Consider the following 72,089-nt stretch of genomic DNA (forward strand, 5'->3'; position numbering starts at 1 on the left):
CATTGCTGATCGCCTCTCATTGGTTGTGTAAGCCATCGCCAGGTGGTAAGTGGATACCACCCCGCCTATCTTGTGGATGAGCGGTCTTCCCATGATTACATTGTAGGGTGAGGGAGAGTTTATCACGAGAAATTCTGCTCGGACATCACGCCTTCTTGACCTCTCTCCTACCCGGACTGAGAGCTCGATTATGCCCTCTAAGGTAAGCCCCGAGCCATTAAACCCGGTGACCTCGTAGTTTACTCTCTTTAGATCCTTTTTGTCCAACTTCAGCTCGTTGAACGCACTGATGTAGATGATGTTGGCTGAGCTGCCTCCGTCTATCAGTATTCTATCCACCTCCCAGTTTGCAATTCTCATTGTTACCACCAGCGGGTCGTCATGAGGGTAAATTATGCCCTTCTGGTCATACTCATCAAACATGGCTCGTGGCTGCGGGGGAAGGGGTGGCCATCTACGCTTGTCATTGTCATTAATCTGATGTATCATTGCCCTTAGGTCAGCCCGCGCTCTGTTGACTGTCCCCCCATGTACTGGTCCTCCACTGATCACATACACCCTGCCCTCTGGCTTGCTATCTCTGTCCCTATCTCATGCTGGACCCCTATGACCTCCTCTGCGGTCAGCTCGGCCCGCTCTATCCTCCTCCCTCCTTCTGGGAGGATCATCACGCTGCTTAAATTGGGTCAGGTATCCTCTCCTGATTAAGTCCTCTATGTTGTACTTCAAGTGTGTGCACTCCTCAGTGGTGTGGCCATGGTCCCTATGGAAGTCACACCACTTAATGGTATCACGACTTCTGTTTATCATCCTTGGGGGCCTCTGCCACTTATCATCAGCTTTGTTCACGCTGAATATGTGAGATCTTGAATGGGTCAGTGGGGTGTATTGATCAAACTTCCCAGGCCTTGGCCCTCTCCGCGGATCAGATCTTCTCAGCCCTACGACGGATTTGCTCTCCCCTGCTTGGCTGGTCCACCCTGGGCGCGTTATCTGTCCGGGTGACCTCGGCTCACCTGACTGGGTCTCCTGCTGCTTTCCTCCCCAGCATTGCCCTGTCAGTCTCATCTGCCTTGATGAACTCATGCGCTTTACCCAGCGCTTCCGCGAGCGTTTTGAGGCTCTTACGCCCCATATACGCTCTGAAGGGTGACCCTGGCAGTAGATCGCTCTGCATTGCCAACAGTGCTACCTCCTGGCTCTTGTTTGGAATGGTTGTTGCCTCTTTGTTGAATCTGGTAATAAAATCCCTCAGGGGCTCGTCTTTTCCTTGAACCAAGGACATCAGCTCGGTTGTCATCTTGGTCCTGTCCACCAGGGTTATGAAGTGCTCCATGAACATCCTTTTCAGCTGGTTGTACGAGTATACAGAACATTTAGGGATGGCGCCGTACCATTCCGTTGCCAGCCCCTCCAGAGTTGGTGGGAAAGCCTTACACCAGACTGAGTCTGTCATGGTGTAGAGTACTATATGATTCTCGAAAGCTGATATGTGGCTTTTGGGTGTTGTAGTCCCATTGTATTTGCAGCTCGGCATCTTCACCTTCTCCATGGGTTCCTCCAGAATCTCCCGGCAAAATGGGGAATCATCTGGAACAACCTGGATTCGCGCTCGTTTGTCTCTCTCCGGGCTAGGTCCCCGCTCTGCGGCCGGTGACCTGCTACGCGGGACCCGCTTCTCCGGGCTGATCTGAGTGGGGGTTATTTCCTCCACGCTCCATTCTCGGTTCAGGTTGCGAGCCTCCAGCTCCAATATTTTTTTTCTCAGTTGAATGAGCTCCTTCTGCTCAGGGGTGAGAGTCGAGGCCTCCGGCTTTTTTGCTGCGGGCTGCACAGCTGCCGTTGCCGATGATGGATCGGCTCCCTTACCCATGTTGGTAAGGATCGTCGTCATTGCAGCCAGTTGCTCCTTACTGCATGTAGAGAGGTTCTGCAGAATGGTTGGCATATTCACGGGCTGCGGTTTCTGGGTTACAGGTGCTGAAACAATAAGTTCATTGTTCGCATCAGTTAACGGCATTCTGTACCTGAAAATAGAGCTGGATCCTACCGGATCTACTGGTTTCGCCACTGCTTTAGCAGTAGCTGACGTTGATCCGACGGGGTTCGCTTTCTATGAGATGGTCGATTTGGGGTTTCCGGTGGATCCTTTTGGATCGTTAGTTACTGGGGGTGCTTTTTGTGGTGTTTGGTTGGTCTCATTAGCTTTAGACGTGGGTGTTTGCACAGTTTCTTCTCCGGCCATGGTGGTAAGTTAACTAGTCCCTAGCTCAGTTGGCGAACCTCAGGTTAGGTGATCCAGACCCCTCCTTCTAGCGCCAATTGTTCCAGGTATGGATCCAAGGGTTCTGCTGGGTAAGCTGGGTCCCGTCAACAACCTACACACGGCAGCACACGTAAACTGCCCTCGGGGGTGGCTCGAGGAACCCCCCTCCGAAGGTTAAGTCAAAGAGTGTTTAGAGAGAGAAAGTGTACTTAGAGGGATATAGAAAGTGTAATAATTTGAGTGTCTAACCTCCTTTCCATTGTACTTTACCCTCTATTTATAGGCGTACTATCAAATTAAGCCAGAATCATTTAGATCAGCCCAGATCAGAACTTTTAATTATCATTTACTTATTGTTAAATATCGTTAATTGCGTATTACATCCTAAGAGTTTTTTTTTTTTTTTTTTTTTTTTTTTTTTTTTTTTTTTTTAAAAAAAAAAAAAACCAAGTTAGTAGCTTTATTAAATATTAATTGACAATGTGTCCATAGTTACATACGAAACAATTACAAAAGTTTTCCCACACTTGTTTAGTTCTAAAAGGTACTATAAACTAGCAAGACGATGAGCTACATTATTCCCATCCATTTTCACATGAGACCACGAAATAAAATCAAAATCAACACAAAAATAAAAGATATCATCTAGAATTGAATCAAGAACAATGAGGAAAGTAGTTGCTTTAGAGAGACGAGAAACAATCACTTCACTATCCGATTCCACCACAATCTTCTTGTAACCACAGCGGCGTGCGAGCTTGATCCCAAAGTGAACGACCTTACACTTGGCAATTTTTGGTGACCAATACCCTCTAGTGCGACGAACTCCCGCAAACAAGACCTCACCATATTCCTTCCTGTCCACAGCACCCAAGCCAATCCAACCTTCATCCTTCAATGAGATAGCACAATTAAGTTGCACAAAATCAGGTGAAGAGAACAAGTCCTTAGTTACAGAAAACAACCTTAAAAAAAAAATAAAAAAAAAATAAAAAACCTTTTTTTACGTATATGGGCCTATCCACAAGTATGAAAATTAAACCCTGAAAAACAAAGCCCAAAAACCCTAAAACCATTTGGAGTATATTTATCCAACTCCATCACATAAAACCACTGAAATGCTGGTTAAATTCTAGGGTTTTTTTTGTTAGAGTGAGCTTCATCAGCAGCAAGGAGAAGAAGAACCAGCCGCCGCCGCCGAAGAACATCCTCTTCCTACGCCGTCACCATGGGTCGTATGCACAGTAAAGGGTACTTCTTCTTCTTCTCTGTTTTTTCTCTCTCTTTAATGGTGTCGATTTCTCATTCTTCCCATTTCTCTGATGTTCTTACAGTAAGGGTATGTCCGCTTCTTCCATTCCATACAAGCGGACTCCTCCTTCCTGGCTCAAGATCTCTGCTCAAGATGTAAGTTTTTTGTTGATTTTTGATTCAACTTGTGTTTATTTTCAATCGATTTTGTTGATTGTTCCTATTAATTTGTATATTTTCATGTTTTTAGTTGATTTTGAATTTGATGGTATAAACTCATGTTTTTATTCATCAATTTGCATTTAAAATCAGAAGTTTTGATTTATAGAATCTGTTTGAATTTGGATGTTTGGGCGCATGAGTTGCTGGAACTTCAGAATTTTAATAGGACTCAGATAACATTTACAATTGTTTTTTTTGGGTATTATCTCCATTACGTAAATGTTTATTTATTTATTTTTTTTTACCTAAAATTTATAAATTTTTTTTCCGTGTGAATTAAAAATTGATTGAACTCATGTTTATTTTAATCTGATTAATTTAGCTGATTACAAGTATTGATAATTATTTGGGTGTTTTTTCTTGTAGGTTGATGACAACATTTGCAAGTTTGCAAAGAAGGGTTTGACACCTTCTCAGATTGGTGTGATATTGAGGGATTCTCATGGTATTGCTCAAGTTAAGAGTGTTACCGGTAACAAGATCCTTCGTATCCTCAAGGCTCACGGTAAATTTATATCCTCTGGTCCTCCAACCTCTCTTAAATGTTTGCTTTAGATTTGTTTTTGTGAAATTGAGTGTTGAAATTGTGGTAGAAAAACTGATGTATATTGGGAAGAATAGGGAGTGTGGCCGGGCAGTTTGTATACAATTTGTTTCTCAATTTCTATAATGGAAGCTCATTTAAACTATTGATTCCGGAAAGTTGGATGTGTTTTCGATGTGTTTAGTGAAATACCGCAATGGGGTATTGGAATTGATATTGGAAGGTTTTAGTTTTGTTTTTGTTTAGTGTTTTGTTTACTTGTTTGGCTTGGTTTAATTACTTAAATATGGTTTTTTTGACCCGTACATATTATTTCTGTGGTTTTGAGAGTGGCTGGAAATAGAAAGATGGGCATGATAATTACATGAGATCTTAGAATTTGTTTTCCTTTAGCTTTAAGGATATGGAAACAGGAAACCATTTGTTATGTTTTAACTTCTATGAGTTGAATCTGCTTATGGAACTTTTGAGTTTTTAGATGAGCTATGACTTGATTTACATGAGTATGCACGGCCTTTAAATTTGAGTCCAAGCTGTAGTTGGGTTTTATAAGCTCTTAAGTCACGCATTCTTGACATGTTTAATTCTGTTAGACATAAAATATACGAGTAAGTGAAGCTTACCTTGTAAGAAAAAAAATCATATCCATTGATCATTTGTTTAAATCTTACTTTGCAAGAAAATGAATCATGTCCATTGATAGTTGTTTGAATCTTATTTGTTTAAAATAGTTGCCTTGGGCTCATGAAACCTGTTATTAATATTGTCTTGTTTGGATTAGGGTCATTCGGTGGGACTAAGACCATTTTCTTCCCTAATTACTTTAACTATATTGGATTTATGAACTTTATTAGTTTTGCTAAGAGGTATTGTTGTCTTGTCTAGCCATACAATCACATAACTCCTCTCCCCTTATTATTTATCTATATTTGATTTATAAACTTTGTTTGTTCTGCGGTTGTGCCAAGAGGTATTGTTGTCATGTCATGCCATGCCATAGAAATATACTATATTATAATCACTAAGGTACTGAACTCATCTAGAAGAAATTAAATTTGCTCTTGTAAACTGATATGGAAATCAACAATAACCTTGTTAACTGTATCATATGTTTTGGTCGGTACTATTTCACATGGATGTAGTGTATTCAGCTTTTGTCCTTGACTTGTCATTGCTTGACTGCTATTTATTCTCAATATCAGTTTTAGTATCGACTGAAGATTTTTGCTTACTGTTAACTGGTTATGTTGCTTAGGTCTGGCCCCTGAAATTCCAGAGGATCTCTACCATCTTATCAAGAAGGCAGTGGCTATCAGGAAGCATTTGGAGAGGAACAGAAAGGATAAGGATTCCAAATTCAGGTTGATTTTGGTCGAGAGCAGGATCCACAGACTTGCTCGTTACTACAAGAAGACTAAGAAGCTCCCACCAGTCTGGAAATAGTAAGTTTACATGTTAATTGTACCTTTTTATACAGTTTCTCTGTAAATTTGATATTGTTGTTAGTATGCCTTGAAATTAACTAATTGCATTTATGAATTTTCTCTGCAGCGAGTCTACAACCGCCAGTACTCTCGTGGCTTAAGCATCTGTTTTGTTTTGGATCCATTGAAGTAGAAGAAATGTTATATTCAGGCTGGGCACGTTGTGTTCCAATTTGCTGTATGGACTTCTACAACCAGTATAATATCGTTTAAAATTATGATTAGAAATTTTGTTTTTCCTTAGTAAGTGCTCTCAAAGGACTCAGGAGATTTGCTTGCATGTCTTGGTAATTTTTGTCACTATGAAGGCATTTAGTTTGTGTTGGAATCCTTATGTTTATTCAAGTTAAATGCATCTTTATTTTATGACATTCAATTTGCTAACCAAAGTACTCTTACCTAATTGACACTAAGCAAGCAAATCAATTTTTTATTTTATTTTTTAATTTGCACAAATGGGGTGTACTTAGTTACTTACCAGGATGAAGCTCCGAGTCTTGTGTCGTGTGGATATCTTAATGAGTGTCGCGTGGTCATTACTTAGGTATCAAATCTGATAATCTTTTGTTTTTGATCCCTTAGTGATGCACTCGATGTTTCAGAGGTCCTTAAGGTGGACTTGTCATTGGCAATTCTTTGGTCCATGTTGTGACTGTGTCGAGGGTCAATATGTTTTAGAGGTTCTTAAGGTGTTTGATATGTATTGGAAACAATCTGTGATTGGAGTTTTTTGACTTCTCCCATATTCTTAAACCTTGTGAGACCGTTTCTAAATATTTATACCAAAATTCTACTTCCATTGTGTGGAATTGTGTTAACGGCTCCATCTTTTGTATTTGAGCATCCATTGTAAACTTGACATATGTTTGTTGAAAAGATCAGGATTTACATGCTTTAGTAGTAAATTTCTTAGGTAAGTTTTGTAAAATAAAAAACCGTAGCAGGCTAGCTGCATTAAAGCCATAAAATACTTGAATCTGTACAAAACATTCACTACTACTACTCTATGAACTATGAAAATAACTTAATCTTCAAAGTTAGGACTACAGAAGTGCAGAGTGAGCTCAAAGAAAGCTCCTCAAACTACTAGTTTTATTTGACGAAAGCTCCTCAAACTAGTACAAATTCTATTTATGACTGTATTACTACTAGTACTATGAAGTATGAACTAAAGCATACAGATTATATAATTTGCGGAAATACTATTTGATAACCTGAAGTCAGAAAAAATGCATGGTATGCAATTGGTTTTCATACATGGCCTGAAGTTGAAGATAACCTTCAGACACAAAATAAAACGCCCAATTTAATTTACTATGAAATGTTACGAATACACGTTTGTAAGCTATGCAAAATAAATAAATAATCTATGTAAATCAAAGGATTACATACAATATAAGATTGTAATTCTAATCCTTGCCAGATTAACCCAATAATATAAGTATAAAAAACACAACTATATCAGAAGATTAAAATATTGGAATTTGCTGAATAAGGGGCCAATCTTCACCATTTGGTTGCTTACATCTTGTTTCCAACTCTGGACATTTACTAATATTAAGTTGTTGTAGAGAAGAAAGGCTGCGCAATGATTGTGGAAGTGAGGCCAATTTCTGGCAACGGTAAATTACAAGCCGTTGGAGATGCTCAATTCCTCGAGGGCTGGGAGATGTTGCAGTGCATCATATGTGTTTCTCAAGCTTCCACAGTTATCTATATTAAGAACTCGAATGGAAGACCTTGGAGATACCATGATCAAATTGGTGGGCTCATCGCAAGACCTGATTGATAAAGACTCTAAACTACAAAAATTAATAGAAAAGGAAACTAGATTATATATTTGGTTTATCGCCAAAATCTTGAGTGTAGGAGTAACTGAAGAAGATGATGTCGATGGTGCTTCTCGATGTGATGCCAGAAGGGATTCCAGCAGCTTCTCTTCAATCATTTCAAAACTTAAGTGCTCAACCCTTGGCAGTATAACAGGTTTCGACATCAACAGTAAACAATCACGAATTCTAACTCGAGAAAGGCAGGGGAAGAGTATTAATGGCAGCTGCTGAGAAGTTAAGTTTTTGTTACTGCTCGATATTATCATCTCTTGTTGCTGAGGTTGAACTTCGTCCATCACTCTTGGTCTTGATCACCAACCCTTTAATTTGAACAATGTTGACAAATACAAATACTCTAAGACAGGGAAGTATGTTGCAGAACAAGGCTCTGCATCATCACCCCAATGATATTCTTCTATGTACTCCACTGCAATGATATCAAGACAGAGACTTTTGAGATGAGGTAGATTACTGAAGCATGGAATTTGCCGGCAATATTCACAGCCTTGAATAGTAAAATAAACAAGTCTAGGGAGTAAGCAATGTAATCCCTCTGCCATCCTAATTGGAAACCTCTCTCCCCGAAGCCTATAACCTCCAAAGATCTAAGGTTTGGAGGAAACATCAGGCATTCGAACAACAACTCCATATCATTAGACGTAGGAGTCACCCTTCTGGCTTCTAACACTGTATTGAAATCCAACGGGAGACCATTTAGCTGTTCTTGTCTGTCCAATTTCACCCTTCTGGCTTCTAACACTGTATTTCTGCGCCATACATGAAATCTAATTGCTAGATTTCCCCTAAGCTCCAAAGTAGCCAGTGCGTCTACACTGTTATTTTTCCCGACCATAAATGTGTTCAATTCTTGGAGAGATCTCATCTTCTCAAATCCTGAAGGCATCTCTCTTAAAATGAAGCATTTCGAAATTCCCAAGCGTCTAAGGTTAGCCAATTTGGAAAAACCATTTGGCAATTGTTCAAGATTACTGCATTCATACAGGTTTAATGTTTGCAGGTTCTCTAACTTTGTGATGGCATCGGGAAGACACTTAATGGAGCTGTATCTAAGATTAAGGTATCTCAGATGTCTCAACCTTCCTATACACCCTGGCTGTGTCTTACCAAATACTACAAATTTTAAGGCACGTAAGGAAACCAATCTGGAAATCGTCCGTGTCAAATCCTCTCTTCGGATCCCCAACTTCCTCAAGGCCGATACTCTCTACGGATGCCTCAATGTACCCTTGGGCCATCCAAAGATGAACGAGCTCGTTCTTCTCAAATTCGTAATCTTTTTCAAACAACGAACAGTAAGCAAAGCATTGTTTCAACGGTGATGGTAGAAAATCTTAACTCAACTTTAAAACGGGCATAATGTTGTCATCTTCGATCACCTTTGTCTTTGCAAGGTGGCCATCACGAAACAACAACCACTCTTGATTAGTGTCTTTAGAGTAAAGGAGGCTTCCAATAACTCTAATAGCAAGTGGTACTCTTCCACATCTACCAACAATATCTTTTCCAATCCTAGTAAAACTAGGACTGCTCTCCTCTTGCCCTTCTTTCAATTCTAATATTTTGAAAAGCTCCCAAGACTCCTCATCTGTTAGCAGTCCCAAATCGTAGGCTGGACACGTCCCAACAACATTTGCTACTACATTAGAACGTGTAGTCACAATTATCTTGCTTCCCTTGCTACCACAATCCAACAAGCTCTTAAGCTTAAGCCATCTATCCCGACTCTCATCCCATATGTCATCCAACATAAGTAGATACCTCTTGTTACTAATTCATTCTCGGATTTTTGACTGAACTTGTTCCAATGAGAGACCATGACAGTTCAAACCTGTCAAGGAGTTGCAAAGTTTGTGCATCACTTCATTCTAATTATCTACCTCAGGTACACATGCCCATTTCATGAGGTCGAAATGGGTCTTTACCTTCTCATAATTAAAAACAATTGAGCTAGAGCTGTTTTGCCTATACCCCCAAACCCGACAATTAGGATGACAAAAACTCTTTCCTCAGTAAACATTGGTTCAAAGAGCATACTAATTATTGCAATTTTATCATCATGCCTACCAATTATATTATCTGGTTGAACAAAAGAGGTGGTTTCTCTTTTGCTCATCAGATAAGCAAAAGGAATGTGAAAATCATCCCTATGATCACAAACACTCGGGTTCAGGCCATCCATATCCGACTTGATGGCATCGAGTTCTTGCCTGATAGACTTGATCTCTCGAGCCACTTTTATACTAAACAAAAGGGGACTTGAATCAAAGAACAACAAGTGTACCTTCATTGCCATGTTTCCTTTGATACGCCGCTTTCTGTTGATTAATAAGGTTTTGATGATTGTAAACTAATGATGGTTATCTATCTAACGTGTTTGTTAAGTTGTGCATAGAAAGAACAAGTTATGCTTGGAACAGGATACAAGGAACCTGAGGAATAGCAAGTATATATATATATATATATATATATATATATATATATATATATATATATATATATATATATATATATATATATATATATATATATATATATATACATACTTCCTCCGTTCTTTTATTATTGCACCACTTGCCTTTTTAGGAAGTTTCACAAATATTGCACCATTTCCTTTTTAGGAAAAAAATTATTTGTGTTCACACTACAAATACCCAACTGCAGACACCCATTTGTGTCTCCCCAAAACCAAACCCGGTGATGAGTACCTTTCACGTCGAACCATAATCGAATGAAGTGAAAGTGTGGAAAGTTTAGTGTTGCAGATAGTTTTAATTCTTTTCTCTTCTCTCTATTTTTTAAAACTTATTTTTAGAAAACAGTCAATCCAGTTTGGTTGGTCCATGATATGGGTCCAATAGTAGTGTAGTTGGATGGGTCTTGACAAGAGCTTTCCAACGATATATTATAAGCCCAATTCCTATGAATATTGAGGAAGTTATGGCCAATTTACTAAACTGGGCCCGGTTTGAGCCTTATATGCGGCCCAATGATCTAGGGGAGGGCCTAATATGATTTATCATTCCTAATGCAATTAGTAATGATTTTAGTCTTCTAGATTCTTCTAGAAGGTTCTTTTCATTCCTAATTCTATTAGCATTGATAAATTGACTTTTGTTGACTTTTCAGAGTTTTAATTAAAATCAAAGAGCATTTTTGAGGGAAATATGATTTTATCCTCATGTACGACAATTTTTATCTGATTTTAAGCGTGAATTTCCAGATCAGCGCTAAACGCCAGCTGTAGCGCCTGGCGCTAATGTTGGCGCCTGGCGCCAATAGCCGGCGTTGGCGCTGGTTCAATTTTTTGTGCGCCAGACTCTGTTTTGATATTTTATCTTTTTGGCTGATTTTCTCTATAAATAACGTGCTAAAAACTCCGTTTTGGATAACCAATTTTCATCTACAATCATTAATTCTTTCATTCACCAACTCTCATCAAGATTCTCTTGATTACTCTCTCTCTCTTTTTCTAAACTAGCTTATCTTAAATATAAAAATTCCGCATTCATTAGATTTAGATACACCTAGCCATATTCGAAGTTGCCATCGCCCTAGACGTGAAAGGTTTTAATTTATGAGGGTTTGGTCCCAAATCTCTCTTTCAATTATTTAATTTAATTGTTTGTTTATTATTTTCCTTGAAGTTACTAACGTGTGTATTTTGTTATTAGAAAGAGGTACGAGACATCGAAGTAAGTACTTTAATGATTTTTATTGATGTTGTGATATAGAGTTCACGCTTAGATTGTTAGTTTGATTCCTAGTATCATGTCTAGGGTAACTTTAATATCAAATATGATTGTTATGGTGCTTCTTATGTTCTTTCTAATATTTATGATTGTTAGTATCATGTTAGAATTAAAGGTTTGATTTTATTGTTTAGTGACGTGCTAGGGTTTGTTATTAATCTTGTTAGTATCATGCCTAAGATCTTGCTATTATTATGCTTTAACGTTATTATGATTATTTTTTATGATTTATGATTATAATTGTTATAATTATTGTTATGATGATTATTTTTAATTATTATTATGATTATTTTTATTATTATTATTATTATTATTATTATTATTATTATTATTATTATGTTGCTTGATATTATATTTATTGTTATTGCTTGATCACACCTTTTTATGCATATTTAAAGGGAATTTGGTACTTGTAATCACGCTTAATGAGATAATTAATAATCTTATTTAGGGTTAATTTGATTATAATTCAAGTGATCGCCAATAATAGTTTATTTGTGCATTAATATTCAACCAACATAGATAAACAGGTTTAGGGTTAACCCTATTGATTGCATGTTAATCGGAAAGCACACATGAATACGATCAGAATAAAGTAGAGGCCTATTATTAGGGTAGGTTCAATCTCTTTTAGTTGGATTTGTACCTTCATCCCCGAACCCTATTTGGTTCAAGACCTTATGGAGTTGACGATCTCTTGGATCGTTAAGGGGTGTAACCTTCACCCTGTGAACGGTTTACAAGTTCCTAAAAAACTTGTTGGCGACTCTTTTGCTCTATCTTCTTCCCGTTTGGACGCCACCGTACTTTAGTGTATGATCACAGTGGGGTTCAAGCTAGGGGATTAATTCTTGAAATTAATCCCTACACTAACATACCCTTGCTTTTTCACACTTACTTTTTTGTTTATCAATATGTTACATGGGTAATTTTGTATTTTACCTTTCTCTTTCTTACTTTTTTCCACTACCAAAATATTTACACCCAACCCCTATGGCGCAATAATAAAAAAACGGAGGAAATATATATATATAGTCAAAGTAAGCATATGAATAGTGTAAAAGTCAAAGTGTTGTGATTATTACAATATGGAGGGAGTACAATGTATGATAATCAATAGAAGAACAAGAACAATAGAAGAACAAGAACAATGATGAGTGTTATGGTTGATAAGCATGATGATGGCTAAGGAACCATGAAGGTAACTATGTAAATAGGTGTTTGCATATATATGTTAGCTTCATGAGGTAAGTACACTATGCATACATGAGTCGTATATGTGTATCAATATTTACATAAGCTGTAAGTTTAATTGGTTCTCTCACTTGAAGTTTGTTTATGACAAACAAACTTCAATCTAATGTTCTCTTAAGTGTTTATGTGAAGACAAGAACTGACTTTGGTGAAGTCAATGGGTTGGAACATAGTAGACTTCAAGAGAAACAAGAGAGAATGAATGAACCTAAAGTAGGTTCTCTCATGAGAACCAAACCACGAAGGAAACTGAAGATATTCTCTAATAAGATGCAAAAGGAACCTTCGGCAAGCTTTCCCACGAGAGCCGGAGCATGTTTCGTAACAGGTACATGAGGTGTTCCCTAACAGGTACACACAAGGAGCTTCCTAACAGAAGCATGACAACAAGCTAAAGAGTGAAGCTTGGACTGCGAAGATGACAGCAAGTTCCAGAAAGGCACCTGGTCTGCGAGCTCCAATAAGGAATGAAAAAGAGTGACAGCAAGTTCCAGTTAGGAACTTGTCCTGCGGTTCCAGAAGTGGAACGTTGTCCCGAGATCTAGAATACATCAATACTACAAGATTCAAGAACAAGAGTTTCAAAGAAACAACATGAAGACGGAGAAATCAAAGTATATCGCTCTAGGATTCATGTAAGTATGTTGGACATAAAAGTCGATCTGGAATAAGTCTGTATAGAACCAAGGTGAACTCCAGAAAATCAATGAAATTAGAGTTACTGACTTGTCAGGAACTCAGAGACTGTCAGAGTTCTAGAACCTAATCGGAACTTAAGTCTGCACGTCGTTAAAGGTTGGTTTTAATGATATATATATTTACCTAATACGTGCATATCTTTTAGGGATTTGATTTTTACAAAATAAAGATATTAATTTTCTAATAAATCCCTTTTGGAAAAAGATAACTTATTTTTTTTGGAAAGTATTTTTAGCAAAATAAGTTTTAAGCAAAATTTAATTTTATGGTAAATATATCTTTGTACAAAAATATGCTAGTATATTTGGAAAATATAAGATTTGAATAAAATATGATTTTATGATAAATATATCTTATTATTATTGACATAATATATTCTTAACAAAAGATATATTTTTGGAAAACTTATTTTTGGAAAATATCTTTTAATAAAACTTATTTTTTACGAAAAGAATAATTTGGGTGTACTATAAATATGCTCATTTGTTTTCATTCAATGTTGAGGCTGACGAAGCTTAGTGGTCGTGCTTAATGGTTTCATCCTTCACCACGAAGTTAAGTCAAACCTACAGGTCAAAGTTCCAGTCAGGTTTTGGTTTCAGTTTGTCGAGTCAGTTCTAGACAGATCTTGAGTGTCCATCATACTAGTTTTATCTCTTTATTCATTGATATGCATTTTGAGTTATTCTTTGAGATCTTGTAAAGGGAAAAAGGGTTTTGAGTATGTTATGTATTAGGGTGTGAGCGTTCGTGAGAAGTCTCGTTATCATAATTGTAAGAGTGCAATGTGTGAGCTTTTAGGGTGAAACCGATTGAGCTTCTAGTGAGAGGCTGAGTGAGCAGTACTTAGGGAGTACGAGTGAAAGTGAGAGACTTAGATTGGGTAGGATAGGGTCCTATCAAGTAGCAAGTTCAGTCAGGAACTTGTGAGTAAAGGTCTGAGTATAATAGGTTGTAACTTGTGTGTTTGCCCTATTATAGTGGATTGGTTTGGCTTGAAATCCCTTGGAGGGTCGAGGTTTTACTTCCAGTTGGGCCCTGGATGGTTTCCTCGTAAAATCCGCTTTGCATTGTCCAAGTTCCTAACAACAATCAGTTTTATATTCCGCGAAAAGTAGGCACTAGGAACATACTATAATTCACCCCCCTTCTTGTAGTATATCATCCGAAATAACACTTTCTCTGTTGAGCAGTGAAGACATCATCAAACAGATCATCTGCCTTGAAGAATACAGCCCTGAGTCTACGAAGCCACTCTTTGATAACAGCACTACGCTCTTCCTCATTGCGCTTCTCAACATCTATAACCTGAGCTTTGATCATCTTGAGGGTTTGCTCGAGCTTCTTCAAGTCACTCCTTGTCCCCCACCACAACGAAACCTCTTGGAATGCTGATTTTCCTAATGATTCCAAATAGAATTCCCTCTGCCATTTTTTCAGTAACTCTCTTTTACACTTCAAGTACACACTCTTGGTAGTATGAGAAAATATATATTGTTGTATTCAACATACATAGATTTACACCTTATATATATCAAAGTTATATCATATTCTTTCTTGTTAGACATGTACAAGTTCAGAATATGATTACATTTTATTTTCTTGGGGCAGAAGTGAAGAATGTAATGCAAAAAATCAAAGGTAAATTTGTCGAAACAAAAAGAAAAAGGTTGATATGTTAAAGTTATAATTGTATTATTTTGCTATCAACAATAGGAAATTGGACCTACACTCAACACTAATTTTACTGGTGGACCAACACAAATCAAGCAACTTTTATTTTTCTAAATGAAATCTTTTTTTTTATTATTTTTTTTTTATTTTTTTTTGTAAGGGGATGATATCTTTTACTTTAGTAAAGCACAATAATAGAATTGTAACGAAATTTTTTCTCTGGAGGTGGATACACCATGCTCTTGTATCCGGATTTCTTTTAAAAAAGGTGGAATGAATATATAGTTGTCCAGTAAAGAATATATAGTTGTTTTGTAAATAACGTATAGCTATTTTATAAAGAACATCACATATAATTGTTTTGTAATGTACATATAGTTGTTTTGTAAAGAACATATAGTTATTTTGTAAAAAAAACAATCAACTTTATATTATTTATATATATCTAAAGAACATGATAATATAATATAATGAATATTATTTTATTCAACAAAAAAAAAAAAAAACATAGAAAGAACATCAATCAATCAATAACTATATACTAAAAGACACACCAGCAATGACACGTGTCAATTTCTGGTGTGTCCTTAGTATTTTTTTTTTTTTAAAAAAAAAAAACAATCCTTTTATAAAACTTTTATATTTAAGGAAATTATTATATACAATAATAATTGTCATAATTAACCATATAAAATAATTAAAGATCTTTTACATTCTATAGATGGGTTCACAACTATAATAGGTATGAGTTTTGGCAACATTACCATATAATTATTTTGAAAATGCTATCTTTGTGAATTTTTTTTAAGAATATATAATCTTAAGAATATACTGGACAAGAATAATTACTAAATCAGGAAGAAAAAAAAAACCTATATAATTTATACATACTTCTTTGATAAAGGACACATCAATTTTGTCTTTGAAAAATTAAAATGACGAGCATCAAATTAGTCGATAAAATGAATGTTAGCAAATGATTATAAAAACGGTTGCTAATTACCGACCGTTTTTAAAATCAGTCATTCAACATAATTTTAATATACTCATTCGACTAAAGTACTAAACAACTCTTTAACGTGATATTAATACAAGTATTTAAATATTTTTGTAAAGACATGATATAAGAAGAAAATAACTATTTTTTTGGTAAAAAATTGCTCACAATAGTTTTAGAAATTTTTTAATTAAAAATAATGTTATTTAATGATGAAAATTACGATATACCGTGCATGGCACGGGACCTAACCTAGTAATAGTATAGTTTAAAGAACATCTAGCTTTTCAATCTTTAAATGAAAAATTTCAATCTTTAAATTAATTATTTGTTCCATAATTAAAAAGTTTTATAATTATTTCCCAATCTCGATTTAGAAATTTGTATATTATTTCTTCATATTTAAATTCACTTGTTTGAATTCTTTAGAGAGAGGGTTTAAAATTTTAGAGAGAGAAATTGAAAATTTATAAAGAAAAAGAAATTTTTACTGATGAAAGACGATGGCTGCGCATTTAGATCGAGTTTCGTGGTGCTTTTGATCATTGTTTTGTTAATGGAGTGATTTCAAAGAAGGTAATTTTGAATGAAATTTTGTATTTATTTTTCATTAATTGTGTTATTTTAGATTTGAATTAAAATATTTGGTAATCATAAATTTCGTTGTTTATTTTTCTTTTTGAAATTTGATGAATCTGGATGTTGAATTTGAGAATAATGTGACAAATGTTGAAGAGGATGTTCTTTATAAGATAGTGTTATCTTCACTGTTATTAATAGCTCAATATTCTCTTTATATATATATATATATATATATATATATATATATATATATATATATATATATATATATATATATATATATATATATATATATATATATATATATATATATATATATATATATATTCTTCATGTTGTTTTAAAATAGACGCTCATAAAATATTACGTTCATTACATTTTAACAATATGTTCCTTTCACTTTAACTAAATGTTCTTTTCATTTTAGCTAAATGCTCTTTACAACTCTATGCAATGTTCTTTCCGCTTTTTTTTTTTTTTTTTTTTTTTTTTTTTTTGGAACGGATGTACCGTGCGCATGATACATCCGCCTCCACGAACCACTAATTGGAATTGTAATCAAACTAAAGAACTTATCGCAATAGTTTTATGGCTATTTTTTTTTAATTAACACCACTAGTCCCAATTATGGTCGATCTTTTTTAAAAAGTCTCAACTCTTGATTAACTTAGGTAAACCTAATTTAAGGGGGGAGATCCTTCTTAAAATGACCCCTAACGTATTTTTAACCGGTTTGATCGATTAATAGTTGTTATTGTTGACCGGTTAATAGTGCCACGTCTATTATTTTCATTGGACATAGTTAAAAAAAGTTAATTCTTTATCACACTAAACACCAACTTTCACCATCTTTATTTTTTTTTTGAAAAAAAAAAACTACTAAAATCTAGCACATGACAATTTTAACTGCTTTACCTGGTCATAAAAAGACAGAGACTGTTTTAAGAAGAACACCCCCAAAATTGGGATCATTATGAGTTAATTGATGGTGAGACCTTTTAAAGAAGAATGTCCACAGTTGCAACCGATAATTTCAATTTTTTTATTTTTTTTTTGAAAATTTAATGGTTTTTTTTTTTTGTCAATAAATTGCTTTTGGGTCTAATTTGGAATTAGCTTTTAGACGTTGTGAGTGTCGATTCAAGGGGAGTGTATGTACAGTCCACATTAAAAAAAGAAAGTAAAGGGCTTTCATTTTATTATCCAAGCGAGATATTCCATCTATAACAAATTGATTTTAAGATGGAATCTTGCTAGATTTAATTTCTCTCCCTTGTGTAATTATGTTTTCTCCCATTTGTTATAACAAGTACTAATTTGAATTTAGGGGTGTTGGTACCAAGCAAAGTACCAATACAATCCTTTATAAATATCAAAAGGAAATGTATGTCATTATTAGGTAATGCATAAAATAACGATGTATATATATAACTAATATTATTCGCCATTGAAAAGGTGATAATTTTATTAAAAATTATAATATGGAGCTAATTGAAAAAATTATAATCATGTATGATTTATGAATATGCAAATTAGTTAATGAGTAATGACAAAATAGAAAATAGCCTAAGGTTACTTTAATGAATCATTAAATTTGTAAGGTTAAGTTTTACCAATTGCAATTCAATCATTACAACTTAACAAAAAGTGGTTGGGATATGCTGTCTTAATCCTGCCAGTACTACTATTATTTTTGTAAAAATAATTGAATTGTTATGATAATATCTAAACATGGATGACTATTATCCCATGTACAATCTAGAATATTCTAGAGTTGGATATTTGGTCTTATCCATTGATGAAACCCTAGGTAATGTACATTATATATATCCCGTACTAGATGGAATATGAAATACAACGTAACAATCTTCCCTCATCTCTCTGTATTTTCTCTTCCATATTTAACACGTTATTAGCACCATTGCTAGTCAACTGAGTAGGATTACCAAACATTTATCTAGAATCCCATATTAATATAATCATGTAAGTATGATCGCAACCCATAACAATTATAATTTAACATTTATCTACTTTTGATGCTTATTTATTGGAATATCAACATATATAACGAATACAGAGCATGATATATAATTTAAGGTTCCATTCTTATTTTTCTCCATGCTAACGTTCTCTTCTTCTATTTCGTTCTTATTTATGCATGACTTGTATCAGGTTTATTTATGCATGATTATAACGTTTAGTACATATTTTGGATACTATTTATATATACTTATCTTTTAATATTATTTTGTATAGTGAAAAATGTCGAACCTTGCCAAGCTCGAATTTGTGGCCCTTGATATTACCGGAAAGAATTATTTATCATGGGTGTTAGATGCTGAAATACACCTAAATGCTAAAGGGCTTGGTGAAACAATAAAAGAGGCTAATAAGGCAACACCTCAAGATAAGGCTAAAGCCATGATTTTTCTTCGCCATCACCTCCATGAAGGGCTTAAAAATGAATATTTAATTGTGAAAGACCCACAAATCCTTTGGAGTAATCTAAAGGAAAGGTATGACCACCAAAAAACAGTGATACTCCCTAGAGCTCGTTATGAATGGTTGAATTTGAGATTGCAAGATTTTAAATCTGTTAGTGAATATAACTCAGCTATGTTTAAAATAACTTCTCAATTGAAATTATGTGGAGAAAATATTACTGATGCAGAAATGCTTGAAAAGACATACTCCACTTTCCATGCTAATAATATTGTCTTGCAGACACAATATAGATAAAAAGGTTTTAAAAAATATTCTGAATTAATATCTTGTCTTCTTGTGAGTGAGCAAAATAACGAGCTGTTAATGAAAAATCATGAATCACGTCCTACTGGCTCTACTCCATTCCTTGAAGCGAATGTGACAACCCATAACGGGAAAGAAACTAAAAACAGAGACCATTCCAGCATCAGTGGTCGAGGTAGAGGTCGTGGTCGTGGCCAATGGCGCGGCCGGGGTCGTGGACGTGGATATGGTAGAGGTCGTGGAGGTCATTTCACAAACTCACATTCCCACCAGAAGTGGGAACGTAGGGATGAAAAAGAGAAAAGTGATAACAATATATGTTACCGTTGTGGAGTAAAAGGTCATTGGTCTCGGGTTTGTAGAACTCCAAAACATCTTATTGAACTTTACCAAGAATCCTTGAAGAAAGGAAAGAAAGTTGAGGCAAACCTTGTTCTTGAAGATGGTGAAGGTGATTTTGATTTTGGCAATGCAAATCATTTCGATGTTGCTAATTTCCTTACTTCCCTGGAAGGGAATAATTTTGATTTTGGCAATACAACTCATTTAGAAGTTGCTGATTTCTTCACTGCCCCAGAAGGGAATAATTAATATTATATTGTTTTGTGTCAGTTTTAAGTATTAGACTTATGTTTGCTCATTCTAGTGATTTACTTAAGTTTTTTTTTTTTTTTTTTTTTTTTTTGTTCGTTGTAATAAGGACTTTTGCTTTATAAATTTAAGAACTATTTGAGTGTTTTTATTGATTTATGTATTTTATCATCTTTATTTTTATGCTTAATATTTTTGACGTGTATTTTATTTCATGAAGAACATGGATATAACTCAAGTTCGATTTGCTATGAATGGTGAAGAATTATGTCTTGCTGACAGTGCAACTACTCATACAATACTTAAAAATAAAAAATATTTCTTTCATTTGATGATGAAAAGGACTAATGTGAGTACCATATCGAGTAGTACAAATATCATTGAGGGCTCCGGAAGAGCCACTATAAAGTTGCCTTGGGGAATAGAAATTAAAATAATTGATGCTTTATACTCCCCATTGTCTCAAAGAAATTTATTAAGTTTTAAGGATATTCGCAACAGTGGTTATCATATTGAGACAATCAATGAAGAAAATAAAGAATTCCTTCAAATCACAAATATAACTCAAGGCTCAAAACATGTTTTGGAAAAACTACCTACATTCTCTAGTGGTTTGTACTACACAAAAATCAATGCTATTGAAGCTCATGCTATAGTAAACAAGAAGTTTACTGATGATTTTTTTGTTTGGCATGACCGGTTAGGCCATCCCGGTTCAATAATGATGCGAAAAATAATTACGAATTCATGTGGACATTCTTTGAAGAGCCATCAGATTCTTCATAATAATTTTTCATGTGCTGCTTGCTCGGAAGGCAAGTTGATTATTCGCCCATCACCAGCTAAAATTAATTTTGAATCAATTAGTTTTATGGAACGTATACAAGGAGATATTTGTGGGCCCATACATCCCCCATGTGGACCATTTAGATATTTTATGGTTTTAATTGATGCATCAACTAGATGGTCACATGTGTCTTTGTTATCAACTCGTAACCTGGCGTTTGCGAGATTACTTGCCCAATTGATTAAGTTACGGGCACATTTTCCAGATACTCCCATTAAGACTATTCGGCTTGACAATGCCGGTGAATTTACATCTCAAGCTTTTAATGATTATTGCATGTCTATTGGGATAAATGTTGAACATCCTGTAGCACATGTTCATACACAAAACGGTCTGGCAGAGTCATTAATAAAACGTATTCAGTTAATTGCTAGACCATTGCTTATGAAATCCTATCTCCCAATTTCTGCTTGGGGACATGCTATATTACATGCAACATCACTAATTCGCATTAGGCCAACAAGTTATCACAAGTTCTCCCCATTACAATTGGTTTATGGTCAGGAACCAAATATTTCCCATCTAAGAATTTTTGGATGTGCGGTTTATGTTCTAATAGCTCCACCACAACGCACTAAGATGGGCCCTCAAAGGAGGTTGGGGATATATGTTGGGTTTGAATCCCCGTCAATAATTAAATATCTTGAGCCTACAACAGGGGATTTATTTACGGCTCGTTTTGCAGATTGTCATTTTAACGAGTCACTTTTCCCAACATTAGGGGGAGAAAAGAGAGAGCTGGAAAAGGAAATTAAATGGAATGAATTATCATTATCCTATCTTGATCCTCGAACTAAACAATGTGAACTGGAAGTTCAAAAGATAATTCATTTACAAAGTTTAGCGAATCAATTGCCAGACTCGTTTGCTGACCCAAAAAGGGTGACCAAGTCACATATTCCAGCTGTAAATGCTCCATTTAAAATAGATGTCCCGGAAGGACAAAATAAAATTGCTGATGAGTCTAAACCACGCCAGAAACGTGGAAGACCAATAGGTTCCAAAGATAAGAATCCTCGAAAAAGAAAAGGAGCATTGATTGATGATGGTCAAATTGAAGAAACAATTTCCGAAGGATCTCTAGAAGAGACTTTAGACATGATACAAGAAGAAATTCAGGTACCTGATAATGAAGAAATTTTAATAAATTATATCATGTCTGGAATTACATGGAATCGAAATCAAATCGACGTCAATGATGTTTTTGCATGCAATGTAGCATTAGATGTTATGGATAATAATGAGGATCATGAACCAAAATCCATTGAAGAATGTATACAAAGAAATGATTGGCCAAAATGGAAAGAAGCAATTGAAGCAGAATTAAAATCTCTTGGAAAAAGAGAAGTATTCGGACCTGTAGTCCGTACACCTGAAGGTGTAAAGGCAGTGGGATATAAATGGGTCTTTGTGCGAAAGAGAAATGAAAAGGGTGAAGTTGTAAGATATAAGGCACGCTTAGTTGCACAAGGATTCTCACAAAGACCTGGTATTGATTATGAGGAGACATATTCTCCTGTGGTGGATGCAACAACTTTTAGATTTTTGATTAGTCTGGAAATAAGAGAACTTGACTTACGTTTGATGGATGTAGTCACAGCTTATTTATATGGCCCACTGGATAATGACATTTACATGAAGCTCCCAGAAGGATTCAAACTGCCAGAAGCAGCAAAATCTAGTTCTCGAGAACATTTCTGTATTAAATTGAACAAATCTCTTTATAGATTGAAACAATTTGAGCGTATGTGGTATAATCGTCTAAGTGAGTATTTGTTGAAAGAAGGTTATAAGAATGATCCTATCAGCCCATGTATTTTTATAAAGAAATTTGGATTAGGATTTGTTATAATTGCAGTGTATGTTGATGATTTGAATATCATTGGAACTCCTGACGAGATTTCAGTGACTGTCAATTATTTAAAGAAAGAGTTCGAAATGAAAGATCTAGGAAAGACCAAATTCTTCTTGGGGTTACAAATAGAGCACCTAGAGAATGGAATCCTTGTGCATCAATCAACATACATAGAAAAGGTTCTTAAGAGATTTTCTTTGGATACATCACATCCATTGAGCAGCCCTATGGTTGTAAGATCACTTGAAGTAGAGAAAGATCCATTCCGACCTCGGGAAAATGATGAAGAAATTCTTGGTCCTGAAGTACCGTATCTTAGTGCAATTGGAGCACTAATGTACCTTGCAAGTCATACACGACCTGACATATCATTTTCAGTTAATTTATTAGCAAGGTTTAGTTCATGTCCAACCCGAAGGCATTGGAATGGGATTAAACATTTACTTCGTTACCTTCAAGGTACGAAGGATTTGGGTTTATTTTTCCCAAAGTTGTCCAAAGAAAATTTGATTGGTTTTGCAGATGCAGGTTATTTATCTGATCCTCATAATGGTCGGTCACAAACTGGATATGTGTTCACATATGGTGGTACTGCCATTTCTTGGCGTTCCATGAAACAAACCATTGCAGCTACTTCTTCCAATCATTATGAGATTTTAGCAATTCACGAGGCTAGTCGTGAATGTGTATGGTTAAGGTCGGTAGTTCAACATATAAAAGAAGTTTGTGGTTTATCATCTGGGAAAGAGGCACCGACAACTTTATATGAGGATAACGCTGCTTGTATTGCTCAACTTAAGGAAGGATACATTAAAGGCGACAGAACAAAGCACATCTTACCCAAATTTTTCTTCTCTCATGATCTTCAGAAGACTGGAGATATAAATGTATTGCAGATTCGTTCAAGTGAGAATTTAGCAGACTTATTTACTAAGGCTCTTCCGACAGCAACATTCAAAAAGTTAGCTTACGGCAATGGATTGCGTCGTCTTAAAGATCTCAAGTGATGTAGTCATGAGGGGGAGTTAATGCGCGCTGCACTCTTTTTTCCTTAACCATGGTTTTTTCCCACTGGGTTTTCCTAGTAAGGTTTTTAACGAGGCAGCATCTTATGCGCATTATAGTGTATTATTTTGTACGGGTTTTGTAGTAAATGTTAGTTATTGTTTTATTCAATATATAGTCATCCAAGGGGGAGTGTTATGATAATATCTAAATATGGATGACTATTATCCCATGTACAATTTAGAATATTCTAGAGTTGGGTATTTGGTCTTATCCATTGATGGAACCCTAGGTAATGTAAATTATATATATCCCGTACTAGATGGAATATGAAATACAACGTAATAATCTTCCCTCATCTCTCTGTATTTTCTCTTCCATATTTAACATGAATCTCTAAATAACTAGACAAGTGTTTTTGGGATTTTATTTTATTATTTGTAACATTTTTTTAATTCCATGTGATTGACGTAAATTGAAATAGTTAATGTTTAATAACATGCATTCACCCAACTATTTGACATGTTCGTCGGGTTTGGAGATTTCGTCGGCACCATAGCTACTATACTCTATCTTGACAACATTAAGATCAACGGTATAAGTTTAATTAATGTATCAATTTGATTAAATTGAAAATATGCTTATTTAATCTAATTTTTACTAAAGAATTGGGCAGAATTTGTTGTCGCAATGGTTGCTGGGATAGATTTTGGAGTGATTTGTGGATGTAGATGCTGGTTACCAAAGCGTCGAGTTTTTTGAGTTAGATGATTTTAATTAATTATTAATTTGTATTACTCTTTTGACTCGCTAAATCGAAAAATAAAAATTTAATTCACCGGCTCTGACAAGAATGGTGGCTGGAAAACTCGCTAAAGGTGCGCTTTGCACTGTACCCAAGTCATTAGTTTGTGGTGTTTTTCCTACTACGCAAGGTATAAGGTGCTAGGTGCACTTAAGCAATTGTTCAGTGTGTTGAGACCACTTTTCTTATCTTTACTTTTTGTCAATTTACTTTAAATAATCTCAACAGATTATTTTAGAATAATCTCAACTTTGGGGTCTAATCAACCACCTTCCCAAACCTCCCACCTAAAAGTCTGAATCAGACTACCCCCCCATTGGTCCATTGCCTTTCCCTTCCCTATCAAAGTAACACTACCCTCCAACCCTATCGGAAAAGCCCAAGCCCGTGCCTTTCCTGGGCAATGATAGCAGCCTGACCCCACTTCTTTCCCCGTCGATGATTGTAACCCCGACCACACCCTGTCCTTGTCGACAATAAAGTCCCCCAACCCTTTCGTAGACTAACGACATCCCCCTACCCTTGTCGGTGAATAGTTGCCTCCCACTTCCCCTTCATTGAAATATCAATTGTGGTCTTTGTGGCCTAGTGGGGGGGGGGGGGGAGTTTAGGTGAGAAGGCCAGGGGTGAGGTTTGGTGGTCGCACTATGTAGGGTCATCTTGGGATCTGGTGATGAGAGGGTGTTTGAAGGTGAGGTAAGGTGGGTCAAGTGGTGGTGTGGTGGTGGTTGTGATGAGGTGGTGCAAGTAATGGTGGGGTAGTGCTCATGGTGAACAACCATAGAAGAGAGGGGGATGTTGGACGGAGGAGAGTGATAAAAGGAAAATAAAATTTAACCTATTAAACAGGTTGTAGGTAAAAGGGACTATTTTGAGTAGCTGAAGATCAAAGGTGGAATTATTATTTTCAGATTTCGAAAAGTTGAGATTGTTTTGAGCAGAAATAACAAAGATGGGATTATCAATTATCAATTTTCCTTATTAAAAGCAATTTTTTGCTTTTAAAAAGAGGGTAAAAATCTTTTATTGATGTAGCATAGATATCATAACACTTTATTTACAAGATTGCCATTAAATAAATGCCTAAAGTTTATCTAGATGATAAACTTGGGCTAGCTCCTGCCTACACACTAAATTCATTGGATTCATTATAATTTGGTGCCAACAAATATTAAGTGGTATTTTTTTTTTTGACATAAGCTTAAACGACACACTACATAAAATAATTAAAAGAAGTAAGACTAGAGTTTGCAGTTGTAGCAAGGTTGTGGGCCTTCTGGACCATATCCCGTTGCACTTTGTGAACGCCGCACCAATTAAATTATCGACTGAGCTGACGGATACGATCCATCGTCCATTTAAGAGTAATATCCTGATCCTTTAAATTCCTGAGTGAGTAAACTAAAGAACATAAATCGGTATTAATAGTAACAACACGTAACATCCGTTTGATAGCTGTAGACACCCATTTGTGTCTCCCCAAAACCAAACCCAGTGATGAGTACCTTTCACGTCGAATCATAATCGAATGAAGTGAAAGTGTGGAAAGTTTAGTGTTGCGGGTAGTTTTAATTTCTTTTCTCTTCTCTTTGTTTTTGAAAACCTATTTTAAGAAAACAGCCAATCCAGTTTGGTTGGTCCATGGTATGGGTCCAATAGTAGTGTAGTTGGACAGGGCTTGAAAAGACCTTTCCGACGATATATTATAAGCCCAATTCCGATGAATAATATTGAGGAAGTTATGGCCAAATTACTGAACTGGGCCTGGTTTGAGCCTTATATGCGGCCCAATGATCTAGAGGAGGTCCTAATATGGATTTATCATTCCTAATGCAATTAGGAATGATTTTAGTCTTCTAGATTTTTCTAGAAGGTTCTTTTCATTCCTAATTCAATTAGCATAAATAAATTGACTTTTGTTGACTTTTTAGAGTTTTAATCAGAATAAAAGAGTGTTTTTGAGGAAAATACGATTTTATCCTCCTGTACGGTTAAATTCTATCTAATTTTAGAAAACGCGTCAAAAACGGGATTAGCGCCTAACGCCAGACATTAGCGCCTGCGCTAATGTTAGCGTCTGGCGCTAATTGCCAGTGTCGGCGCTAATCAAGTTCTATTTGCGTCAGAACTCTGTTTCGATTTTTTATCTTTTTGGTTGATTTTCTCTATAAATAGCCTCCTAAAAACTCCGTTTTCAATCATCGATTCTCATGAATTCTTGTTCTTTCAAATTCTCACCAACTCTCATCAAGAAATTCTTGATTATTTTCTCTCTCTCTCTCTCTTTTCTAAACTAGCTTTTCTCAAAATACAAAATTCCGCATTCACAAGACTTAGATACACCTAGCCATTTTCGAAGTTGCCTTCGTCCTAGACGTGAAAGGTTTAATTTCTGAGGGTTTGGTCTCAAATCTCTTTTTCAATTATTATTTAATTTAATTGTTTGTTTTATTATTTTCCTTGAAGTTACTAACGTGTGTATTTTGTTATTAGAAAGAGATACGAGGCATCTAAGTAAGTACTTTAATGGTTTTTATTGATGTTATTATGTAGAAATCATGCTTAGGCTGTTATTATGATTCCTAGTATCATGTCTAGGGTAACTTTAATATCAAGTATGATTAAAAGTATGATGCCTTTTATATTCTTTCCTAATAGCATGTTAGTATGTATCATGTTAGGGCTAAATATTTGATTTTTATTGCTTAGTGACATGCTAGGATTTGTTATTAATTTTGTTAGTATCATGCCTGGGATCTTGCTATTATTATTATTATTATTATTATTATTATTATTATTATTATTATTATTATTATTATTATTATTATTATTATTATTATTATTATTATTATTATTATTATTATTATTATTATTTAACATGATAATGTTAATTAAGATTATAATTGTTATAATTTATGATCATTTTGATTATTATTATTATTATGGTTTTAATTATTATTTTGATGATTATTATTATGTTGGTTGATGCTTGTTTATTGTTATTGCTTGATCACGCTTTTTATGCATGTTTAAAGGGAATTGGTACTTGTAATCACGCTTAATGAGATAATTAATAATCTTGTTTAGGGTTAATTTGATTATAATTCAAGTGATCGCCAATAATAGATTTATTTGTGCATTAATATCCAACCAACATAGATAAACAGGTTTAGGGTTAATCCTATTGATTGCATGTTAGTCAGAAAGCGTACATGAATATGATTAGAATAAAGTAGAGACCTATTATTAGGGCAGGTTCAATCTCTTTTAGGTTGGATTTGTACCTTCATCCCCGAACTACCAGTCATGGTTCAAGACCTATTGGAGTTGACGATCTCTTGGATCGTTAAGGGGTGTAACCTTCACCTCGTGAACTGTTAACAAGTTCCTAAAAAACTTGTTGGCGACTCTTTTGCTCTATCTTCTTCCCCTTTGGACGCCACTGTACTTTAGTGTATGATCACAGTGGGGTTCAAGCTAGGGATAACGCTTGAAATATTCCCTATAATAGCCCACCGAAGCCCCTCCAAGCAAGCATTCATTTTCGCGTGTAATGCTGATTGTGCCAACCCATGGGAAGCTCCACCCAATGACCCCTGTTCCCTGTACTCCCCAAACTATGGGCACCACCCCATTCCTTATCTATGAGTGTGCCTATTCCAAGATCCATCGACCAGTATGATCATTGGCCTCAACCCTTCACCCGAGTCTTGTAAAATAGCTCGTAGAAACCCGGGAGGGTGGTCAGCGATCTGTTCCGGTGGGTGTAAGGATCTAAGCATATTATCTGTCCCTGTAATAAAAATGCCCTGCTGGCAAAGACCCTCGCAAATAATGGATGGTATAGAAATGCCGATTGTACCCGGGACGCTAAAGACCCTATTATTCCTCGAAATCCACAACCCCTACATAGTTGCAATAAAAAACGTGGTTCTATGACCATGGTAACCATCCTGGCATATGAAAAGCCGGATATAGTACAGGATCCAATCTTCAAAGGATTGGTCTGCATTAGATTGTGAGTGGATTTGTAAAATTCCATCCCTCCAAGCATCTTGAGCAGAAGTGCAAAATCTGAACAAGTGTTGTAAATCCTCCTCATGAGACCCACAAAGGTCACACCGAGGGGTCGTTTGGTTCACACAGGGTAAACAAAATGGAATGAAAGAGAATGGAATGAAAAACCATTCCAATTGAAAAACCATTCCAATTGCTATGTTGTTTGTTTACAAAAAAAAACAAAGAGAATCCAACCACCATTCTAAACACTACACCACCACCCCACCACCACTACTACAAACACAACACCTTCCCTTTTTTCACTTTTCCAGCCACCCCACCCCTGTAATACCCCGTATTTTTTTTATGTATTTTTATAAAGTATTTAAGTATTAATAAAATGTATTGTTAAGGGCTCAAGTATTTTAATTAAATATTTTAAAGTGTTAAAATATTTTAAATATAAGGTTTTATAAAAGTAAAATATATTTTGGGTCAAACGTTTATTAATTATTGAACAATGTAAATTATTCTTACATACTCTTATTGGAATAACCCATTCCAAAACCCATAACTTAAGCCCACATTTTTATAAGCCCAAATTTAACCCTACACTTTCTACTCTATAAATACCCCATGAATCTCCAAAATTTCCCACACAAAAAGGTTAGTCTTATTGTCTTTCTCTTTTGTTTTATTAATTTGTGTAATTATAATTATTGATTTATGGGTTTTGATTTTATTGTTTGAAATTAATTTAATTAGTATCAAATTGTATTTTTGATGATTAAACTTTATAATTTTTAAATTTTGTAAATTTTATAACCTAGGGTTTTTAGTTATTGAAAATCATGATTTTAGGGTTTTTATGAACAGTTGATTTAGGGCTTTTGTAGTAATGATGTTTTGAAAATTTGGTGATTATAACTACTGATTAGTTTAACTTAATTCCAGATTATTTTGAACACGTAAATTCGTGTTTTAATTATTAGATTTCCGTTCGTTAATATTGATCATGTTTTAATCCCGATCAGGTTTTGAACTCATCCGATTTTGATAAAAAAAAAATAGTGTTTTTCATGTGGAAATAACGTTCTAAGACAGAATCACTACCTTTGGTAGTATGCATCACCCTCTCGTGGCCAAATTCAGCCTCTAAATATGATTTTCGGGCAATTTTTTATTTTTAACGAAGTTTTTTTTTTTATGTTTTAAATTTTATCCTTGAGTTTAAAGGGTAAGAGATAATTTAATTTTTCTATGGATAATTTAAGTATAAAGATGTATTTTGATGAAGTTCTAAAGGGTTTTTGATTAGTTTAAAATGCTGGAATTTTAATTAAAGTAGTATAATTGTGATTTTAATAAAAGGGTATGATTACCCATTAAAAAGAAGTTTAATTAGGGGTTTTTAAATAATTTCAGATTATTATAATTTATTTAAAGTGAGTTTAAGTTGCTGGAAATTGTGTATACAAGGGTAATTAATCTAGTATTATTGTCCCTTTATGTAGGAGACTTGGTTTGAGAATTGTTGTAGAGTACTCGGTTATTTAAAGAGCTTATTTGAGGTACGTTCGCATACTTAGTATATTTTGGTGATGTACTTTCATGCTAGGCTTGATTTAAATCAATTACAAGTAGTATCATGCTAAGGTCTATGATTGAAATTGTGAATTATTGGTGTTGGTGATTGAATTGTGAAGCATGATTTATTTGTGATTGTTTATGGATTTGGAAAATTATATTTTGGCATGATTATATGGACTACACTTTTATTTATGGCATGTTGGAGTGCATGTTTAATTAAACTACATGTTTAATTTGGCCTGGAATATTGGAAAGGAATATAATTTTTATTGATACTTTAAGCATGAGGAAAGAGCTATATAAGTGTCTATGTACACGAGGAATAAATTGTATGTTGGTTCCTTAGTGCACTTAAGGTGTTTTTAACACCGAGGGATAGGATTTTTGGCGCTTTATGCGTTTAAGGTATCTTTGACACTGAGGTAGAATTAAAAAGGGTTCAACATTAAATATTATGTGGTCACTAATTATTCAAGAATTAAATTGGTATGTTTGTTTGATTGAATAATTATTGTTGATTGAATTATTATGATTTGAGAGTCATCGCCAAGTCTAATAATATGTAAATAACGTAAAGTGAAAGAGATTACGCATCAAAACTCTTGGAACGTATATACTTTGAGTATGAACGTATGGGGGGGAGTTATGGGGTTTTATATTTAACCATAACTTCTAATGGAGTACAGGACGATGTACATTCCTTTTTATTTATTATTATGCGCTGGAATTCCGCCACCTATGTGTGGTTTTGTCGCTGGCACGGTTAGCTCCCGTGTCAGTTAACCTCAATTTATTTGGGGGAGGTAGAGTTGGAAACCCGTTCGATGCGTAATCAACGCTAAATAAATTATTTAGTGGTCTAGTTAAAAAGTCTTGTTGAATGTTGTGTGTGCTTGTAAACAGGTGCATTGAGGTAAGTGTGTGTTGATAGGTGAAAGTAGGTTAGTGTGTTTATTTACGCTTATGTACTCAGCTTTGCTGATTGTGTGTGTTTATGTGTTTTGGCCATGTCTTTATCTTGACCCTATGATGACCCATTTTTAATGGAGAGTAGTAGAGACAAGTAGAGATAAGCTTTTTAGGTATTGAAGCATATTCATGACGGGGCATGAGTAAAGAGCGAATCATGCTAGTTTCTATTAGTTTACAATGTGTTTCTGCTTTAATTATTTATGCTATTAATTATATGTGGAGCTAACATCGAGTTTTGGATTTGGTTTGGTTTTTAATAAGGGCCTTTTATGGTTCCAAGTTGTAGGTTGATTTTCATTTTACTTCGTTTATTTTGGTTTTAACTTTACTTTCATTTGGATAACTTATCAAGTTGGTTTGTTTTGGAAAGGTTTTAAAAATTAGTCTTCCGCTGTGTATCTTTGATGTTTGCCTTAACCGTTTCCACGGTGGCGGTAATGTCTTAGATATTCCTATTTAAAGTTTTATACAGGGAAAAACAGGTATTTTAAAATAAAGAAATTTCTAGGGTGTTACAACCCCACCACCACCTTCGCCGCTCCTCCCCCACCCATCGCTGCCCCTCTCCGGCCCCTTACCGCCCCCTCTCTCCCCAAAAACCCATCTTCTTTCCTGAAAAACCATCCCCCACCAACGAAAAAACCCTAAAAACCCCTCCACCTCCACGGAAAATAGTCGGCCACCCCTCCCTTCACTCTCAAAACCCTCGGGCGAGGGTTTCGAGGGTGGGAGGAGGGGTGGATGACTTTATCGTGGGCTGGAGGGGTTTTAGGGTTTTTTTTCATGAATTAATTTTTGGGGGATGGATGGAGAGGAGGGGCGGCGAGGGGGAGGTGCAGCAGGAGGAGGGGCGACGAGAGGTGGGGTGGCTCAGCTATGGGGTGGTTGTGGTGGGGGAATAATTTCGGGAATGGTAAGGGGGTTTATCAGTGGTGTCGGTGGGCTGAAGAGGGGCGTCGGGGGCAGGGGAGAGGCGACGGTGGGAAGGGGAGAGGCGACAGTGGGATAGAGAGAGGCGGTGGTGGGCGGCTGGGTGGTGGAGGTAGGTTAGAAGATTGTGGCTGGTGGTGAAGTGGTGGGTAGGGAAAGGGAATGCAAAAGGGTAGGGGGTGGGGAATCAATTTGGAATAAAAATGCGTAAACTCAAAAATAAAAATAGGGAAAGGGAATGACAAAAACAAACAAGCAAACAACAACAAAGGGAATGATACCCTTTCCCTTTGATGATTAACCAAACCAAATGGCCCCTGAATATTAATCTCCAATCCTCTTCTACCCAGATTACACCGTGTTGCAATTCCATTCCTAAGGAGTTTCCACATAAACAACTTTCATTTTGGCAGAATATCAAGTGACCACAGTGTTTTATATATATCCAGAATATTGTCGTGTGTTTGTGGTGCAGTAGACTGTTTAAGGAACGCATACCCCGTTTTGACTGTATAACAGCCAGACTTGTGGAAACCCCAGTACAAAAAGTCATCAACATCATTGGTTCGGTAATTCCAAACTAGCAATCAACGAAGCATCTTCCTGCACAAAAGCACGAAAGCAATATTAAGTGGTACTAAAGTAATGCTTAGTTGCTCAAATAATTAGTACTTTAACATTTGATTTGTAATTAGTACTAATTAGAATTTAGGCGTTAGTGTCGATAGATACAATACTTTATATTATTATTTCCGAGGAAAACAAGCTAGCATTAATTAAGAAACAAGATTATCCATCAGTACATAAGGGGTTATTACATGTGCGTAAAAGTTCTCCCACACTTGTTCTACCCCAAATACACCTAGCCAAAAAGGCCCCCCGTTGCACAATCATTTTATCCAAAGCACCCCGTTGCACGACCATGTTGCACATGTCACCTTTAGCTACACCGTTTAGCATGGCCTCACATTAATCCACACTTAAACTATAAGTCACGAACTCGCACACATTCAAAGATAAAGTGGGCTGTAGACTCACCTGCGGACTGACACCAAGGGCACCTAGCATATTCAATCAAGTGACGCCTGCACCAAAGGTCTCTAACAGGCAGTATGTTGGTACACAACCTCCACAACAAATGGTGCACTTTCGGAGATACGTCCAACTTCCATATATCCACAAAGGCTTTGTGAAATGCATCGAGATTGCAGCCCTTACCAAGCATATAAAAGGAAATGAATTTCTTATTAGGTAATGCACAAAATATATTCACTCCGTTTATAAATACTTGCTCCATTTTTCATTTTTGGCCGTTTTAAATACTTGCTCTATTTCCTTATTTGGAAAGCTTTATAATATTTAATTTATTTATCTCAACTATTGGACCCAACATAAATCATACTTCCTCCGTTTCTTTATAGTTGCAATACTTCTCTAAAATAAAAATGTTACAATAGTTGCAACACACCATAAAAGGAAGGTTTTTAAGGTGAAAATTATACTATTACCTTTATTCAAAGCACATGACCCACTTGATTATACTCCTAACAATCTCTAAACCTCATTTTAAGTGTATTATATCATGTGAGGTCCACTTTTTTTAAATACCGTGATAAAGTTTGTGTTGCAACTATGAAGAAACAGAGGAAGTATTTTATTAAATTCATATTCTTTTTCTTCCAATTCTCTAAACTTTTTTTTTTTTTTTTTAATTCTTCCACCAACTCAACTACCTCTATATTTTATTACTTTCTCCAATTTATCCTAAAAGTCTGTGCATGGAAAAATGAAGCAAATATATAAAAAGGAGGGAGTATATAACTAATACTTCGTATAAGTATTTTCCATTGAAAAGGTAATTATATAATTAAAAATAACAATAGGTAGTTAATTGAAAAACATTATACTCTTATATGTTATACTTCCTCCGTGCTTTTATAATTGCACCACTTGTCTTTTTAGGAAGTTTCACAAATATTGCATCATTTCCTTTTTTAGGAAAAAAATTATTTGTGTTCACACTACAAATACTCAACATACCCTTGCTTTTTCACACTTACTTTTTAGTTTATCAATATGTCACATGGGCAATTTTGTATTTTTACCTTTCTCTCTCTTACTTTTTTCCACTACCCAAAATATTTGTACTCAACTCTTATGGTGCAATAATAAAAAAAGGGAGGAAGTATGGTTTATGAAGGTATAATGTAGTTAATGAGTAATGATAAAATTGACACCAATAAAGTGTTGGATCACTAGTAAGGTTCTAACCTCACATCTTAGAGCTTTGGGGTTCGAATCTTACCAAGTGAGGGTGCTTAGAGGGTAGAGATTCTCTTACTTCCCGTAACATTTTTTTTTTTTTTTTTTTGACAAAATAGCCTAATTTTATTTGAATGATTTATTGAATTTGTATGGTAAATTTTACTCCTTAGGGCATGTTTGGATTAAGGGAAATGTATTACTATGGTTATAAAAGTCAAACTATGAAGAAAGAGGCTCATTTTAGGGGTAGTAGTTACACTAGGGGGAGAATCAATCAATCAATCGATCAAAGCCTTAATCCCATAAGTGGGGTCAGGTAACATGAATCAAATTTGATTATTCCGTGTAGTCATCGACGACATAAATCTTCCTTCTCCATCCACCCCTTACGATCCAATGTTTTATCCTCATTCAAATCCATATACTTCATATCCTTCCTAACTCCTTCCAACTAAGTTATTTTCAGTCTCCCTCTCCCTCGTTTCACCCCATAATCCCACTCTTCCACTCTTCGAACCGATACACCCCTGGGTCTCCGTCTGACATGCCCAAACCAACGCAAGCGATTTTCCTTTAGTTTATCTGCAATGCCTGTCACACCTACTTTCTTACGAATAACCTCATTTCTGATTCTATCTCTTAGAGTCTTCCCACACATCCACCTTAACATGTGCATTTCCGTAACTTCCTTATTCTTTTTAATGTGCTCCTTCTTAGAAGCCTAACATTTTGTACCATAGAGCAACACAGGTTTTATGGCAGCCTGTAGAATATTCCCTTCAACTGTAAGAAAATGCTTCGGTCACATAACACTCCTGTGACCGCTCTCCTTATTATTCTCATTATGAGGGTAATAATTCCTTCATATCTCTCTTTTCCTTAAGGAACAACAACATAATATCATTTGCAAACATCATACCTCCTACAACAATTCATCTATTACTTATGTTTTTTTAAGTTTGATTTTTATTATCCCTTAATATAGGATTATAGGCCCTTGCCATATTGGAGTACTCATCTGCTTTATCCATTCACTTGCCATATAGGAGTACTCATCTGCTTTATCCCTTCAGTTTACGCACATGGAGATTTAATTGCAATTATTACAACCTAACAAAATGTGGTAGGGACGTACTGCCCTAGCCCTACCAATAATACTATTGTTTTTGTAGAATTAGTTGAATCTCTAGACTAGTGTTTTTTGGCTTTTTATTTTATTATTTGTAATATTCTATTGTTTTCATTTTACGTGATTGATGTGAATAATTGATATAGTTATGTTTTTTAAATAATTGTCTTATTTTGGGTTCGATTATTAAAACAATCATGGGTTGAAGAATGGGCATTTTTTAGCTAACATGATGCCCATTTTAGCTAATATATCATACTTAAATTGAGATCAGCCTCCAACTATCAAATTATAAACGTTGAAGCAATATAATGGCACCTACTCATAAGCCGGTGCAGGATATAATACAAAGTGGTGTTGTGCCAAAATGCTACATACAGCACGAGGATGACTACCAAGCTGCTATTAGCAATGGCCCTCCACCTTTGATGGATGCTCCGACGATCGATTTCTCTCTCCTCTCTTCATCGTCTTACCCTCACGACGAGCTTGCAAACCTTCGCTCTGCTCTTAGTTCTTGGGGTTGTGTTCAGGTTTGTTTGTCCTTCAATCTCATACCCTGCACTTTCGCTATATACTGAAATATATATAGCTAACCGGATACCTAGTCAAAATTTTAGGACCCGGACTTGGAATTGGTTGGAACCGGGTCCTAAAATTCTGATCCAAAATTGGAATTGGTTCAACCAAATCCTAAAATTTAGAAATTGGTATTGGAACCACCGGGTACCAGTTCCGGTTCCGGATACCCACTTATGTATGTAATTGTTAAAACATAATACAAATTATAATTCGTATTTTAGTTAGGTTTATTTTTAGCATTTAATACTTATATTTCTATATGCATTAAGCTATTTGCATTTATGTTAGGTATTAATAATACTTTTTTAATTTACAAATTAGATATATTCAACATATTTTTATTATTTAAAATTTATTTAGTTTAACATATATTAGGTAACCGGGTACCCAACTGGTTCCGGTTCCAAAAAGTTGAGAATTGGAATTAAAATTGGTTATGACCGGGTCCTTAATTTATTACCCGAAATTAGAACCACTGGGTCCAATTCCGATTTCGGACCCGCCGGTTCCTAACCAGTTTCGGTTCCAATTCCGGGTACCTAGAATTTTTGCTCACCCAACAATATATATATATATATATATATATATATATATATATATATATATATATATATATATATATATATATATATATATACCACTATAATTAATTTGGGTTTTTCTAAGTTATACCCCCAAATTCTTTGAATTTTAAGTTGATCCCATGCTTTTTCAAACGTTTACTCTGTGCTCTCAACCTCACTTTTTTTTTTTTAATTTTTGTTTATTAACAAAACTTTTTTTTTTTTTTTTTAATTTTATTTTCTAATTTTTAAAATTTTATTAAATTATTAAACAAATTAGAACGGGACACATGTCAAATTAATAACACCACTTAACTTTTGTTAACGGATATTGTTGAGCCCGTGAACAACCCATGTGTCAGCATTCTCTTCTCCCACACTAAAACACTAAAGGGAGTGTAGTGGTAATGAAATTCCACATTGAAAAAACTCAAGAGTTACCACCACTATATAATACCAAGGAGCTACTCCCCTCATTGGCATATGTTTTTGAGGTGGAACCTTTTTTGTCTAGTAAGTGGTGGCCTTACGCTCTCTCGTGACGGGTGCGGCCCAGACCCATATTTAAAAAATATGACCGTCAAAGAGTATTGTTGATAAAATATCGTGAGGTGGAGAGCGCAACTTATAACTTTGAAAAAACATGGGTACAACTTAGAAATTCAATAACTTGGGGCATAGTTTAGAAAAACCCAATTAATTTTCATTAGTCGATTTTTTTATTTATGTTTAGAACCCTTCAGGTGACTTTTATTCCAATTCCAACTTTACTTACCTTAATAGTATATTTTTGTGTGTGACATAGCTAGTGAATCATGGTATGCCACTTTCATTGCTAGACGAGGTACGAGAAATGAGCAAGCAATTCTTCAAACTGCCTCTTGAAGAAAAGGAAAAGTACTCCTCCAAAGAAGATGACTTATTGGAAGGTTATGGAAATACAAATGCTGTTCAACGTGGAAGTCTCAATTGGAATGATAAGCTTCATCTCCAAGTCTATCCCGAGGACAAGCGCAAACTTCAATTTTGGCCTGAAAACCCCCAACAATTTAGGTAACATTATTATATGATTGGATTTTTAATTTTTTGAGGAATTTTTTGAATGAATTTGGTATGGTTAAGACCTTGTTCACTTCATCTTAAACAAAAATATTTAGTAAATAATTCCGATTAAATAAAAATAAATACAGTTTTGTAAAAATAAGAACAGTTCAATAAAAATAATTTCAGTTCATTAAAAATGAGTAACTTCAAAGTAGAAATTATAATAGAATATCAGTAAAACAATTTCAATTCAACAAATATAATTTATAATTAGCAAAAATAAGATGAAGTGAACATGACCAAGTTTGTATGTAAGTGGTGTTATCATATGCCAAAGAAATTATGCAAATAATTTGTATGAATTATTTGTAACAATTTCATAATTTGATAACTTTGAGAGTGAGGGATAACTCAAGTGGTTAGAGCTTCCCTTTCGATTTCAGGAGATGTGAGATCGATTGTCTCCCCTACCTTTGTGGCTCTATCAACACACACACAAAAAAAAAAAAAAAATGATAACTAATACTTCGTAGTAATAAATTACAGGACAATCTTGCATGAATATTCAAAAAGGAACCGGATGATACTAGAGATGCTCTTAAAAGCCATGGCACGTTCCTTGAATTTGGAAGAAAACAATTTTCTTCAATTCTGGAGAGATGAAAATGAAGATCTGGCATTTGCGAGATTCAACTTCTACCCTAAATGCCCGTTGTCGGATCAAGTTGTTGGACTTAAACCTCATGGAGATGGAACATACATTACCATGCTCTTGCTAGACAATGAGGTTGAAGGCCTTCAAGTCAACAAAGACAATACTTGGTTTCGTGTTCCTATAATTCCTCAAGCCCTCACCATTCTTGTTGGTGATCAAATGGAGGTAATAATCTCTTACTTCGTATTAATTTACTTTATTCATTTATAAGACACACTGACACACTGCATGTCTGTTAGAGATATAAAATATCGGAAAATATATGTGTGATATGAGATTCAAGTATGTTGTCTATATTTGCAGATAACAAGTAATGGTATTTTCAAAAGTCCGACCCACAAGGCAGTGGTAAACCCACAATATGATCGGATCTCTTTAGCCATGCTCTTCAAGCCAAGTAGGGACAAAGAAATTGGGCCACTAGATAAACTTATTGATGAAGAGAGGCCTCAATTATATAAGAGGCTTAAGGATTATAGCCAATTTTACAGTCAATGCATTCCTCCATTAGGTGAAAGGCCTATCAGTAAAGTCAAGATTAATAATCACTAAAATTTTCTAGATGAGTTGTGTGCTTGTATTTTGGGCTTTTACCAAAAGTAGACAGTAGATTTTTAGTGGATCCAAATACATTGTAATGGGGCAATGGGCCTAATGAATACTAGTCAATTTATCAATTTCACCCACCATCACGGCCCACCCCCTTATATGTCTTGGGTATTTTTTCTTTCTTTTTTTTTTTTGGAAGTGTAATTTTGAAGTGATGTAGTGTGGAGAAGGAAAAAGTTAAAATTCTGTATTTGATATGCTTTTCCAAAGAATTGCAACATACATATATACTTCGACTTCCACTGTCTCTTTTCAACCTTGACATTTGGAGTTCACATACGAACATGCCTTTTGATACAAATATCATACCATTAACAGTGGGTTTCTGGTGGCCGCACCATGCGGCAGGTTATCAAATCAGCAAATGACAAAGTATCCCCCAGGCAAAGTAACCCCAAGACAAAAGTAACTCCTGACTGACTTAGTAACCCTTGACCAAGTAACCCCTAGTTCCCCCAAGTAACCCCTAACCGACCTAGTAACCCCCGACCTAGTAACCCCTAGTAATCCCAAGTAACCCCTAACCGACCTATAACCCCTAGTACCCCCAAGTAACCCCTGACTGCTGACCTAATAACCCGAAGTAACCCCTAACCGACCTAGTAACCTGAAGTAACCCCTGACCGCCGACCTAGTAACCCCTAACCGGACCACCTAGTAACCCCTGACCGGATCTAGTAACCCCTTACCCACCACCAACAAAAAACTACCACCAACAACCACCACCAACGAACCACTACCAACCTAAACGCCTTGCCACTAGCCCCTAACCCACAAACAAACCCCGATCCAACCAAACCATTAAAAAAATCAAATCAAACAAATACCTTAAAATGTTAACAATGGTTTCGAATATCACTTCAAATATGGCTAAAAAGGCCAAATTCGACCATGAAAATTCTAGACCTAGAGTTTTCATGGCTGAATTTGGCCTTAAAAACCTTAAACTTGTTTTCCGGCGACGGAGTCACCAAACCACCACTACCCTCCCAACGAAACCACTACTTCCGACGAACGAACCATGAAGACGACGATTGCGAAATTTGTGTTACATTCTCTGAGAAAATGAGATGAAGGTTTTGGCTTGAAAAAGAAGAAAAGAGGAGAGAGAGAGAAGAGAGAAAAAGAATTTTTTTAAAAAAATTGTGGCTGGCCACATGGTGTGGCCAGCCACATATGAAACTTTGTATACCACTAATAATTTAATATCTTATATGATTATCTCTTTTCTAAAGTGTAAATCATAAAAGACAATTAAAGTCATATGCATGTGTGAATAACATAAAATTTCAACACTACAAGAAAATAACCTTTTCGTAACGATTATTTTAACCTTTAGTATCGATTGTAATTGCAACAAAAAGCTTTCCCAACGAATGGTCATTCGATACAATATCCCCCGTTGTCTTAGCCTTTAGTAGTGGTTTTCAATATCGTTGGGGTTGGCCTCAATAATCGATACGAAAAACTACATCCAATCGTGGTGATTATTGTAACGATTACAATCGCTATAAATGTTTAACTCATTTTCTTCAAAAAAAAAAAAAAAAAAAAAAAAGAACATGCGTATGATCTTTACAAGATTCGAACATGCAACCTCAAACTCTTATAATTAAATGTTTCACCAATAAGCTATGACATATTTTATGTATTCTTTGTCAATACAATATTTATATATCTAGTGTTGAAAAGACTTTCGTATCGATATTTAGGATTTAGTGGCGATTGTAAATGATACGATTTCTCAAAATTATATAAATGTGTAAAAATAGTGTTGATATGTATTATTATGTTTTCCGTATCGATTTTATATGGGAAAACCATGTCGATTGTAAAAATGATACGACATCCTTAATTATTTCACAAACATAATTGCATATTGTAGCGAATGTACAATCGCTACGAAATAATCGCTACGAAAAGAGATTTTTCTTGTAGTGCAAAATTTGAAAATAAAAAATAATAAGTACATGTTAATTCATCCAATAATCCAATATATAGGTCCATACCTATAATAATAGTTGTTTGGGTGCTAAAATAGTCATACTCATTTTAGTTAGAAAATTTGAAAAGAATAATCCCACATTTGGCACATTTTCTCAAAACAATCCCACCTTTGCGAATTTCAGAAATAATCCCACCTTAACATTCCATCTGCTCAAAATAGTCCATTTACCGGTTTGTGAAGTTGGTAACTGTTTTTAGAAGGTGACTTGTGCCACGTGTCACCTTCTAATTGGTTCTTGTTATTTTTTTAATTAATGAAGAAATTAAAAAAAAATCCTTAGCTTCTTCTTCTGATATGTCTATTTTATATAGTGTTTTATCCCCGTCCCGTGGTCATTATTAGTAGTGTTTTTGGCTCTTTCGGGCCACTTTTATTACTAATATGTGTTTTCTAGTGTTTTCGTAGTTTTGGTTAAGTTTTGCAGGGAATTGCACCTTTGGAGCATTTTCCCGGGATTTTTATGAAGCGACTACGAGCATTGGAGGAACACGACCACTTTTGGAGACCAAGGCCGGCTAGAGCCATCGAGCCGGTGATTAAGGGCTCGGTTATTTGGATCACGAGGCAATTGGACCATGTATTCGAGACCCGAGAGGAAATATGGATTGGGCCGAGAAATCTAGCCCAATCGAAGTCCAAGCCTTAAAGATGAAGACCGGGCCCGATCGGGCAAGCATACGCCCGATCGGGCGGCTGCGCGCATGAATGCTATCAAGGAAAGGCGCGCCCGATCGGGTGAGTGTAGGCTCGATCGGGCGCGGCATATTAGACTGGGCGTGGTAAAAAAGGCGGGCTCGATCGGGCGCCCCTTCGCCCGATCGGGCGCGTGTTTTTCCTAGTGTCTGATTAAGTTTAGTTAATTCATGTTTTAGGAGAAGTATATATACGTTTTGTACGAATTATTTACTTACCTTCTTTTCTCTTAGACTTTCTCTCTCTACTTAGTATTATTTCTCTCTAAACTCTTGTTCTTAATTCCTTCATTAATTCCAGATTTGTTTTGGTACAATTTCTTCCCTTTTTAATTTCAGCCATTTTAATTATTTTCTTGTTTATGTTTTTAATTGTTTATTTGATTGGATTAGTTATGATGATTAGTGAGTAGTTTAATTCTAGGGTTTATGGGGATCCATAATTAATATGAAGGGATAGTTTGTTATTATTGATTGTTGATATTGCATGATAATTTCCTATTGAATTGTTCTAATTCTTTGCAATAAGATTATGAATCGAGCAGATGTAATTTGATTGTGAATGTTTAGCAATATTGAATTGATGAATCGAGCAGATGTTGATTTAATATTAAAGGCTATTTTTAATAGGAACTTAGGTCTAATAAATTGCGAGAGCCTGTTAGATCTATGTTGGTTAATAAATTGCGAGAGCCTGTTAATCATATAATCAATGCATTGTTAATTATTAATTACTTCGTTCTATCCCGGAATATTAATTATTGGTGAACCTGTGACCCTAGGTTTCCTTATTATTGATTCTTTTCTCCCTAAACTTATTCTTCGTAGTATAGAATTCATACCTAAAAATATTGGTTACTTGGACAATTTAGATTATAATAATTAATTAGAATTAAAAAGACTTGTTTTCCTGTGGAGTTCGACCCTACTTCCCTATCTACTGTAGTTAGTGATTTAGGTAATTATTTTTTATTAGGGGATACGACTTTACCCTGTCAAAATTTGGCGCCGTTGCCGGGGAAACGGTTTTATTTTTATTTTCTGATTATATTTTTGTAGTCTAGATTATCCCCTTTTTGCCTCAGAGAACATTAGTTCTTTGAGGCAAATCTCATATTTGTCTTTAGTTCTTTGTTTATGCCCAGGTGTTCTAGATCAGGTGACATCCCTTTTGATCCTGAGATCGAGCGTTCTTTTCATAGGCAAAGGAGACTCTATAGACAAATTCTGGCGGGTTCTGAGGAGGACAACGATCGAAGAGATCCTCCCCCTGATTCTAGTGATACAGATATTCCTTCAGATTCAGAATCAGAGATGACGGCCCAGAAGAAAATAAGTGATTATTCGCAACCAAAGCTCACAGATTTCCCGCACCTTACTCCTACTCCGGCTCTAGATGGAGTTCAATTTGAGATCAAGCCCCAATTTATCACTATGATAGAGAGGAAGCAGTTCAGCGGAGCTAAGGGTGAAGATCCTAATCTTCACATCGCAGATTTCTGCCAATATTGTAACACCATTAGAAAAACCGGGGTTACGCAGGACCAAATCAGGGAGATTCTCTTTCCCTTTTCATTATGTGGCAAAGCAAAATTATGGTTTAATGGTTTGAATAGAATTGCACTTGGTATTACTGACTGGGAAACTCTTGCTTTGAATTTCTATAATAAATATTATCCTGCAGAGAGAACAGCGGTGCTAAGAAGTGCTATTCAGAACTTCGCTCAAGAGGCCGACGAAACGTTATATAAGGCTTGGGAGAGGTTCAAGGATCTACAGAGAGAGTGCCCCCACCACAATCTAGCACAATGGCAATTGATCCAAGCATTCTATAATGGACTTGGAAATTCTTCTAGATCAGTACTAGATTCGGCAGCTAGTGGGAGGTTTATGAATTTAAATGTGGATGATGCAGGACAGGTTATTGAAGACATGGCAATACACAATTCCCAATATGGGAATCCGAGGGGGTTTTGTGAAAATTGTGGAATTGTAGGTCATTGGGAGCAAGATTGTAGGAGCTCTATGGAACAAGTTAATGCCTTCCAAACCTATAGGCAAAATAACCCCTATTCCAATTCCTACAATGCCGGTTATAAAAACCATCCTTATCTTTCATACTGGAGTACCAATGTACAAAACCCTCCACCTCCACAACAACCACAGCAGCAACCCCCACCACAGCAAAAATATTATCATCCTAATGCCGGCCAGAAAAGCCAAGCATCACCCTCATCATCTTCCGACCCTGCCATGAAATAAATTAGAGCGATGCTAGCTAATATGCAAAAGCACATGGAGAGTAGGGATGCGCAAATTGATTCTATTCTAGCCCATAATAAAATCATGGACAATAAAATTGCACAACTTTCATCTACCCTACAATCCCGTCAGCAGGGAGCTCTACCATCACAACCTATCCATCCTACAGATCATGCTAATGCAATCACTCTAAGGAGTGGTTCACATTATGATGGACCTCCTATGCCAAAGGAAGATGGACCAGTTCCTGATCTAGATTCCTCTATACCAAACGGTAATCCTGCTAGCCCTGCAGGGCTACAAAAAGATACTAACCCTACTAATGTTAAGGGAGGAGTTGTGCAGAGCCCAGTTATCAAGCTTCCATTCCCTAATAGACAACTGAAGAGTAAGCTTGATAAACAATTCGGTAAGTTTTTAGAGGTTGTGAAAAACCTGCAGGTAACAGTTCCTTTCACTGATTTAATCACTCAAGTACCTGCTTATGCTAAATTCATGAAAGACATTCTGACTAGGAAAAGGGTCTTTAATGAAGTAGAAACTGTAGCTTTCACAGAGGAGTGTAGCGCTTATTTTCAAAATAAATCCCCTCCTAAATTAAAGGATCCTGGTAGTTTTTCTATCCCTTGTCACATTGGGAATGTTTTTATTGATAAAGCTTTATGTGATTTGGGTGCTAGTGTCAGTGTCCTACCATCATCTATATGTGCTAAATTAAATATGGGGGAATTAAAAATTACTAATATAACTTTGCAAATGGCAGATCGTTCGGTAAAATATCCCTTAGGTATTTTAGAGGACGTACCTGTCAGAGTTGGTAAATTTTTTATTCCTGTTGATTTTGTTGTTTTAGACATGGCAGAGGACACACAAATACCCATTATATTAGGTAGGCCTTTCCTCCACACTGCAGGAGCTATTATTGATGTGAAAAATGGTAAACTAACCCTTTCTGTAGGTGACGATAACGTTACCTTTAATTTAGGGAAGGTTTTGAAAGGGCCTATGTTAGAGGAAAATTGTTGTTATATTGATACAATTGATATAATGGACGATATTTGTGTTGATAGCTTGCCACAGGTCCTTGCGAAGGATCCCTTGGAGGAAGTTCTCTGCGGGAATTTATCTAGCGACAATGCAAGCATTTGGGGTAATGAGATACAGGATATTGAAAATGCTCTTTCCTTCGAAGAGTTAAGCCCCAAGGAGACAATGAAGGTAGTAAACTTAGTTCAGGAATCAACACCTGCAGAGGTCAAGAAACCTGACCTAAAACCTCTCCCTTCTCATTTAAAATATGTTTTTCTAGATGAGCAGGAACTACACCCTGTAATCATCAGTACTGCACTCACTGACCTACAATCTTCCCAACTTCTAGGGGTTCTCAAAACCCATAAGAAGGCTATAGGGTACAGTATTGATGATCTCAAGGATATTAGCCCTGATTTTTGCATGCACAGGATTCATCTAGAGGAAAATTACAAGCCCTGCATTCAACCCCAACAAAGATTAAATCCAAACATGCAGGAAGTAGTCAAGAAAGAGGTGATGAAATTACTTGATGCAGGTATCATCTATCCTATTTCTGACTCCAAGTGGGTAAGTCCTGTGCAGGTAGTACCGAAGAAGGGTGGGATGACTGTGATAACTAATGATAAAAATGAATTAATTCCCACTAGAACTGTAACAGGGTGGCGTATGTGCATAGACTATCGTAGACTAAATATCGCCACTAAAAAGGATCACTTCCCTCTCCCCTTTATTGATCAAATGCTTGAGAGGTTAGCTAATCACAAATTCTTTTGCTATTTGGACGGGTATTCGGGATTTTTCCAAATTCCGATCCACCCTGAAGATCAGGAAAAGACCACCTTTACATGCCCTTATGGCACTTTTGCATATCGTAGAATGCCCTTTGGTTTATGTAATGCACCTGCTACCTTTCAACGTTGCATGATGAGCATTTTTTCTGATTTCATAGAGTTTATTATGGAGGTCTTTATGGACGATTTTAGCGTATATGGTTCTTCATTTGATTCATGCTTAATTAATCTCGCTAAAATTTTGAAAAGATGTGAAGAATGCAACTTAGTACTTAATTGGGAGAAATGTCACTTTATGGTGACAGAGCGAGTAGTCCTTGGCCATATTATATCTGATAAGGGCATACAAGTAGAAAAAGCTAAAATATCAGTGATTGAGCAATTACCTCCCCCAGTCAATGTTAAGGGAGTTAGAAGCTTCTTGGGTCATGCGGGGTTTTATCGCCGCTTTATCAAAGATTTTTCTAAAATTGCTAAACCACTGACACATCTTTTGCTCAAGGATGCCCCATTTATTTTTACTGACGAGTGTCTTGAGGCTTTTCACAGGATTAAGCAGGCTTTGATATCGGCACCCATCATATGTGCTCCCGATTGGAACCTCCCTTTCGAGATCATGTGTGATGCAAGTGACTTTGCACTAGGAGCCGTGCTCGGACAGAGGAAGGATAAGGTTTTGCATGCTATTTATTATGCTAGCAAAACCTTAGATGAAGCCCAAGTCAACTATGCCACCACAGAAAAGGAGTTTCTTGCTGTTATTTATGCTTTAGAAAAATTTAGATCATATCTAGTTGGTTCTAAAGTTATTGTTTTTACCGATCATGTAGCATTGAAATACTTGATAGCCAAGGCGGAATCAAAGCCAAGGCTACTCCGTTGGGTTCTCTTGCTCCAAGATTTCAACATTGAAATAAAAGATAAAAAGGGAGCAGAGAACGTAGTGGCAGACCACTTGTCACGTATCAGGTATGATGAGGGTAAGGATTCTTTACCTATAGATGATTCTTTCCCTGATGACAACCTGTATGCAGTTGTAGACCATCACCCTTGGTATGCCGATTTTGCTAATTATATAGTGGGTGGTACTCTACCTCCTGACTTGTCCTACCAACAGAAAAAGAAATTCCTTTATGATGTTAAACATTATTTTTGGGATGACCCTTTTTTGTTTCGTGAGTGTGCAGATGGATTATTTCGCAGGTGTGTTCCCGAATGGGAGGTTCACGGCGTCCTTACCAGTTGCCATACTTCACCCTATGGTGGACATCATGGCCCCACTAAAACGGTGGCTAAGATTAATGAGTCAGGCTTCTTTTGGCCTACTATGTTTAAGGATGCTAACACTTTTGTGCAGGCTTGTGACTCTTGCCAGAGGACTGGCAACATTTCGCGGAGGCATGAGATGCCCCAAACTGGGATTCTCGAAGTTGAAATATTCGATGTTTGGGGTATTGATTATATGGGGCCGTTCCCATCTTCCAATGGGAATTTTTACATACTTGTAGCCGTCGATTATGTGTCCAAGTGGGTAGAAGCCATAGCTTCACCAACAAATGACTCCAAGGTAGTCATTAAGCTCTTCAAGAAGATCATATTTCCCAGGTTTGGTGTTCCACGAGCTATTATTAGTGATGGGGGTACCCACTTCCATGAAAGACAATTGGATAACCTCCTCAAGAAGTATGGCGTATATCACAGAACAGGGCTTAGTTACCACCCTCAAACTAGTGGTCAAGTTGAGGTCTCTAATAGGGAAATCAAGGCGATCCTAGAAAAGGTAGTAGCCAAGTCAAGGAAAGATTGGAGCATGAAGCTTGATGACACACTTTGGGCATACCGAACAGCATTTAAGACACCGATCGGTACTTCACCTTATAGATTGGTCTATGGTAAGGCATGTCATCTTCCCGTAGAATTGGAGTACAAAGCTTTTTGGGCGATCAAAGAGCTTAATATGGATTCTAAGGCCGCGGATAAGAAGAGACTCCTCCAACTCAATGAGTTGGATGAGTTTAGATTGTCGGCATATGATAGTGCGCGGATCTACAAGGAGAAGACCAAGAAGTGGCATGACAAGAGGATCTTACCAAGAGAGTTTGCACCGGGCGATAAGGTTCTTCTCTTTAATTCTAGATTGAAGATTTTCCCAGGAAAGTTCAAGTCTAGATGGTCCGGTCCCTTCACTGTCACAAAGGTGAACAAATTTGGTTCGGTAGAGTTGGTGAATGACAAAGGTGAAGAATTCAAGGTGAATGGCCAAAGGTTGAAATTGTATCATGAAGGTGCTACCATTAGAGATGTGGAGGAGACTGTCCTAAATCCACTTCCAACATGAGTTTCAAGGTGGTGAGAAGGTCGTGCGGGACCTAGATAAACCAGCGCTTTGCGGGAGGCAACTCGTATTTCATGCTTTCTAGGCTAGTTTTCCTTTGAACTTCCTTTTTCTTATTTTATTTTTATTTTTACTTTTATTTTTTTAGAGAGGCGAGGAGAGTGATATTTCACCAGTTTTAAGTGTTGTTGTACAGGTATGAATTTGACAGGTATAAAGACTTAGAAAAAAATTTGAAGAAGAAACGAAATCGGGGAATAAGGCTCTCTCGGGCCCGATCGGGCGAGGTTCGCCCGATCGGGCGCGCAAGCCACCCAAAATTCAGCAGCAATTTCGCCCGATCGGGCGACGTTGCCTGATCGGGCGCGTAAGTGAGCTAAAAATCGGAACAAATTTCGCCCGTTCGGGCGAAACAGCCTGATCGGGCGCGCAAGCTCAGTTGGATTCAGGGGCTATTTTCGCCCGATCGGGGAATTTTTTAGGAAAATCGTGTAAAAGAAAAAGAAATGTCGGGCGAAGCTCACCCGATCGGGCGAGAAAAAGGGCAAAAATTCGTTCGCGTTCGCGCCCGATCGGGCGGAGCTCGCCAGATCGGGCGCGCCACTTGAGTTTTGAATGTTCGCACTTTCGCCCGATCGGGCGAGGCTTGCCCGATCGGGCGCGCCTTCAGGCCGACCCCCCTTTATTTTCTTTTCTCTTCTTTCTTTCCTCATTTCCTCCTTATTTCATCTTCTTCATTCACTTTCTCTCTCTAAACCCTCCATTTTCAAACCTTAAACTTACACTTCAATCCAAGATCTTCTCCAATTCTTCCATCCAAAATCAATATTTTTTACATATTCCATCTCCCCTCACCTTCCTCTACACTCTATACTAATTTTCCCCAATTTTCTCTCAACTTTTCCCAAACCCTAAGAGAGAGAAACCTTAAATTTTCTACTATTTTCAAAGATAATGGCCTCCAAGCGTTCGAGAAATCAAAGGGGTGAGAGCTTTAGTGCACCACAACCAACAATCAACCCGGACCTTCAAATTCCGGGATGGGAGGAGGTTGTAATCACCTCGGAGGAGCAACGGGTTTGGATGATCAACCTCATCGATCGTCAGGTAATTTTTACCCGTTTCATTCATCATCCTACTTTAGCTAGGCTAGGTCTTGATAAATACGTAGAAAAATTGTTCAAGGGCATAGGCATGAGTGGGTTTTTTCAAATGTGCCACGATACTTATGATTATTTAACATTGGAATTTATATCAAGTTTTAATGTTATCAAAATGAATGCACTTATCACTCATGTCCAATTTCGATTGTTAAACAACAATGTGAGACTAACTTTAAAAGAATTTGGTAAGTTGTTTGACTTGAAATCGGACAAGCATATTGAACCCTCTCAAGACCACACCGCCGTGGTCTATAAGAGGTTAACAGGGGAGGATTTGGTGAACCTCCAACATGCCAAAGGGACGTGGATTCAACATCCCGTCCCCAAACTTTGGCAAAGATTTGCCGGCCTCACTATTTTTAGGAGGCATGAACCGGCAAATGTTCGGAGGGATGAATTGGAATTATTGGCTTCCTATATAATTCCTAATGCTGAAAAATTAAATTTACCCCATAGGATAGCCAACCATTTCCAAAGGGCGGCCAATGCAGCCGAGGCTAGTAGGTCTAGAGCGCCTATTTACTTTTGGGGGTTAGTGACCCATATAGCTAGGAAACACTTAGGTTGGAACCCCGATGGCCATAGGAAAGTTGTGGGATCGAACCTAATGGACCTACCCTATTTAGGGAGCTTGAATTGGGTACAACCGGTGGGGAGTGATACTTGGTGGATTGTCCACCGACAATCGGGTAGGAGGGACCAAGCCTTTACCTTACCCAACCCCGCCTTGACCAAATTTGAGAGGGGGAAGCCCTCTTATACTTTCGAGTTAGATGGTCAAGGTGAGGTTCAACCACCTCACCCCTCACCACAACCTCACTAATCCCCCATTCACCACTCACCCCACTACCCACCACCCCCACCTTTCACCTACGGCATGCCCACTTCCTCGGTCGATTACAATGTCGACCCAAATGCCCCATATGACTTTTCGGCTTTTAGGAGCCAATTAGACCGCATTAAGACGGGGCAAGGGAGGGTTGAGGGCATGATGAAAAACCTAGACTCTAGGTTAAGCACCCTAGATGGGCGGGTTGGTCTTATTGAGAGGAACCTTGGGAGGGGCCTTTACCCAATGTATGATGATTATGCCCGTCGGGGGGCTATTCCTCCCGATTCCCTTACTCCCGATTGGTTCCAATACCCCCAAGGAGGGTATTCTCACTCCGGTGCTTATGGTACTTATGTGGACTACTCTTCGGTCCACGGATATGGGGGTATGGGTGGGAATGTAGACCCTAACTACTATGCCGGTGGTTCGGGGTATGGTGGTGGTGGCTCTAGCCATGGAGGAGCTGGCTCTAGCCACGGTGGGGGGTACTCTAGGATGGATGAGGATGAAGAGTAGGCTACTCTCCCAAGTCAATGAGGGCATTGCTTGATTTGGCTTGGGGGGGTGTTCTTTCACTTGGAAATTCTCTTCCTTTTCTCTCTTTATTTGCTTTCTAGTATAGTTTTTATTTGCTTTCCTAGTGTAGTTTTTTATTGCTTTCTTATATTTGAAAAATACAAAAAAATTGAAAAAATAAAAAATTCAAAAATACGTTCCAATGAATTGTAAATCATACTTCCCTGTGCCCCATACTTGAGAAAATTCTTTTGATTCTTGGTATTTGATGATGAATATTGTGGATTTGTTGGTCATGATTTGAAGTCTAATTGTTTGGATTCCTAAACATGCGTCAATTTTTTCCAACTACTTGCGAATATAGTGCTTGACTAGTTGATTTGGTTAGGAAATGTGTGATAGTTCCATAATTCCTGGTATGTCAATGAATTTGAGTATTGATTTGCAACTATGAGTAGTGTTTCATGACTTTTTATTATGCACATGAGGAGGACGAAGGCATTCATTCTTTTAGGTAGCCTTCAGAGTATTTAGATACATTTGTTCCCTTCTTGTCACCCATGTTGTTGCTTGTGCCCTTTTATTGTTTATAGCCACATTACAAGCCTTAATTGCCCCATTGGTTACTAGTCCCAAGCTTGGCTTGGGGGAGCTATTAGTGAGTGAGGTGAGGCAGTTTGTAGTGTGCACTTTATTTGCACAATTTGGGTGGGTTTTGAGAAGTAATTTGTTTTGATCATATTTTTGTTTTTATGAGGTTGAAAGTTGTAAATATTTGAGAAAAATAAAAGTGTGATGAAAAAAAGGAAGTTCAAAGAAAAAAGTGAGAAATTTGAAAAAAAAAAAAGTGAACTTCTAAGAAAAAAAAAAGGAAAAAATGCTTGATGTTCAAATGTTCTAAGTGAAGGTCAATCAAAAGAAAGAAAAAAAGGGGTTGAGTTTCAATGTAAATATTTCAAGTTATGAGTTAAAGGGTTTGTTTTTCACTCAAGTTCTACATTATCATATTTTTATGAGTGAAATTGTGAGTGTTGGGATTGTTTTTATTGTTTGAAGTTGGTTATGTTGGAGATGTGTATGATCATTATTTTTTATCATGGATTTATTAGGATTTGGCTCCCTTAATGCATAGCTTTTCTCTCACATAATCCCAAATTTATCCTACCTTTACCCTAGCCTTACATTACAAGCCTAAAAGACCTTCCGACCTTGTGCATAGAAGTTATGTAAATGTGAAAGTGTTGCTTTTCAATGCAAGTTATGACTTGGCATAATTCGAGTCGACTAGTAGGATGAGCGTTCAACGTTTTTATACACACGAGAGTGTGAGTTGGGAGGGCATTGTTCACATTAAAGGGGTTGGGTGGAGAGCGATCGAGTACATTCTTTACTCGCCACATAAATGAGAGTCGAGTGTGTGGGCACTAGTCTTGAATTCTATATGCTCTTGTGGTTTGCTCTACTTGACAATTGTTGGGGAGGAAGGGTGATTAGATGAATAAGATTGATTGATGTTGAAGCATGTTCATTTAATTTTACCTTGAATCGTTGGCTTTTGATTTGTTTATTGGGGTGAAGTATGTTTTATAAGTTCATTGACGAGCTCTTTGCTTAGGGACAAGCAAAGGGTTTGGCTTGGGGGAGTTTGATATGTCTATTTTATATAGTGTTTTACCCCAGTCCCGTGGTCATTATTAGTAGTGTTTTTGGCTCTTTCGGGCCACTTTTATTACTAATATGTGTTTTCTAGTGTTTTCGTAGTTTTGGTTAAGTTTTGCAGGGAATTGCACCTTTGGAGCATTTTCCCGGGATTTTTATGAAGCGACTACGAGCATTGGAGGAACACGACCACTTTTGGAGCCCAAGGCCGGCTAGAGCCATCGAGCCGGTGATTAAGGGCTCGGTTATTTGGATCACGAGGCAATTGGACCATGTATTCGAGACCCGAGAGGAAATATGGATTGGGCCGAGAAATCTAGCCCAATCGAAGTCCAAGCCTTGAAGATGAAGACCGGGCCCGATCGGGCAAGCATACGCCCGATCGGGCAGCTGCGCGCATGAATGCTATCAAGGAAAGGCGCGCCCGATCGGGTGAGTGTAGGCTCGATCGGGCGCGGCATATTAGACCGGGCATGGTAAAAAAGGCGGGCCCGATCGGGCGCCCCTTCGCCCGATCGGGCGCGTGTTTTTCCTAGTGTCTGATTAAGTTTAGTTAATTCTTGTTTTAGGAGAAGTATATATACGTTTTGTACGGATTATTTACTTACCTTCTTTTCTTTTAGACTTTCTCTCTCTACTTAGTATTATTTCTCTCTCTTAAATTCTCTCTAAACTCTTGTTCATAATTCCTTCATTAATTCCAGATTTGTTTTGGTACAATTTCTTCCCTTTTTAATTTCAGCCATTTTAATTATTTTCTTGTTTATGTTTTTAATTGTTTATTTGATTGGATTAGTTATGATGATTAGTGAGTAGTTTAATTCTAGGGTTTATGGGGATCCATAATTAATATGAAGGGATAGTTTGTTATTATTGATTGTTGATATTGCATGATAATTTCCTATTAAATTGTTCTAATTCTTTGCAATTAGATTATGAATCGAGCAGATGTAATTTGATTGTGAATGTTTAGCAATATTGAATTGATGAATCGAGCAGATGTTGATTTAATATTAAAGGCTATTTTTAATAGGAACTTAGGTCTAATAAATTGCGAGAGCATGTTAAATCTATGTTGGTTAATAAATTGCGAGAGCCTGTTAATCATATTATCTATGCATTGTTAATTATTAATTACTTCATTCTATCCCGGAATATTAATTACTGGTGAACCTGTGACCCTAGGTTTCCTTATTATTGATTCTTTTCTCCCTAAACTTATTCTTCGTAGTATAGAATTCATACCTAAAAATATTGGTTACTTGGACAATTTAGATTATAATAATTAATTAGAATTAAAAAGACGTTTTTCCCTGTGGAGTTCGACCCTACTTCCCTATCTATTGTAGTTAGTGATTTAGGTAATTATTTTTGATTAGGGGATACGACTTTACCCTGTCATCTTCCTTAGTCTGCCGATGCTCCCTCGTCGCCAAACCCAGCCGCCGTCAGAAATGCTGCCTCCTTGATTCCCGTCCTTCCCCTTCCCCGTTCCTCCCTCCTTGATTGCCTCCCCTTCTCTGATTCCCTCCCCTTTCCCGTTCCCCCTTCCACTTCCCCGATTCCATCCTCTACCAACCCATCAAAAACTCGGTTCGATCCGCCGCCCAGGTGGTGCGTTGATCGAGTTCTGAGCCTGAAACACAAACCCCACCACACCTGAGACCTCTACTTCGAACTGTTAAACACGCCACCGCCTTTATCTCCGGTGATTATGTAAATGATCCCACTTTCTTCACACACCTTTTTCGGTCAAAGATCCAAGACCGAAACTCAGCCACCTTTCCTCGTGAGGTTTCGAGTTGGGGGTTAGGAGGGGATTCATGTGTGGGGATTGGATATGGCAGAGTGCATCCCCTTCCCTCTTTCCCAATTCTAGTAGGTTTCGGGGTGGAGGTCAATTCGATGGTGATGGATGGGCGTGGATGGTGTTGTGGTGGTGGTGATGGATGGGAGTGGGTGGTGCTATGGTGGTGGTGATGGATAGGTGGTGTCGTGGTGGAGATGGTGGTTGTCAGGGATGAAGGGGGTGAAGTGAGAGTAGAGGAACGAAAGAAAAATTAAAAAAAAAAATTAACCTGTAAAACAGGTTGAAGGTAAAAAGGACTATTTTGAGCAGATGCGGTGTTAAGGTGGGATTATTTCTGAAATATGCAAAGGTAGAATTATTTTAAGAAGAGGAGCCAAAGGTGAGATTATTCTTTTCAATTTTTCCTTTTATTTAAGGGTAATTCTCATATAATATAATCCCAAAGGGCATAAAAAGGTCCAAGAGGTCCTAAATAAGCCAAATGCACTAATATGGCCCATCATGACTAGCATATGTACTACTAGGGTTCCCAAAACCCACTCATGTACACCCCTCAAGGAGCCAAAGGTAAAAGGAGGTCACTCTTACACTAAGGGCCTGTTCTAATAGACTAAAATCAGCTGAATTGAACTGAAATGAATAGAATATTTTATAAGAGAAGGAAATTAGGAGCTGAACTGAACTGAACTGAACTGAAAATAAACGTATGAGAACAGGCCCTAAGATGACCATACTCCTCCACTTTCTCTCCCCTAAACTCCTCTCATATGCTTTGTTTGACAACTAACTTGGGCGTCGGAGGCTCCACCCCGAGCTCGAGGTTCATTTTGCAGGTCCTTTCAAGGTCCAAATCTGAGGTCCACAAATAGCCCTCCAAGGCCCGGTTAGCTCATTTTTTGCCGAAACAATAGTCAAAGAGTAAATTTTTAGGAAGATTATAGGATAAGAACTATAAGGAGAATTTTATAATACTCCATCCGTCCCTTAATACAAAGCCTCATTTCCTTTTTGGGTAAACCAAAATACAATGCCTCTTTCTATTTAAAGGTTCTATTTGTTGACATTATTACCTTCTATTTGAAGAGTTGTCATCTTTTTTCCTTTACTTTTTTTGTACTTTTAACATCTATTTCCAACACTTTCTCTCTCTACCTCTTTAATTATCCCAACTACTTTTTCTTTCTCTCTATCTCTCTCTAGCCCTACATGCACATATCTACTTTTAATCATTAGTTTTAAGGAATTTATAACTTTCTTAATTCCCACGCAAAAACCAAAAGAAGCTTTATATTATGGGACGGAGGGAGTATAAAGTATAGTTAATGAAGATATATTTAAACGTTTGTAAAAGAGAGAAAATAATACAATAATAGTGTATGTGGGATTGACGCGAGAGAAAAATGATAGAGAATAATACAGAGTAAAATATTTGTAAAAGTAAAGTTAGTTGGAGAGGGAAATAATAAAAGAGTGAGTACTGAGTAGTGGATTCTTACTAAATAAAAAAGGAAAAATTAGAAATAATAATCCCAACTTTCATCAATTTTGCTAGAATAATCCCAACTTTGGATTATTCTGAAATAATCCGAACTTTATGGGTCATTCTTTTTCTTCAATCCCTAACCGGTCAACCAAAGTCAATGACCTATTATATCAGGTCACTTGACACGTGTCAAGTCCTGATTGGTCCAAAAAAATAAAAATTAAAAAAAAAAACAAAATTTTTTTTTTTTAAAAAGAAAAACCCCAGCCAGCAGCCTCCCCTCCCCCACCACAGAAATCCGCCGCCTCGCCATCGCCGGGAGCCGCCGTTCTTTCCTCGAAGCTCAGCGGACCGCGTCCTTCCTTCATCATTTTCCCCCTTTCCCGAAATCTCCTTCAACCCCCCCCCCCCCCACGCAACCACCAAAGAAACGGACCTTTCCCACTCCCGAAAAACCCCAATTACTCCTCCCCCACCCCGAAACCCTAGCGGCTAGGGTTTTCGATGGTGGGGGGAAGTGGTTTTTGGTGGTTTTCGAGAGTGGGCAAGGTGGTTTAGAGGGGTTTTCGAGTGGGGCTGCTGGTTCAGACGGATTTTTCGAGAGCGGGGGAAAGGGTTTTCGGGATTGGGGCTAGTGGTGGATGGTGGTTTGGTCGGAGCGGCGACCCTAATGGCTGGGCTGGTGGTGGGGGAGAGACGACCGGGGACGAGGGAGGTGGTTGGATTGGCGGGTTGCCGGATTTTAAGGGTGGTTGGGGTTTGGCTCGGTGGTTTTTCTTTTTTAATTTTGTTTTTTTTTAATGTTTTTTAACCAATTAATTTTTGACACGTGTCACTTTAACAAAAAAAAAAAAAGAAAAAAACTCATTCTACCGGTAGCCGGTATTTGGGATTGAAGAAAAAGAATACCCCCAAAAGTTCGGATTATTCCAGAATAAATGAAAGTTAGGATTATTCTACAAAAATTGAGGAAAGTTAGGATTATTTTTTCTAATTTTTCCAATAAAAAATGGGAAATTTGCCAATTACTACTGCAAGTTAATACCACTTTGTAAATTACTACCGCAAATTAAAAAACGCAAATTAAAAAAGTTGTGAATTACTACCGCAAAAAATTTTAAGATGTTGCAATTACTACCAAACCCCCATTAAACCCAACTATGACGTCATTATATCACATTAACCCATGTTTGACCATGGTTAAGGGCTTTAACCAGCCAAAAAAAATGGGTTAGGGATATAATGATGTCATGGTTAAGAGATTTAACCCATGTTTGACCATGGTTAAGGGCTTTAGCCATTGGTTAAAGAGCTATAATGACCTCATAGTTGGGTTTAATGGGGGTTTGGTAGTAATAATCGCAACATCTTAAAAAGTTTTACGGTAGTAATTCACAACTTTTTTAATTTGTGGTAGTAATTTACAAAGTGTTATTAACTTGCAGTAGTAATTGGCAAATTATCCTAAAAAATGTTGTAATTATTATGAAATGGGTGTAAAAAATGAATCGTATTGACTATTTAAGTCAATTTCATAATAATTCCAAAAAAAATTATTATAAATCGGACATATTAGGTTCAGTTTTGCGGAGGATGGAAATTGGAAAAATCATGGAGTGAATAAGAAAAATTATTTCTACAACTTAGAAAATTTTGCCATATTAAGAAGTAATTACTCGTGCATAAGGTTTTAGGGGTTGACAATAATGAAAAGCAATATAGTTTAGCATACTAAATACGACCTTTTTTTTTTTTGAGGGACACTAAATACGACCTTGTTACACTCATCAAATCAATAAATCCTTAGATTCCTTACTTATCGAAAGCGCTATGTCATGCTGAGTTGCTGGCCTTGCTCTGAAGAAATCTTTAATTCTTGAATAATATCAAATACGTTATCCAAGTCTATGTCACGAGGATACATTAACCATTGACATTTTCAATTTACTTTATTGAATCCAGAATAACTTTATGTCAAAATATTACTCGGCATAAAACACATTGATAAATTAGCTATATGTTTAATAAGGTTAAGGAAAGTATATGTTTTTTAAAAGATACCTCTTTGATTAATGTTAAAGTCATAGCAGAGAAAGGCTTAAAAAAAACAAAAAAAAAAAAAAAAAAAAAAAAAAAAGGTCATAGCACAATTAAGTTTGAATTGAAATTATAGCAGAGAAAGTCAAACTCCGAGAAAATCTTGAAAGTCAAAATTAAGTTTGACTTTCTCTACTATGACTTTCTCTGTTTAGAATTGAATTGAGTCCGATATGCGCGCGTTGCACCAATGTTGTGATTCAAGAGCAGTTGTTTTAGAAATGTGTTTGGCATGTGTAGACATCCATTTGTGTCTCCCCAAAACCAAACCCAGTAATGAGTACCTTTCGCGTCGAATCATAATCGAATGAAGTGAAAGTGTGGAAAGTCTAGCGTTGCGGATAGTTTTAATTTCTTTTCTTTTCTCTCTGTTTTTGAAAACTTATTTTAAGAAAACAGCCAATCCAATTTGGTTGGTCCATGATATGGGTCCAATAGTAGTGTAGTTGGGTAGGGCTTGCAAAGACCTTTCCAACGATATATTATAAGCCCAATTCCGATAAATATTGAGGAAGTTATGGCCAATTTACCAAACTGGGCCCGATTTGAGCCTAATATGCGGCCCAATGATCTAGAGGAGAGCATGTTATTAATTATCATTCCTAAAGCTATTAGGATTGATTATAGTCTTCTAGAATACTCTAGAAGGTTCTTTTAAATCCTAATGGAGTTAGGATTGATAATTATGTTTTAAAGAGTTTGAAATTGAATAAAACTACTCATTTTAAGAATCCTTCTTTTGTACGAAGTGGAATATATTCAGATTTTATTTCCGTGCCTCATAATATTTATCCAAATTTTATATGGTTGGATAGATCTTTAAATTATCTTTCCAATGATATATTATAATATTAAATCCGAGTTATAACGAAAAAGATATGAATGAGACACGAAACTTTATCCAAAACTGACACCCTTCCACTATTTTGACCATATCTTTTTATCTACAAAATATTTTAATCTTATTCTAATTGGGTTGGAAAGTAGACTTTAAGAGCTTTCCAACGACATATTATATGCCTGATTTGGACTTCCGGATCAAAATATATGATAAAAACAAAAACGCGTTAAAAACGGGCTTGGCGCCTGACTCCAGGCATTGGCGCCTGGAACCATGCCTGGCGCCAACCATTGGCGCCTGGTGCTAGCCATTGGCGCCTGGCGCCAACCTCGTTTTGCGTGCGCCATACTCTGTTTTGTTAATTTTATCTTTTTGGCTTATTTTCACTATAAATAACGTATTAAAACTCCGTTTTCGATAACCAGATTTCATCAATTCTTATTTCAATTCACCAACTCTCATCAAGATTTTCTTAATTATTCTCTCTCTCTTTTCTAAACTAGCCTTTTCTCAAATAAATAATTCCGCATTCGCAAGATCTAGAAATACCTAGCCATATTCGAAGTTGCCTTCGCCCTAGACGTGAAAGGTTTAATTTCTGAGGGTTTGGTCCCAAATCTCTCTTTCAATTATTTAATTTAATTGTTTGTTTATTATTTTCCTTGAAGTTATTAACGTGTGTATTTTGTTATTAGAAAGAGGTACGAGGCATCAAAGTAAGTACTTTATTGATTTATTGATGTTATGATGTAGAAATCATGTTTACGTTGTTATTATGATATTCCTAGTATCATGTCTAGGGTATTTTTAATATCAAATATGATTGTTATGATGCTTCCTATGTTCTTCCTAATATTTATTCATGTTAGTATCATGTTAGGGTTAAAGATTTGATTTTTATTGCTTAGTGACATGCTAGGGTATCATGCCTAGGATCTTGCTATTATTATGCTTTAATATTAACATGAACATGATTATGATTATAATTGTTATAATTTATTATTATTTTGATGATGATTATTTTATTTATGATGATTATGAATATTATTATTATTATTATTTTAATGATGATTATTATTATTCATGTTTATTTTAATGATGGATTATTTATTATGATTATAATTTTATTATGATGATTATTATTATGTTGCTTGATATTTATTTATATTTATTGCTTGATCAAGCCTTTTATGCATGCTTAAAGGGAATTTGTACTTGTAATCACGCTTAATAAGATAATTAATAATCTTGTTAGGGTTAATATGATTATAATTCAAGTGATCGCCAATAATAGTTTATGTGTGCATTAAATTCAACCAACATAGGTTAAACAGGTTTAGGGTTAATCCTATTGATTGCATGTTAATCAGAAAGCGCACATGAATACGATCAGAATAAAGTAGAGGCCTATTATTAGGGCAGGTTCAATCTCTTTTAGGTTGGATTTGTACCTTCATCCCCGAACCCTTATTTGGTTCTAGACCTTATGGAGTTGACGATCTCTTGGATCGTTAAGGGGTGTAACCTTCATCCTATGAACGGTTTACAAGTTCCTAAAAAAAACTTGTTGGCGACTCTTTTGCTCTATCTTCTTCCCTTTTGGACGCCACCGTACTTTAGTGTATGATCATAGTGGGGTTTGAGCTAGTGGGATTAAAGCTTGAATTATTCCCTGCAGCATGAGAGACATAATCCTTGTGCTGTTTAGAAGGGTTTCTAGGTCGAATTGATCTGATCTTCTGAGTTCAGTATCTGCAGAAGAGTCCACTGTGTTCTGGTCTAGAACAGGAACAGGATAACTTTGAGTTTATGTGTTTTGGGTATTAGGTGAAGTGTTTGGGATACTGTAAGGTGTGTTTGGGAAATTTTGTGATGTGTTTAGGATGTTGTGTGGTGTAGGGTGTAAAATATTAGGATTTTCATCATCATATGAGGCTGTAACTAGTGTAGAAATAGGAAGGAATATTTGAAAAGGTAACTGGGAGACTGGAGAAGGGTTATGTTTAGGAATTGTATATGGGAAGTGTTTCTCATAGAAAGTAACATCTCTGGTAACATGAATTTTACCAATAGTCAAATCTAGAACCCTATATCCTTTATGTGATGTAGGATATCCAATAAAGACACATGGGTTTGCTCTTGCATCAAATTTAGTTCTTCCTTGTTTAATAGTAGACATGTAGCAAAGGCAGCCAAAAACTCTAAGGTAGTCAATATCTGGTTTTTTATTGAAAATTTTTTAAAGGGAGAAATAAATCCAAGACATTGCAGAGGAATTCTGTTAATTAAGTGAGCTGCAGTCATGACACAATCACCCCAAAATCTAGTTGGCACTTTAGACTAAAAATAAAGGGCTCTTGCTGTTTCCAGTAGATATTTTTGCTTTCTTTCAGCAACTCCATTTTGTTGTAGAGTTTCAGTACATCTAGACTGATAACAAATCCTTTCCTTAGTATAAAACCTCCTCATATCACCGTCACATAGTTCTGGTGCATTATCAGTTCTTACACCTTTTATCCTAGCCCCAAATTGGTTTGCAATGAACACTACAAAATCACAAAGAACTTGGACAACATCTGATCTATATTTCAATAGAAATATTCAAGAAAATCTTGTAAATCATCCACTATAGCCAGGAAAATATTACAACCATTGTGAGCGGCCACTTTATTTGGACCCCAAACATTTAAATGTAATAGATCAAACACCTTAGATGTCTTTATACAACTATTACCAAAAGACAGTCTATGTTGCCTAGCAAAATGGCAGACATGACAAGTACAAGATACCAAATAATCCTTAGTATCTAAGTTTGGCTTGACCTTATTCAAATGAGCTATAGGCATATGTCCTAATTTTAGATGCCAAAGCTTCACATTATTAATAGAATGAGAATCTAAACATGATTCTGACTGACTATGGACTGCAGCACAACTTGACTATTGTGATTCTGACTGACTATGGACTGCAGCACAGCTTGACTATTGTGTATCTTGAAAGAAGGACTTCGCCAAGCAATATAAACCATCTCTTAGTCTACCAAGCAACAGTGTCTTGGTCAGAGTAGGGCCCTGGATATAACATTCATACATGAGAAATAAGCCACACAATTCATGTCTTTGCACAATTTAGGAATTGAAATCAGATTGAACTGAAATCCAGGCACATGCATCACATCCTTCAGTAAAAGAGTATCACCAAACTTAATTGTTCCCTTATTTTGAATTGATAATTTTCTTCCATCTGGTATAGTTATATTGCTTGCAGAATTATCTAATCTTGAATATTCATGACACAAACTAATATCATGACTCATATGGTCAGTTGCACCACTATCTATAATCCATTGAGAAGTGCTGAATGATAAAAGACAGAAAATACCTGCTACCAATGCAGCTATTTTGGTCTTCTCATCATCTGATTTCTTGTCTAAGAGAGCAATGAGATGATTGTATTGTTCCACAAAGATTTTTGCTGTGTTTGTACTGTCAGTGTTGTTCTAGAACTCTTCTATATCAAAATCTCCAAGAATTGTTGCTGCAATTCCCTTTCCTTTCCAATTTTCCTTAAAGTGAGCTGGATAACCATTGACCTTCCAGGATCTATTAATAGAATGTCCTGAGATTTTGTAGTGATCACAAAAATAGTTGGGCTGTCTTCTTTGTGACTGGTTCCATGGATGGAAACTTTGTGAGCCACCAACTCTATTTGTTCCAGTATTGTTGTTTCCATCAAATCTATTCTTCTGTTGTAAATTAGGCTCATAGAACCTTCTCTTGTTTGCTGCCGCAAATGCCATTCCCTGTGCTGAATGAGAAGCAGTATACACTTCTTTATGTCTCTCCTCTTGAATCAACAATCTGTATGCATGAGAGATTGTAGGAAGAGGATATATCATCAAGATATTAGCTCTGACTTGACTAAATTCTTCTCTGAGTTTCATTAGGAACTGTGTAAGCCTTTGATCTTCCTGAGCTTTTAGAATCTTCTTTGTGATTTGGCATGTGCAATTAGTACAAGTACAAACAGGCAATGGATTCTGTGCATCATATTCATCCCACAACATCTTCATCTTAGTGAAGAAAGTAGAGATGTTCTCAGATCCTTGATGAATATCAGCCAACTATTGTTGTATAGAGTAGATTTGTGCACCAGAAGTTTGACCAAATCGTTCTTCCAAGTTTATCCAGATTTCTCTAGCAGTATCAAATTAAAGAACACTACGAGCAATTGTGACATCAAGAATTTGAATAAACTAGGAAATAAGAGTACTATTGCATCTGTACCAAGCTTTGTGCAAAGCAGAATTAGAAGGATCTGGTTTCTCAATTGATCCATCAATGAATCCAAGCTTATTCTTAGCTGATAAACCAATCATAACAGACCTTTTCCAGTCATTTTAAGCACTGCCATTATTGAAATTTTCAGAAACCAGTTTATACTGTGAATCACTAGGACGCAGATAATAAGGTGAAGTTGGATCTAGTGCAGGATCAGTCAATGAATCATTATGTGCAGCCATAATCGAGAATTAAGCACTTGAATTACAACAAAGAGCAGAAACAATAGTTTTCAATCAACAATTCAGCTCAACAACAATCTCACAGTATTTTTCAGAATGAAGAAAAACTTGAAACAGAAGATCTTACTAAAAGCATATAACTGGTTGAATGCAGCAACAAATTTGTGAAGAAACGAATCAGAAATCGAATTGTGCAAGCTCTGATACCATGTTACAACTTGATAGAATCGATTTATTGAAGAATTAAAGGAAAAATGAAGAACAATCAATAAATATGAATTCAAGAATTTAGAGAGAAAATTAGGAGAAAACAGATTTTCATTTCTTATGTATTTGAGTGAATGAATTATTACAATAGGAAGAAGCATATATATATATATATATATATATATATATATATATATATATATATATATGTTGTCATTATAAAGCTAAAGAATACTAGAAGCTTCTAATACAGCTGCTGAGCTTGGAGGAGTTCGTAACAAACTCTGCTGACTAGGCTATTCTGTTATAATAGAATTAAGAGCTCTGCTAAGTTGCCTTGCTGTGACTGACTGTGATGAGAGGCTTGCTGTGACTCACAGTGGATTCATTGTGTTTAACACAAATAAAATTCATTTGCGTAAACTTTTTGTTCCAATTTTAACGTAAAATGGCTCCTACTCTTATGCCTGTGCAAGAGATACTCCAAAGCGGCGTGGTGCCTAAAGGCTACATACAACTCGAGGATGACTACCAAGTTGGTAATTGTCCTCCTCCGTTGATGGATGCTCTGACGATTGATTTTTCTCTCCTCTCATCGTCGTCTCCTGATGAGCTTGCCAAGCTTTGCTCCGCTCTCAGTTCATGGGGTTGTGTTTAGGTTTTCCATTTATTTACGTACCCTAATTAATAATTGGCATGCCTTTAATATATAGTTTAACACATGCTCATTTTAGTTTTAGCTCATCATTAATTTCATTAAGCATACCTTTCGTATACGTATTAATGATACTAGATGTTTTCATTGACAATGTCTACGTAATAGCCACTTTATAATACGTACCATAAAGGAAACATTATGTTGTCTTAAGATTTAAGAAGTATTTCGTAATATGATTAACGTCACACCTACTAAGGGTTTATTGGTTATCATTGTAAGTTTTCAATAATTTCCATAATTTAAATTAAAAAAAGAAAAAGATTTTAGGTTCCTTGCATTAGAAAGTAGAATGACTAATATCAATAAGCTCACTATATATAAAGTTTAGCTAGTTGATATACATTTCAATGTTAGTTGGTGAGAGAAATTATACAATAATATATTGTTAGCAGAATTTGTTGGAGAGAAAAATAATAAAATATTTGCAAAAGTGAGGTTAGTGTGAGAGAGAAATAATATAAGAGTGGTGTATCCTTAGCAAATAAAAAAATGTTACAATTATTATGAAACAGACGTAACAAAAAGTCAAAAATATTACCAGTATCTTATTTAATTTGTTCCATAGTAATTCCACAAAAATAGAGTATTATGAATGAAACCGAAGTTTAAAAAAAAAATTGTAAGTCAAACGTATTAGGTTCAGTTTTGCGGAGGATGGAAAATCATGGAATGAATAATTATTCTACAATTTGTGGCTAGAAAATTTCAAAAACACTTGCGTGGACCTGGTCCACAATAATATTATTGTGGACCCGAGGTATATACACACGCAACTGACATTATTTTGAATATAGTGACCATTATTTTTAACATAGTAACCTTATTTTTAACATAGTAACCTTTATTAAAACTACTACAACGTTTAATAATATTGTGAACTTGAAATACGACGCTATTACCCTAATTTTAGGATAGTGGCCTTTATTATTCATATTGATCAGTATATAAAATATTTCATTACAAAAATAACCACTTAGGCCTATATATTACCAAAATGATTTTTATTTCAACATAGTGACCTTTTTTAAAATTATAGTGACCCTTTTTTTTTGTTAATAAAACAACCATACTTTTTCTAATGTTAGTGGTCCACAATAAATTAGTGTGAACTAGGTCCATTTAAGAATTTGTAAGAAAATTTTGCCAATTTAAGAAGTATTTACTCATGCATGAGGTTTTAAGGGTTGACAATAATGACAAACTATTTAGTTTAGCAATTAGCAGTTTTAGCACACTAAATACGACCTTTTAACACTCATTAAAATCCTTACTTTATCGAAAGCGCTATGTCATGCTGAGTTGGTGCCTGAACAAATCTTTCTTGAAAAATACTACGTATGTAATTAATTCAAATCTATGTCACGAGGATACATTAATCATTGACATTTCCAATTTACTTTATAACAAAATAATATAAAATGTTTAATAAAGGTTGAGGGAATTGAAGTAGTTTTAGATTAATAAAGGGGTTAAAGTAATAGCACAAAAAGGCTTCAAAAAAAGAAAAAAAAAAAAAAAGAAGTCATAACTCAATTAAGTTTGAATTGAAATTAAGCTAATACAAATTACAGTAGCAAGTATACCATAAGAGACGATTTCCACTTTTTACTTACGCAAATGCTAGCCTTTTGATTTCCTCCTCCTGAAAACTATACGAGTTGAATTCTTCTCCGATCTACCAAAACATACTCTTTGTTTCGACGTACATTTTTTCTTCTTGTTGGCATTGCAACAATATACAAGTATTTATTTATGAACACTAAAACATGGAAGCGAAAGATGGCCTAATTACGTATTAACGTATGATAAATTAAAGCTGTAGTAGTGATGTACACTAGTATAGTTGTACTCCCTATATTATGTTTGGATTGAAATTGATGAGATATGAAGTACGTACTATTTTAGATGTACAATACACACAACATTTTAAAGAATAGTAATAGTATCCATATTAGATTAGGATGTTTCATAGTATAACAATACATGTTTAAATTAATTGAGTAACGAGAAGATAGAAATGACACCATATATATATATATCAGTAGAATTATATAGGTACATTCTTTTAACTTAATCTAGTAACGAGATGATAGAAATTAAATAACACTACATGGATACATCACTGGCGTAGAATTAAAATATCTACTCTACTAGCTTACCCCCATTAACTATTAAGGTTGTCTTTCTACGTACATATTGTACATGTCCAATAGCATTTTATACCTGGGAGTAGGGGGATTCCCTAACCTCCCCCCTCTAGTCTCAAGCGATGACCTGAGGAGTTGGGCTGGCTAAACCTGTGAGAAGTGCCGGCTCAATAGGGTCCTTCTTCTTACCATTAAAAAAAAAAAATATAGCATGGGTGCGTATGCTAATAGCTTGAGAAATTCTTAAGATAAGTTGTTAACTTTGAGAGTTTCTCCTTATGAACAATCTATATGCATTATTGTCCTTAGAGCTGATAGGTCTGGATAGTAAGAGAAAAATGTGAGTTATGGCTATTAATATTATTTGTCCTAAAAAATACAAATATATGCAAAAAAAAGTGACAACTTAGCTTCCTAAGGGCAACATAAATTACAGTAGTTAATTTTTGCATACCACCATATAATTAATTTATAATTGGTCATCAAATGGAATTTTTATGATCAAAGAATTCATACTACCTAATCTAAGTTTTTTTTTTTTTTTTTTTTTTTTTTTTTTTTTTTTTTTTTTTTTTTTTCACTTTAACTGCTACAGTATATAATCAACCATATTATATAAACTGAGCCTCTTACATCTCATTTGCATATATCACAGCCTTAGCTTTCAAAATCATAGTCCTATAAATAAAATTCATTTGCGTAAACTTTTTGTTCCAATTTTAACGTAAAATGGCTCCTACTCTTATGCCTGTGCAAGAGATACTCCAAAGCGGCGTGGTGCCTAAGGGCTACATACAGCCCGAAGATGACTACCAAGTTGGCAATGGCCCTCCTCCGTTGATGGATGCTCCGATGATTGATTTTTCTCTCCTCTCATCGTCGTCTCCTGATGAGCTTGCCAAGCTTTGCTCCGCTCTCAGTTCATGGGGCTGTGTTCAGGTTTGCCATTTATATACGTACCCTAATTGATAATTGGCCTGCCATTAATATATGCTTGAATTGAGCACTTGCTCATTCTAGTTTTAGTTCATCATTAATTATTAAGCATATATTATTTCGTATACGGTATTTATGATACTAAATGTTCTCATCAACGTTTTCAACGTAATAGCCACTTTTATAATACGTACTACCATAAAGGAAACATTATGTAGTTGATGATTTTTAGAAAAAAATAGGTATTCACAATTTTGTTGTATTAAGAAGTACTCCGTACTTCGTAATATGATTAACGTCACACTTAGTAAGGATTTATTGGTTATCATTGTAAGTTTTTAATTTCCATAATTTAAATAAAAAAAAAGGTTCCTTGCATTAGAAAGTAGAATGACTTTTTATATCAATAAGCTCACTATCTATATATGTGAAACAATATATATGAAATTTATGAGTTTAATTTTGTGTGTTATAGCTAGTGAATCATGGTATGCCACTTTCGACACTAGACGAGGTACGAGAAATGAGCAAACAATTCTTCAAACTACCTCTTGAAGAAAAGGAAAAGTACTCCTCAAAGGGAGAAGATTTGGAAGGTTATGGAAATACAAATGCTGTTCAACGTGGAAGTCTCAATTGGAATGACAAGCTTCATCTCCAAGTTTATCCCGAGAACAAACGACAACTTCAATTTTGGCCTAAAAATCCCGAAAATTTTAGGTAATTTTAAATGGACCCACAATTTTTAGTTCGTTGCTTTTTTTGACGGGATTGAGACTTTAAAAATCTAAGATAAATGAATTTTATATATTTTGAACATTAAGAAAAGGAAAATGCTAAACATAACCCTTAGGGCTAAAAAGCTAAAAAAGAAAATATTGAGGATAAATTAGCATTAATTACAACGATTGAGGATACATATTGAGGACAAGAAGCTAAAGAAATGCTTATGTGGAAAATATAATGAAATCTTTTGATGGTCATTTTTCAAGCTATACTGGAAGATATTATAAGAATTTTGATAAGAGAAAATTGTGGAAAAGGACCTTTTAAATGATCGACTTTTTTAAAAATGACCTTTAAGTGAAAACTTGTGAAAAGGACCTTTTAAGTTATATTTTGTTTGTATGGGATACTTGTGTGAGCTTGCGAGGTTGTCAATCTCGGAGCTCCAGCGTTCACTATCACATATTAGTCACATGACTTATTTAAAAAAAAAAAATTACCCCCTTTTCCGACCTCCGTGAGAATATTATATGAGAGGGTTAGGTCGAGAAATAATGGAAATTTGGGGAAATTTTTTTATTTAAAAACACGTGCAGTGACTAATACGTGATAGTCAACCCCGAAACTCCGGTATTGACCACCATGCAAGCCCACCCAAGTACCCCATACAAACAAAATACAACTTAAAAGGTCCTCCTTTTTTTTTTTTTTTTTTTTTTTTTTTTTTTACAAATTTTCACTTAGGTTCTTTTTCAAAAAGTCGACCACTTAAAAGATCCTTTTTTTACAATTTTTTTCTTTTGATAACTAAATTACTATTCATGTTACTCTAATCTTTAATCAAATTGCTTATATGTTTGATTGTACTAAAGATATGAAGCAACTAACAATTAATAACATTGAAAATTAATCAAATATATAATAAATCACAGGACAACATTGCATGAATATTCAAAGATGAACCGAATGATACTTGGGACGTTCTTAAAAGCTATGGCACGTTCCTTGAATCTAGAAGAAGACCGTTTTCTTGCATTATGGGGAGATGAAAATGAAGATATGACATTTGCAAGGTTCAACTTTTACCCTCGATGTCCGATGTCGGATCAAGTTGTTGGACTCAAACCTCATGGAGATGGAACTGCCATTACCATGCTCTTGCAAGATAACGAGGTTGAAGGTCTTCAAGTTCTCAAAGACAATCGTTGGTTTCGTGTTCCCGTCATCCCTCAAGCCATCACCATCCTTGTTGGTGATCAGATGGAGGTAAGGATTATAAAACAACTTCTAAGTGTTTAGTATTGATTGTATTTATAACGTAAGGCCTATTTCACCCCATCTCATTTTCACTCACCTAAGATTACTTTTACTGAACTGAAATTATCTTGCCGAAATTAAATTACTTTTACTAAACTGAAATCATTTTTATTAAATATTATTTTTACAGTTTTTTTTTTATTTTTTATTTTTTTTTATTTTAAGGTGATGAGACTTGACCTATTTGACTTCATTATCAATTGAAACATTAATTATTTACATTTTCCAAAACACACAGTATGACGTTTGACTAGCTATTACCAAATATTTATATTTATTTGCAGATAACAAGTAACGGCATCTTCGAGAGTCCAACCCACAAGGCGGTGGTAAACCCACAATATGATCGGATCTCCTTAGCCATGCTGTTCATTCCAAGCGCGGATAAAGAGATTGGACCATTAGATGAACTTATCAATGAAGAGAGGCCGCAGTTATACAAAAGGCTCAAGGATTATGGCCAAGTTTACACACAATCTATTCCTTCAGGAGAAAGGCCTATCAGTATTGTGAAGATTAATCACTAAAATTTTCTAGATTAATCACGTTGGAATGTTGGATCATTGTGTGTTGATTTGGTCACAACGATGAGCTACTTTATTTTAAATTGTTTTATGAGTGCGTCTTATTTTTATTTGGTTTTTATATTATTGTTTTCTTGCTATTAATTGTAATCGGTATGTTCTACTTTATCCTCCTTTTGTAATAATGGATTAGTCCTACTCTATTATACATCATCTTGAGGTCGTGGTTAATCGTGGGGAGGCAAATAATAAAAATACTAGATGAAGCCCGTGCGATGCACGGTTGGTTGGTTTGTTTGTTTTTTTTTTTTTTTTTTTTTTTTTTTTTTTTGTATTAATGTGGTAAAATTTGTTATATATTTGGATAAAAATCCTAATATCAAAAGATAATATATAATATTTAATTAGTTTAAACTTAAAAATTTCATTCGCCAATTTTACTTACGTGGCATTTGAATTATTTAATTATACAAGAAATTAATAATCTCTTATTTGATTGTCTACAACAAAAATTTATAATCCTACGTGGCGCTCTAAGAAAATTAAATCCTACGTGGCTTTCTAAAAACTCGGGAAAAAACTCCCCTTTATATGTATACTAATTTTGTGCCCCGTGCGATGCCCGGGTTGTTTATTGAATTATAAAATAAAATTTTAATCTTTATACGATTTGCTAGAATGTAAAGTATATTATTTTAGCCGATTAGTATATATTATAAATGTATGTTTAACGCTTTGAACTATTTCCTTAGTCCGAAAAATATTATGATACAAAAAATAATTTATTTGATAATTTTTAAGAATTATAATCTAATAATTTTTTTAATAAAATTATAATTGAATTTGTACATTTGAAATATTGGTATTTTATCGAAAATAAAACTAATTTAATCCTAAAATTCTATCCAAACAGAATTTTAAATTAACTTTTTTTTATAATCTTATGAGGTCTATTTAAATCTATCCAACGTGGCGCGACACTTGACAAAAAGTTAGTGTAGGGAATAATTTCAAGCCTTTAAAATCCCACTAGCTTGAACCCCACTGTGATCATACACTAAAGTACGGTGGCGTCCAAAAGGGAAGAAGATAGAGCAAAAGAGTCGCCAACAAGTTTTTAAGGAACTTGTAAACCATCACGAGGTGAAGGTTACACCCCTTAACGATCCAAGAGATCGTCAACTCCATAAGGTCATGAACCAAATAAGGGTTCGGGGATGAAGGTACAAATCCAACCTAAAAGAGATTGAACCTGCCCTAATAATAGGCCTCTACTTTATTCTGCTCGTATTCATGTGCGCTTTCTGATTAACATACAATCAATAGGTTAACCCTAAACCTGTTTAATCTATGTTGGTTGAATATTAATGCACAAATAAACTATTATTGGCGATCACTTGAATTATAATCACGATGATTAACCCTAACAAGATTATTAATTATCTTATTAAGCGTGATTGCAGATACCAATTCCCTTTAACATGCAATAAAAGGTGATCAAGCAATAAAGAATAAAATAATATGCATATCAAGCAACATAATAAATAATCAATATCATGAATAATAATAATAATCATAATAATCATGATCAACATAATAACCATAAATATAACAATTATAATAATTATCATGTTCATGTTAATATTAAGGCATAATAAACATAGCAAGATCCTAGGCATGATACTAACAAGATTAATAACAAACCCTAGCATGTCACTAAGCAATAAAAATCAAAGCTTTAGCCCTAACATGATATTAACATGAATTAACATTAGAAAGAATATAGGAAGCATCATAACAATCATATTTAATATTAAAAATACCCTAGACATGATACTAGGAATCATAATAACAATATAAACATGATGTCTACATCATAAAATCAATAAATCAATTAAAGTACTTACTTGGATGCCTCGTACCTCTTTCTAATAACAAAATACACACGTTAGTAACTTCAAGGAAAATAATAATCAAAGCAATTAAATTAAATAATTGAAATAGAGGTTTGGGACCAAACCCTCAGAAATTAAAACCTTTCACGTCTAGGGCGAAGGCAAATTCGAATATGGCTAAGTGTTTCTAGATCTTGCGAATGCGGAATTTTGTATGTGAAGCAAAGTTTAGAAAAGAGTTGAATAAATAATCAAGAAAATCTTGAAGAGAGTTGGTGATCGATGATGCTTGTTGATGAATGATGAAGATAGCTGGTGATTCTTGGTCCATGAAAACGGAGTTTTAGATACGATATTTATAGAGAAAATCATCCAAAAAAGATAATTTAACAAAACAGAGTTTGAAGATCGGAAAAACACATTGGCGCCAGCCCTGGCTAGTTGGCGCTAGCCACTGGCACCAACGGCTAGCGCCTGGCGCCAATCCTGGTTCCAGGCGCCAAGGCCTGGGGTTGGACGCGAAACTGATTTTCCACGCGTTTTCGAAAATCTGATAAATTTCCTGTACTGGAAGATAAAATAATATAATTCCAAACGAAAATGTTATTTGATCTTGATTAAAACTCTGAAGAGTCCTAATTGAATTAGGAATGAAAAGAACCTTCTAGAATGTTTTAGAAGACTAAACCATTCCTAATTGCATTAGGAATGATAAATTATATTAGGCCCTCCCCTAGATCATTGGGCCGTAC

At 35.8% G+C, this 72,089-nt stretch overlaps 4 protein-coding genes and 1 pseudogene across 4 annotated transcripts; 3 read left to right on the forward strand and 2 right to left on the reverse strand.

Moving 5' to 3' along the window:
* Positions 1 to 2,813: 2,813 nt before the first annotated feature.
* Positions 2,814 to 3,367, reverse strand: LOC145624741 (uncharacterized). The gene is made up of 2 exons (XM_081677835.1): positions 3,309 to 3,367; positions 2,814 to 3,231 (listed from the first exon to the last, which is right to left on the reverse strand). The coding sequence occupies exons 1-2, from the start codon at positions 3,365 to 3,367 to the stop codon at positions 2,814 to 2,816; spliced, it is 477 nt and encodes a 158-aa protein (XP_081533961.1).
* Positions 3,368 to 3,375: 8 nt separating this feature from the next.
* Positions 3,376 to 6,138, forward strand: LOC145623735 (small ribosomal subunit protein uS15-like). Its single transcript, XM_081676600.1, has 5 exons — positions 3,376 to 3,517; positions 3,601 to 3,673; positions 4,106 to 4,244; positions 5,539 to 5,725; positions 5,835 to 6,138. Exons 1-5 carry the CDS (start codon positions 3,495 to 3,497, stop codon positions 5,866 to 5,868), a joined length of 456 nt encoding a protein of 151 aa, XP_081532726.1. The 5' UTR covers positions 3,376 to 3,494; the 3' UTR covers positions 5,869 to 6,138.
* Positions 6,139 to 7,236: 1,098 nt separating this feature from the next.
* LOC145624743 (putative disease resistance protein RGA3) lies at positions 7,237 to 33,214 on the reverse strand (annotated as a pseudogene).
* A 2,375-nt stretch (positions 33,215 to 35,589) lies between these two features.
* Positions 35,590 to 38,950, forward strand: LOC145610745 (jasmonate-induced oxygenase 4-like). The gene is made up of 4 exons (XM_081666046.1): positions 35,590 to 35,844; positions 37,262 to 37,509; positions 38,047 to 38,380; positions 38,519 to 38,950. The coding sequence occupies exons 1-4, from the start codon at positions 35,623 to 35,625 to the stop codon at positions 38,765 to 38,767; spliced, it is 1,053 nt and encodes a 350-aa protein (XP_081522172.1). The 5' UTR covers positions 35,590 to 35,622; the 3' UTR covers positions 38,768 to 38,950.
* Positions 38,951 to 66,593: 27,643 nt separating this feature from the next.
* LOC145610752 (jasmonate-induced oxygenase 4-like) lies at positions 66,594 to 69,451 on the forward strand. Its single transcript, XM_081666054.1, has 4 exons — positions 66,594 to 66,878; positions 67,351 to 67,595; positions 68,534 to 68,867; positions 69,203 to 69,451. Exons 1-4 carry the CDS (start codon positions 66,669 to 66,671, stop codon positions 69,443 to 69,445), a joined length of 1,032 nt encoding a protein of 343 aa, XP_081522180.1. The 5' UTR covers positions 66,594 to 66,668; the 3' UTR covers positions 69,446 to 69,451.
* The last annotated feature ends 2,638 nt before the right edge of the window (positions 69,452 to 72,089 follow it).

This window comes from Chenopodium album, chromosome 3 (assembly GCF_948465745.1).
Source record: "Chenopodium album chromosome 3, dcCheAlbu1.1, whole genome shotgun sequence".
NCBI classification, from domain to species: Eukaryota; Viridiplantae; Streptophyta; class Magnoliopsida; order Caryophyllales; family Amaranthaceae; genus Chenopodium; species Chenopodium album.

Excerpts from the sequence above, each read along its gene's own strand:
- LOC145623735 (XM_081676600.1), top strand. The coding sequence starts at position 3,495 with ATGGGTCGTATGCACAGTAAAGG. Across the intron at positions 3,518-3,600 it reads GGTCGTATGCACAGTAAAGG|TAAGGGTATGTCCGCTTCTT; the intron begins GTACTTCTTCTT and ends ATGTTCTTACAG. Across the intron at positions 5,726-5,834 it reads CTCCCACCAGTCTGGAAATA|CGAGTCTACAACCGCCAGTA; the intron begins GTAAGTTTACAT and ends TTTTCTCTGCAG.
- LOC145624741 (XM_081677835.1), bottom strand. The coding sequence starts at position 3,367 with ATGGAGTTGGATAAATATACTCCAAATGGTTTTAGGGTTTTTGGGCTT. Across the intron at positions 3,232-3,308 it reads TTTGGGCTTTGTTTTTCAGG|GTTGTTTTCTGTAACTAAGG; the intron begins GTTTAATTTTCA and ends TTTTTTTTTAAG.
- LOC145610752 (XM_081666054.1), top strand. The coding sequence starts at position 66,669 with ATGGCTCCTACTCTTATGCCTGTGCAAGAGATACTCCAAAGCGGCGTG. Across the intron at positions 67,596-68,533 it reads AAAAATCCCGAAAATTTTAG|GACAACATTGCATGAATATT; the intron begins GTAATTTTAAAT and ends AATAAATCACAG. Across the intron at positions 68,868-69,202 it reads TTGTTGGTGATCAGATGGAG|ATAACAAGTAACGGCATCTT; the intron begins GTAAGGATTATA and ends ATTTATTTGCAG.
- LOC145610745 (XM_081666046.1), top strand. The coding sequence starts at position 35,623 with ATGGCACCTACTCATAAGCCGGTGCAGGATATAATACAAAGTGGTGTT. Across the intron at positions 35,845-37,261 it reads GTTCTTGGGGTTGTGTTCAG|CTAGTGAATCATGGTATGCC; the intron begins GTTTGTTTGTCC and ends TGTGTGACATAG. Across the intron at positions 38,381-38,518 it reads TTGTTGGTGATCAAATGGAG|ATAACAAGTAATGGTATTTT; the intron begins GTAATAATCTCT and ends CTATATTTGCAG.